Consider the following 72,089-nt stretch of genomic DNA (forward strand, 5'->3'; position numbering starts at 1 on the left):
ACTAGAAGCGCAAAATAATTACATCCCAAAAGTAGACAAATCTAAAACAAAACGGCCAAAATGGTTTAATAGATCAATTAAAAAAAAAATTCAGCGAAAAAAGGCACTTTACAGAGCGTTTAAAAGGGAACAAAAATAAAGTACACAGAAAGAGTACTTGGAACTGCAAACACAAGTCAAAAAGGAAGTTAGAAAGGCCAAGAGAGAGATTGAAATGCTACTGCCATTGCTAAGGGGCATAAAACCAATTCCAAAATGTTTTTCCAATATTATAACAGCAAGAGAACATTCAAAGAGGAGGTTAAATGTCTAAGAGACACAAATGGCAAAATCATAGACGAAGAAAAAAAACCAGCAAATATATTAAATGATTACTTTTCACAGGTTTTTACAAAGGACATACGGACAACATGCCCGACATGTCGACCTGTTCCTATCCAGTTTTAAATAACTTTAGCATAACAGAGGCAGAAATGTTGAAGGGACTAGGAGCTCTTAAAATAAACAAAACCCCTGGGCCGGATGAGATCCTCCCAATAGTACTCAAAGAAATGAAAGAAGTTATTTACAAACCGCTAACCAAGATCATGCAACAGTCTCCTGACACAGGGGTTGTACCGACAGACTGGAAAATTGCAAACGTAATACCGATCCTCAAAAAGGGAGACAGACCAATAAGCCTGACACCTATTATATGTAAACTATAATAAGGTCCAAAATGGAAAATTACCTATATGGTAACAGTATCCTGAGAGACAGTCAGCATGGTTTTAGGAAAGGGAGATCGTGTCTAACTAACCTGCTTGATTTTTTTGAGGATGCAACATCGACAATGGATAATTGCAAAGCATACAACATGGTTTATTTAGATTTCCAGAAAGCTTTTGACAGTCCCGCATAAAAGATTAATTCTCAAACTGAACGCAGTAGGGATTCAAGGAAATGCATGCACATGGATTAGGGAGTGGTTAACATGTAGAAAACAGAAAGTACTGATTAGAGGAGAAACCTCAAAATGGAGCGAGGTAACCAGTGATGTACCACAGGGATCAGTATTAGGTCCTCTGCTATTCCTAATCTACATTAATGATTTAGATTCTGGTATAGTAAGAAAACTTGTTAAATTTGCAGACAACACACAAATAGGAGGAGTGGCAAACACTGTTGCAGCAGCAAAGGTCATTCAAAATGATCTAGACAGCATTCAGAACTGGGCAGACACATGGCAAATGACATTTAATAGAGAAAAGTGTATTACACAGGCAATAAAAATGTGCATTATAAATGTCATGTGGGAGATACTGAAATTGAAGGAATCTATGAAAAGGACCTAGGAGTTTATGTTGACTCAGAAATGTCTTCATCTAGAAATGTGGGGAAGCTATAAAAAAGGCCAACAAGATGCTCGGATATATTGTGAAAAGTGTTGAATGTTCAAGGAAAGTAATGTTAAAACTTTACAATGTATTAGTAAGACCTTACCTAGAATATTGTGTTCAGTTCTGGTCACTGCAAAAAGGATATTGCTGCTCTAGAATGAGTGCAAAGAAGAGCAACCAGAACTATCCCGGGTTTAAAAGGCATGTCATATGTAGACAGGCTCAAAGAATTGAATCTATTCAGTCTTGAACAAAGAAGACTACGCGGTGATCTGATTCAAGCATTCAAAATTCTAAAAGGTATAGACAATGTAGACCCAGGGGACTTTTTCAACCTCAAAAAAGAAACAAGGACCAGGGGTCACAAATGGAGATTAGATAAAGGGGCATTCAGAACAGAAAATAGGAGGCACTTTTTTACACAGAGAATTGTGAGGGTCTGGAACCAACTCCCCAGTAATGTTGTTGAAGCTGACACCCTGAGATCCTTCAAGAAGCTGCTTGATGAGATTCTGGGATCAATAAGCTACTAACAACCAAACGAGCAAGATGGGCCGAATGGCCTCCTCTCGTTTGTAAACTTTCTTATGTTCTTATGTTCTTATAAGGTAATATGCTCTGCTAAGCCAGGCTCTTATGGTATAAGTGTCTTCTTGTGAGCACTGTGGCTGGGCAGGCAGACTGTGAAGCGAAAACAGATGGACACAACACTATAGATAAACTAATGTGTTCTGGTACTAGTGCTGCAGGTCACATGGTTTGATTGCAGCAAGACCATTGGAGAGAGTTTGAACTGCAACACTAGAAGTGATCAGGTATCAGGAAGCAGCAGCAATGGCATTAAAATATTAGTTTCCAACTGAAGGTGATGGTCCAAAGAAGAGCAACCCAGGGCTTAATGAACTGAGTCTATTTAACCTCAAACACAGAAGGGTTAGGGGACATGATTGAAGTCTTTAAAATAGCTGACCTTGTCAACCTAAACGAGCAGTGAACAGTAACAGAAATGAACAGTAAAACCTCAAGGCTAACAGCTTCTGAAACATGGCATTGCAAAAGTATACCCCTAGAGGGAGACAAGATACTGTAATAGTGTAGGTGCTGTTGTACAGTGCAGCTGCAGTGCGATTGTCTGTTAGGAGACATAACGATTCCAAAAGGGTAACTATTAGGGCTTAATGAACTGATAAAATGTGTCACTTTTCTTCTCTGCATTTAACATAGTGCTGAACCTGTTTTTTTATAGAAGTGCAGTTAGTTGTTTTACATTTACGTTTGCTGTGTCTCGTGTTGTCCATATCACAGCATTTTTTTTCCCCAACATATTCCTGATATATATATATATTTTTTTTTTCATTCACATCATATGTAAATAAAATAGGAAATTCTGGTTATTGAAATGAGTATTGTGACAACATGGAACACAGCAAAGGTGACTCAGCATACACTTATCCAAACGACTGACAAAAATGAAACAAAATATAAAAGGAGCCCTGCACATGAAACGGGGGCGGGGCGAAGCCCTGCCATAAAAGTACCCCTCCGCCCCTGTGCAATTATTTTGTATTTGTTTTGTTGTATTATTGTTATTGTTATTATTATTATTACTTTTAATGATTTATTTATTTCTAAATATGACAGTGCAGTCTTGTTTTGTTATTGTTTTATAAATGTGACGGTGGAGCCGTATATTTTGTTATTGCAAAGGAAGTAATGTTAAAACTTTACAATGCATTAGTAAGACCTCACCTAGAATATTGTGTTCAGTTCTGGTCACCTCGTTACAAAAAAGATATTGCTGCTATAGAAAGAGTGCAAAAAAAGAGCAACCAGAATTATCCCAGGTTTAAAAGGCATGTCGTATGCAGACAGACTAAAATAATTGAATCTTTCAGTCTTGAACAAAGAAGACTATGCGGTGATCTGATTCAAGCATTCAAAATTCTAAAAGGTATAGACAATGTAGACCCAGGGGACTTTTTCAACCTCAAAAAAGAAACAAGGACCAGGGGTCACAAATGGAGATTAGATAAAGGGGCATTCAGAACAGAAAATAGGAGGCACTTTTTTACACAGAGAATTGTGAGGGTCTGGAACCAACTCCCCAATAATGTTGTTGAAGCTGACACCCTGGGATCCTTCAAGAAGCTGCTTGATGAGATTCTGGGATCAATAAGCTACTAACAACCAAACGAGCAAGATGGGCCGAATGGCCTCCTCTTGTTTGTAAACTTTCTTATGTTCTTATGTTCTTATGTGTTGTTTCGATGCGTGGATGGGAAGCGCCATCTATATTAAAAACCTTGTTGACCATCTCCCGAGTTAATTCATTGTTTAATTGTTGCTAATCGGGAGATGGTCACCTGCAGCTCTCTGCACTCGGGTGGGTGTTCGGAGGAGTGAACGGGAGCGAGAGAGGAGAGTTTAAAAGTAAAATTAAAACTAAAAAATGAGTCGGATCAGTGAAGCCCAGCCTGACATAGTCTGTTTTGTTATGTTTTTTTTGTTTGTGATTTTTTTTTTGTTTGAATATTTATTTTGCTCTGTGAGCACTGTTTTTGTTCAAACACTTTATTTATTTTTGTGTTAAGTAAATGGCGCCGCAGCGTCTTTTTGCCCTGCAGTACTGCCTGTGTTTTTCTTCCTGCTGCTGGCCTGACGTCACCACTACAGACACCCCTGTCACAATAAGTTACAGGCAATACAAATGCAAAACATATATAAAAAGTTATATAACCAGGAGTTGAGTGTAATAAGTAGATAGAAAAGGGAGGATTTTATATATGTTGCTAAGAAAGAAACGACAAGAACATAAGAACATAAGAAAGGTTACATTCGAGAGGAGGCCATTCAGCCCATCTTGCTCGTTTGGTTGTTAGTAGCTTACTGATCCCAGAATCTCATCAAGCAGCTTCTTGAAGGATCCCAGGGTGTCAGCTTCAACAACATTACTGGGGAGTTGGTTCCAGATCCTCACAATTCTCTGTGTAAAAAAGTGACTCCTATTTTCTGTTCTGAATGCCCCTTTATCTAATTTGTGACCCCCTGGTCCTTGTTTCTTTTTTCACGTTGAAAAAGTCCCCTAGGTCGACACTGTCAATACCTTTTAGAATTTTGAATGCTTGAATCAGATCACAGCGTAGTCTTCTTTGTTCAAGACTGAATAGATTCAATTCTTTAAGCCTGTCTGCATATGACATGCCTTTTAAACCAGGAATAATTCTGGTTGCTCTTCTTTGCACTCTTTCTAGAGCAACAATATCCTTTTTGTAGTGAGGTGACCAGAACTGAACACAATATTCTAGATGAGGTCTTACTAATGCATTGTACAGTTTTAACATTACTTCCCTTGATTTAAATTCGGGCATTCCAGGTTTCCCAGGTTGCTTAGAACACATCAATGTGATCTGGCAACAAATTCAATCAGCTAAAAAGGAGAGGAAGGAGCTCCATGTGACATTCCTGGATTTGGCTAATGCATATGGTTCAGTGCCACATGAACTACTTTGGGCAGCATTTGATTTTTTCAGTGTACCGATGACAATAACAAATTTAGTGAAAGCCTATTTTGGAGATTTGCAATTCAGTTTTTCAACTTCAGAATTCAGCACTACATGGCAATGCCTAGAGGTTGGAATAATGGCAGGATGCACCATTTCTCCACTGGCTTTTACCATGGCAATGGAAGTAATCATTAGGGCATCAAAATGGGTAGTAGGAGGAGAGCGCTTGGCTTCTGGAATGCGACTACCACCAATTCGAGCATACATGGATGAAATGACAACCATGACTACAACAGTAGCCTGCACTAATCGATTATTGGGCAAATTAACCAATAACATTGAATGGGCACGAATGCAATTCAAGCCCACTAAATCAAGGAGCATCTCTATAATTAAAGGCAAAGTAGTAGATAAAACATTCTTCATTAATGGTGAGGCAATACCAACAGTGTCTGAGAAGCCAGTGAAGAGTCTTGGGAGATGGTACGACGGGGATCTAAAGGACACAGTTCGTGTGGGAGAAGTTAGACAACAAGCAGTGGAAGGGTTGAAGAGCATAGACAGCTGCGCTCTACCAGGTAAACTAAAACTCTGGTGCTTTCAGTTTGGTCTACTGCCGAGGTTGCTGTGGCCACTGACTGTGTACGAGGTTTCTTTGACAACAGTAGAGAAGCTGGAAGCTTTAATCAGTTCATACATCAGGAAATGGTTGGGAGTTCCACGCTGCCTCAGCAGAGTGGGACTTTATGGTAAAGGAATACTGCAGCTACCAGTCTCTGCTCTAACCGAGGAGTTTAAGTGCGCCAAGGTCAGACTGGAAATGACATTAGTAGAGTCACGCGATAAATGCGTAAGGGAGGCAGCACCTGTGTTGAAAACTGGAAGAAAGTGGGCGGCAAAGAAAGCTGTGGAAGATGCAAAGGCTGCCCTTCGAATTGGTGATATCATGGGGCAAGTTCAGCATGGAAGAGGGGGTCTTGGTTTCAGTTCAACTCCTCCTACATGGCACAAGGCGGCCCCAGCTCAAAGGAGGAAGCTGGTAGTCAACGAGGTGCAAAAGCAGGAGGAGAGGATGAGGTGTATAAAGGCCATTTCCCAGGCCAAACAGGGAGAATGGATGAGATGGGAGAGTGTGGAACAACGCAAGATTGGCTGGCAAGACCTATGGTCAATGGAACAGAGCAGGATCAGTTTCCTCATCAGGTCAACATATGATGTTCTCCCATCACCACAGAACCTAAACCTCTGGGTAGGAGAGGATCCCTCATGTCCTTTGTGTTCATCACCTGCAACATTAAGGCACATTTTGACAGGATGTAAGGTGGCTCTTAGCCAAGGACGGTTTACTTGGCGCCATGACCAGGTGCTGCGATGTTTGGCCTTAGCATTGGAAGACAAGCGTAACATGACCAATAAGTTGCCACCTGTTCCATCAAAACATTACACACAAAAGACAACATTCCTCCGCCCAGGAGAGCAACCACCAAGAAAAGGTGTTAAAACCAATCCTCGCCCAGGACAACTGGAAGCTGCTAGAGACTGGAATATGCTGGCAGATGTTGGTCAACGGCTTATTTTTCCACCTGAGATTGCCACCACTAACCTTCGACCAGATATTGTCTTGTGGTCTGGATCAGCACGCCTTGTTCACCTGGTAGAGTTAACAGTGCCATGGGAGGATGCTGTAGATGAGGCGTATGAGAGGAAGAAACTGCGGTATGCTCAACTAGCCACTGAAGCGGAACAGCGAGGATGGAGAGTTCGGGTTTACCCAGTGGAAGTGGGTTGTCGTGGATTTGTGGCACACTCTACAACCCGGTTTCTCAGAGACGTCGGATTCAGTGGCCAAGAGTTGCGTCGCACAGTGAAGAACTTATCTGAAGCAGCAGAGAGGAGCAGCAACTGGCTGTGGTTGAGACGGAAAGATTCTGGCTGGGGACAGGTAAGTAAGCTGGGCTGAGTTGAGTGGGGGACGGAGGGGGGTGATTCTGGGACACCAGAATCACCGTCGAGCCCTCTTGGGGTGTCGTGGGCTAGTCGACGAAACACTGAGGATGGAAGGTGCCCACTTGAAAACCCCAGAGATGTACCCTACTTAGCTCAATCCAGACGGTTGTCATGCTGATGCGCTGGGGAGGCCGCATTTTGGTTGATCCCCGGAGCCAGCATCGCAGCCGTTGTGTGTGCTGATGCGCCAGGGAGGCAAAATAAGCTGATCCCTGGAGCCAGCATTACACTTCAGCCATTAACACCAGACAGAAGGATATCTACATCATCATATGGAAGGAAACGTAAATGGAGGGAGACACATATGGATCACATTAGTTTACTGTAAAGCTACGTCTTAGTTGGTGCTTATCTTGGCGAGAGCCGAGTTCAAATCAGCATGAAGTTTTAACATCTACTCTCGTGTAATGGAAATCAACACTTTTCACTATATATCCGAGCATTTTGTTGGCCTTTTTTTTATAGCTTCCCCACATTGTCTAAATGAAGACATTTTTTTATATATATATATAAATGTGGTCGTTGCCAATTATTTTAAATTATTCTTTCTCAATTTGGAATGGTCAATTATTTTTAGGCTCAGCTCACCGTTGCCACCCCTGCGCTGACTCGGGAGGGCGAAGACGAACACACACTGTCCTCCAAAGCGTGTGCCCTCAGCCCACCATATTTTTTTCACACTGCGGACTCACCATGCAGCCACCCAAGAGCTACAGCGTCGGAGGACAACGCAGCTCTCGGGCAGCTTACAGGCAAGCCCGCAGGCACCCGGCCAGACTACAGGGGTTGCTGGTGCGCGGTGAGCTGAGGACACCCTGGCCGACCTAAACCCTCCGGGCGACGCTCGGCCAATTGCGCGCCGGCCCCTGGGAGCCCCCGTCCACGGTCGGCTGTGGAATAGCCTGGACCTGGAATTTTTTTGTAAGTTTTCTGCAGCTGTCAACGTGCTTTTTTGTAAAGTGTTTTTGTTTGTTTAAACCTTTTATTTAAAATAAATCCGGTTGCACTCACAGTACTGTGCCTGTATTTCCTGGTCTGACGTCACCCGCAAGCCATCCTTACCACACTTGGTGTCAGAGCGTGGGATAACAGCGCCTTCACAGGCTCCGGCCAGGAGAAGTACTGCTGGTGACTTTTTGTTTTGAGAGAACATGGAGTACATGGAGCGGTGGAATGACCACCAGTGGCAGCTGAATGCCGAAGGGGCTCCGTGGTGCCTTGCTTGTTTGGAGTATGGGCACCTCCCGGACGTGTGCCCCTATGAAGACCCCCATTTTGTAAGGCCTTCGATTGGGGTGAGGTGGAGACCACGAGGAGTGGATCTGCCTGCAGGCCGTACCATCGCCACAGACAGACTAGGACAGTTGCCTCACCTGCTAAAAAGGGGTAGAGTGGTGCTTTGCCTGTGCCGAGCCCAGGCACTCCACCGTGTGCGGCCTCGTGCACGGGCCCCTTCAGCCACCTGCGCCGAAGAGGAAGAAGCAGAAGCAGAGGAGTGGTTGTCCCCGAAAGAAGGGGAAGAAGCCGGTGCAAGCTCCAGCACCCACAAGGGGGAAGCCCGAGCATCCAGCGTGCACGAGTGGGGAGCACAAGTGTCCAACTCCCTCAAGGGAAATATGAAGTGGCTGCTGGACCCTGCACCATAGGGAGGCCCTCCCGATGGCGATCCACCTGCGATGGGGAGCAATAGCCTGGGAACAACAACATCCCCAGCGTCCCTCCCAGACATCACAGCCATGGTGTGCAACTACTTGGCTGCAGATATGGGAAGGACCCCACTGTTTCTATTCCCATCGGGAGGGGCCATGCTAGCTCCACAGGCAGTAGGCATGTCCATGCCAGAGCCCAGAGGAGAGCCGCACCAGTCCCCAGCGACCGAGGGAGAGCCGCACCAGTCCCCAGCGACCGAGGGAGAGCCGCACCAGTCCCCAGCGACCGAGGGAGAACTGCACCAGTCTCCCCCAGGGGGAAACTACACGCTGTTCCTGCCTCCGCCGCAAGAGGGAGACTACCTGCTGCTCCCACCTCCATGGCTAGATGGAGCCTGTTGGGCCTTTAATGGGGGGTGGGGAGGTGGCCTTTGAGGCCATGTGTGCAACGTACAAGAGGGGAGATATGTGACGGGGCACCCCGCCCTTGTGTGTATTTTGTATTATTTTGTATTGTCTAGAAGAAGAAAAATTGACTGTGAGCATCTAGGCCTCTGCAAGGCCTCTGAAAATGTGTGTGGAATTGGTGGCCGGACCTTTCATTCTGTCCACTTGTAATATGGGAAACAGCATGATGCAGCTCCCATGCTCAGTGTTAGTAAAGTCCTGATCTGACAGCATGTAACACAGACAGCACTTATGATTACATCACTGTCTATTTTTCAGTAAAAACTGCATCGAGTTCGTTCTACTATTTACTATATTAAATACACCACAGCAAGCACATTTCAATACATTTTAGATATTTTCATTAACACAGTCTGAGAGCTAAATTTAGTGAACATGTTTTTTTTTGGTTTTTTTTACTGCAATCCAGTAAGTTGCAGTGCATTTCATTCCCTAAATGTTTTTTTTTTTTTTTTTTTTTTTTTTTTCAGCAGTACACTTGCAAAATAAGCTACATTAGTCCAAAACTCAAATTACCGTGCATGCTTCTTGGCTGATATGTTATCAGCTCATTATCTAACTAGGGAACCTGCTGCAGAATTAAATCATCCTGAAACTCTGGACGGTAAACAATGTAACCAAATCTATTTTACCTGGAATAGTTGTGGCTGCTAAGAAGATGCAACTGAAGAAATAAATGTGTTGGTGTTGACTCAAAACTTTATTTAGGCGCTCTACGACTTGACTGGCAAAAGATACCATTGGTTTATTGGAGTTCACAAAGAAAACTTTTTTTGATACAGTAACTTTTTCACTTCCCCTTTTGTTTAAATATTGACCTTTTTGCTGCATTGGCACTTCATTAAAATGATTTAGTTATTATTATAAAAATGATTATGTCCAGCACACAAACCTTAAGTGTATTATTATTTTTCGATGTTCTTGTTCTAAATTTCATGAATGCAACTGTTCATTTTAAGCTACATTTTTACACAACAGTATACTCACACATGTCTTGCCACCATCGCAACTTAAACTCTATACATGAACTCCCAAAATGAGAAGCACCTATGGGTACATATTTTACGATATGTTAAAAGGAATATGCTTTTTTGTTGCATGTGTATAGCTATTATGTACTATGTATAGCTTTTATGTATTATATCTTACAGTGTGATAATAGGACAATAAATGTATTGAATGATAGATGATAATATTTTTAAAGTAGCCGGTGCAAATATCATTTTAGACGGTGGATTGTGCCGGTCGCCGGCTTATTTCTAAAACCCTTTTAAAGTGCTTAGAAAACTTAGAACAAGGTTTATTCCTTATAAAACTTAATGCAAAAGAGAAAAAAAAACTTGGTCTGGGTTGGATTTGTGTGGAGGTGTGTTTACGCTACATCCTAACTCACTGGCTGTAAAAACATTTATTGAGTAGCGTTCACCAGGAGAAATACATTTCTGCAAGGATCACTGTGTATGCAGAGCACGCCTCCTCCTGCAGAAGTGCTGGTTTTCTGTTCCCACAACACAGCACCAGCATTGCTGTGGGAGGGGTTGTGAACTGTGACGTTTAGAAGAGAAATGATCTTTCTCCTGACAAACCAGTAAAGTTGAAAAAAAGTAATGTCCTAGTTGATGTGTGATACAGGAAAGGTAAAGTAATGTGTTTCTTGTAAATACTGCAGGGGTGACAGTAACAATAGACAGCAGTTTTGGTTGAGGACTTTAAGTTGATCTTTTCCTCCCTCATGTTTGCCTCAGTCCTGGGATGATCAATGTTTTTCCATTTGCTGGCTTGTCTTTTCTCATGAGTAAAATAACAACAGCACCCATGAATGTTGATGCAATATTCTGTTTATATAACAAGTACAATGAATGAAAAGAAGTGTGCTTCAACCTGAATCAAACAGTTGAATTGGGATATTTACTTTCTTAATCAAGCTCTGTAATTTGGAACAGAGCAATTCCCCCGGCCATTCTGTCATTGATTTAGAATGAATGGCAGACAGATTCAGTAAACAGAAAGATTTACTTACATAGATCACTCAATCTTGTATAAATATAAATAAATACACACACTGATACAAATATATATTTGGAAGTGTTAATATGGAGCTTGACAGAGAGAGTGGTCTCTGTAGTGAGTGGGGTGCACAGTGACCCCCTGGAAGTGAGGTGTATCTCTAGTCCTTCATGTAGTTTTTATACAATGGATGCATAAAAAGCAAACAGCACAGGCTTTGAAGAAAAAAGCTTGTTGTGAGTCAAAGCACAAACATGGAGGAAAACCCCAATGTCAGTGTTTTCATCTGTAATGATCAGACTTGTGCGATGTTGTAAACAGCTGTGTTTTCATCTGTAATGATCAGACTTGTGTGATGTTGTAAACAGCTGTGTTTTCATCTGTAATGATCAGACTTGTGCGATGTTGTAAACAGCTGTGTTTTCATCTGTAATGATCAGACTTGTGCGATGTTGTAAACAGCTGTGTTTTCATCTGTAATGATCAGACTTGTGTGATGTTGTAAACAGCTGTGTTTTCATCTGTAATGATCAGACTTGTGTGATGTTGTAAACAGCTGTGTTTTCATCTGTAATGATCAGACTTGTGCGATGTTGTAAACAGCTGTGTTTTCATCTGTAATGATCAGACTTGTGCGATGTTGTAACCAGCTGTGTTTTCATCTGTAATGATCAGACTTGTGTGATGTTGTAAACAGCTGTGTTTTCATCTGTAATGATCAGACTTGTGCGATGTTGTAAACAGCTGTGTTTTCATCTGTAATGATCAGACTTGTGTGATGTTGTAAACAGCTGTGTTTTCATCTGTAATGATCAGACTTGTGTGATGTTGTAAACAGCTGTGTTTTCATCTGTAATGATCAGACTTGTGCGATGTTGTAAACAGCTGTGTTTTCATCTGTAATGATCAGACTTGTGTGATGTTGTAAACAGCTGTGTTTTCATCTGTAATGATCAGACTTGTGTGATGTTGTAAACAGCTGTGTTTTCATCTGTAATGATCAGACTTGTGCGATGTTGTAGTAAACAGCTGGCTTCTCTGTTACTACGTCTCCCAGGACTTCAAACACACGGTCTTTTCTGGCTAGAAGTGGGATCTCTGAAGCCGGGAGGTTCTGAATTTTGCTGATAAGGATATCCTGTAACAGAAAAAGGAGAAGTCTTTTAAAAGGAATTAACAAATACTTTCAGTGCAGCACAGAAACCAGGACCACAGGACACAGTAGGAAAGTTGAGATAGACTTCTGACAGCGGGAAGAAGACACTTTTTCACACAGAGTGGTGAGGGTAAGGAATGGATTACCTAGTCATGCTACTGATCACTAGGATCCTTTAAGATCCAACTTCACAAAGTTTTGAGATCAAACAGGAACCGGACAAGCATAGATGGGCCAAATGATAAATAAAATAAAACAAATAAATGGCTTCCTCCAGTTCGTAAATATTCTTATTTTATTTTTTAGTGGAATGACTCCATAGTAGAATCAAATGGTTTAAGCAAACAAGTGTGTATGGATTGTCGACTAATCGCATGTCACGTGATTGTGAAGTAATTGTGAAGCATGTAATTTCTGATAGAGGAAAGTACCATTGCTGTTGCAAACATATAATGACATTTTGAAACATTAATAAATAGTTTTAATATTTTTTTTAAACAATTCCAAGCAGTTTTAAAACATGTCAGTGTCACGGATAGTGTGTGCTGACGTCAGACCAGGAAGGAGACGCACACAGTACTGTAAGGTATGAAGCGCTGATGCGCGTGTTTATTATTAAATAAGAAGGTTGAACACAAAACAAAACATGTTTCAAAAGTAATTGGCACGGTGGCCAAAACAAACAGACAATAAACAAAACATACACTGAACAAACAAGTATCATGCTGGTCTAAATCCAGCACGAGTAGCAATTGTTTATCTTTATAAATCTGTTTATCTTTGTAAAGCTGTCTCTGATTCTTGGTGGTAAATCTCCCTCGCGACCTGTGAGGGCGCTAAGTAACGGGAACAGAATACTCTGGACTATGTGGCTTGTTAATCATTCAGTCGGGCCCAGGCACATTCTGCATGTGAACTGCTTTGGCAGGGAAGGCAATGAATCCTTCCCTGCTGACATAAAACACCTGTGCACACCTACATTCCAAACAATAACACACACCCTTTAGTAGGGTTCGGGGGCGGGAGCCAGGACTTTGTCTCCTCCTATTTTCACCTGCCTATCATCCTAGACTTCCTATTTGAACCCAGTGACAGCTCTGCTCTTTCACTTGTGTTAGCTTTTTTCCTCCTCCTCCTCAGTTTCATATGCCGCGTGTCTCTGTGTCGGTCTCCTCTGGGGGGATAGTGAGTCTCACTTCACTGACAGAGTTCCAGTAACTCCACAGGTTCTTCGTGTGGTCAGAGGGGACCACCGCCCACATTGTTCTTTTGCAGCTCATGTGATATATCAAGAAAGAAGGGTCTGTCTTACTTCCTCCTTTATGCACCCGGGACTTGGCCCTTATACTCTTAGTGCTCGAGTCCCATAACTAACAAATATTTGTGTTTTTCAGATTCTCTTTTCTCACATCAATGCTTCACATGAGCCGTTCCGTCCTCTGCGGGTCGAACCCGGTCGGTAACTGGGACCCAGTCGTGAGGCAACGTCTATGATGACTCTCTGAGAAGTCAGAGGACTCTGTGTTTTCAGGGGCCCGGAGGCCAATAGGGCTAGCTTGGACACCATAGGGAAGGCTCTCTCTGTGGGAGTCCAGGCCGTCCTTTTCTTTCTCCCCTGTTCTAGAGGCTGAGCCTCCAATCCTAAGTTACCAAAACACCCCGCCCCGTGAACTAATAATAACACAACACAAAACACACACACAGGGGTGGGGTGTACCCCGTCACGCATCCATACAGTAACTATAAAACGCAACAATGACAAATTTAGAAATACTAAAAGAAATGTAAGACTAGAAGTTTTTCTCAGTGTATTCATTGCATTTGTTAAGTTTATTTTAAGTTTTATAATATAGTGCACAGATTAGTACAGAAGCCAGCTGGTCAGAGCATCAGTATCTGCTCACTTGTTTGTCTGACACACCCTTGGGAATAAGAAATGGGAATTTTAAAACCCGAAGTGTCTTGTGTAAGAAATGTGGTGTTTTGTGGTTTCCCTTTGCAGTGCTGTTGTTATGGGGGCAGGTCCAAGAAAAGGAATACATGCTGCTTGCAAGTTATTCGGCAGACTTTATATACAATTATAAAAAGTACAGCATGTTCGTAATGTTTACTTGGTACAATTAGTACCAAAACATGTATTTCATTAGTAATTATTCAATTTCCAATGTAAATACTTTACGAAATAGTGAATTGAAACAGACATGAGAAATTAAATTAATAATACTTGGAAACAAAACATTAGGAAGATATTGTGGCCTTCAACAGAAATTATGTAATAAACTGGGTTCATGCATAAAGTGAAATGGACTCTCCTCATTATCTGAATAGTTTTCAAAATATTTAAAAAAAATAATTGGAAAATATGTTTTCATACAGTTAGGCAGCTAGTATAGTATACTGAAGAAAAACAAGTTTGGCTAACTAGTGCCCTCGGCCCCTACCAGTTAAAGCTAAAAAACTACTGACTGCTGTGTATTGTATGGTTACACCCCGTAGTTACTGGTACATCTTGGTGAATAGCTTTAAACTATAACATATTCAAAATAATATGATTCATATTGATGTAGAATATTAAGTGATTCATATTGATGTATAATATTAAGTGATTCATATTGATGTGGAATATTAAGTGATTCGTATTGATGTAGAATATTAAGTGATTCATATTGATGTATAATATTAAGTGATTCATATTGATGTGGAATATTAAGTGATTCATATTGATGTATAATATTAAGTGATTCATATTGATGTGGAATATTAAGTGATTCGTATTGATGTGGAATATTAAGTGATTCATATTGATGTATAATATTAAGTGATTCATATATTGATGTGGAATATTAAGTGATTCATATTGATGTATAATATTAAGTGATTCATATTGATGTGGAATATTAAGTGATTCGTATTGATGTGGAATATTAAGTGATTCATATTGATGTATAATATTAAGTGATTCATATTGATGTAGAATATTAAGTGATTCATATTGATGTATAATATTAAGTGATTCATATTGATGTGGAATATTAAGTGATTCATATTGATGTATAATATTAAGTGATTCATATTGATGTAGAATATTAAGTGATTCATATTGATGTAGAATATTAAGTGATTCATATTGATGTATAATATTAAGTGATTCATATTGATGTGGAATATTAAGTGATTCATATTGATGTAGAATATTAAGTGATTCATATTGATGTATAATATTAAGTGATTCATATTGATGTGGAATATTAAGTGATTCATATTGATGTGGAATATTAAGTGATTCATATTGATGTAGAATATTAAGTGATTCGTATTGATGTGGAATATTAAGTGATTCATATTGATGTGGAATATTAAGTGATTCATATTGATGTATAATATTAAGTGATTCGTATTGATGTATAATATTAAGTGATTCATATTGATGTATAATATTAAGTGATTCGTATTGATGTATAATATTAAGTGATTCATATTGATGTGGAATATTAAGTGATTCATATTGATGTATAATATTAAGTGATTCATATTGATGTGGAATATTCAAGTGATTCATATTGATGTGGAATATTAAGTGATTCGTATTGATGTATAATATTAAGTGATTCGTATTGATGTGGAATATTAAGTGATTCATATTGATGTAGAATATTAAGTGATTCATATTGATGTGGAATATTAAGTGATTCATATTGATGTGGAATATTAAGTGATTCGTATTGATGTAGAATATTAAGTGATTCGTATTGATGTGGAATATTAAGTGATTCATATTGATGTGGAATATTAAGTGATTCATATTGATGTATAATATTAAGTGATTCGTATTGATGTATAATATTAAGTGATTCATATTGATGTATAATATTAAGTGATTCGTATTGATGTATAATATTAAGTGATTCATATTGATGTGGAATATTAAGTGATTCGTATTGATGTGGAATATTAAGTGATTCATATTGATGTAGAATATTAAGTGATTCATATTGATGTAGAATATTAAGTGATTCATATTGATGTGGAATATTAAGTGATTCGTATTGATGTAGAATATTAAGTGATTCGTATTGATGTGGAATATTAAGTGATTCATATTGATGTGGAATATTAAGTGATTCATATTGATGTATAATATTAAGTGATTCGTATTGATGTATAATATTAAGTGATTCATATTGATGTATAATATTAAGTGATTCGTATTGATGTATAATATTAAGTGATTCATATTGATGTGGAATATTAAGTGATTCGTATTGATGTGGAATATTAAGTGATTCATATTGATGTGGAATATTAAGTGATTCATATTGATGTAGAATATTAAGTGATTCATATTGATGTATAATATTAAGTGATTCATATTGATGTGGAATATTAAGTGATTCATATTGATGTGGAATATTAAGTGATTCATATTGATGTATAATATTAAGTGATTCATATTGATGTGGAATATTAAGTGATTCGTATTGATGTGGAATATTAAGTGATTCATATTGATGTATAATATTAAGTGATTCATATTGATGTGGAATATTAAGTGATTCATATTGATGTAGAATATTAAGTGATTCATATTGATGTATAATATTAAGTGATTCATATTGATGTAGAATATTAAGTGATTCATATTGATGTAGAATATTAAGTGATTCATATTGATGTATAATATTAAGTGATTCATATTGATGTGGAATATTCAAGTGATTCATATTGATGTGGAATATTAAGTGATTCGTATTGATGTAGAATATTAAGTGATTCATATTGATGTGGAATATTAAGTGATTCATATTGATGTAGAATATTAAGTGATTCGTATTGATGTGGAATATTAAGTGATTCATATTGATGTGGAATATTAAGTGATTCATATTGATGTATAATATTAAGTGATTCATATTGATGTGGAATATTAAGTGATTCATATTGATGTGGAATATTAAGTGATTCATATTGATGTATAATATTAAGTGATTCATATTGATGTGGAATATTAAGTGATTCATATTGATGTATAATATTAAGTGATTCATATTGATGTGGAATATTAAGTGATTCATATTGATGTGGAATATTAAGTGATTCGTATTGATGTGGAATATTAAGTGATTCGTATGATAAATCGGGATTGCTACTTAAATGGGATCAACTCTGGGAGACGGTTCTTTCCAATACTACTTATGTCGTTTAATTTGGACGTCACTTGGTTTAATTGGGATACAGTATTTTCAAATGATGATCGGAGATCACTTTCATAGCAAGACAGGTTTGCATAGCACAGTGCAGTGAGTACGTGATTACGCTGTGACTTGCATAAATTGCATAAACCACGATGAACTCTTGAAGGAGCTGGCGTCTCCTGTGGTTTCTCAGGCTGCTGTTGCAAAGAACGTTGCCGTGTCAACATCGCAGGTGCGGTTCATTTTGTTTAGGAATTAAAAAAAAAAAAAAAAAAACATTGACTCGTAGGCATATTTTAAATGATGTATTTAACATTTAATCGTAATGTGATGTGATTTCGTTCTTTTCCTTTTCAAATCAAACTAAGGTCATCTCAACTGCCTCTGTTTAACTGGGACAGCCGTTTATTTGGGATTCTCCGGAGGCTTCACGATAAAGCGGCATACTTGTTCACCGGCTAGATTGAAGCCAGTCTGCGTGGGCAGCTTTGGTATGGGAACTGCAGAAGAGCAGACTGTGAGAGTGATCACAACATTAAGAAATGTTTTTCTCGTGATCACTAGATAACGGAATGTTTTTCTTGAGATCCTGAGATAAATATCTTGTGATCTCGAAATAACAAGGTTTTTTTTTCTTTTTTCAACGAGCCGCCGTACAGAAGCCCTGAACCGCACATGAAAAAAACTCTCACAGAGTCCATCTTGTGATAATACCTACGGAAAGATCTTGATAGATTATTATTATTATTATTTCAGTAGTTCGGGACAAACACCAATCACAAAACAGGTAAGATTTAGGAAGTTATTTTGTTAGCTACAACCACTTTAAGAGGTGGCCTTGATATCAATACTGGATTTTATTATACATTTTATAATAAGCTTCAAATAAAAACCTTGTAATCTGCGGTATAATAAATCAATAAAATGTACCTTGTCACTAGGCAAAAGGTCCTTCCGACAGAGGTGGGCAATGATGCCAGCTGCAAGAGCATCGCCCAGGACATTAACCATGGTTCTGAACCGGTCTCTGCAAAACAAGACAGGACATTTAACCATCATTCTGAACCAGTCTCTACAAAACAAGAGCATTGTCCAGGACATTTAACCATGGTTCTGAACCGGTCTCTGCAAAACAAGACAGGACATTTAACCATCATTCTGAACCAGTCTCTACAAAACAAGAGCATTGTCCAGGACATTTAACCATCATTCTGAACCAGTCTCTACAAAACAAGAGCATTGTCCAGGACATTTAACCATCATTCTGAACCAGTCTGTACAAAACAAGAGCATCACCCAGGACATTAACAATCATTCTGAACCAGTCTCTACAAAACAAGAGCATCACCCAGGACATTAACCAAAACACATATTATTCTTTATTTTATTTTTTGTGATGCTTGTTCTGAGTGGTTCTTACTGCCATTACTCAAAAATTGTTTTTTTCTTTTGTAAGCTCCAGCTCCATCTCGTTCACAGCAGTGTGTTGCCAGCAAAACTTTCCAAAATGGCAGCTCACTTCTATAAAATGTCACTGATCTAGTCTCGAGTATATACAGTGTGTGTGTGTGTGTGTGTGTGTGTGTGTGTGTGTGTGTGTGTATATATATAGATATATAGATATAGTAGGCAACTATAACTGAAGAGCAGCTCCTGAACTCATAGTAAAGGACCTGAACACAGACTATAAAAAAAAACATTTCAATATTTGCAATACAAACCACGACTGCAAACATCATAAAAAGGTAAGGGCACACAAAACCAAAAATAAATAAATAAATAAATGAAGCAAAGCTATTAACACTCCCAAAGAACTGTTTAATGTTATTTATACATGTCAGGCTTGTACTAGAGTTGGCCAAGAAAATATACTGGAAGCCAAAAGGCAGCAAATAATGCAGAAAGCTACAGTGAGAGAAAACTATAATAAAATGCAGATTACTTAAGAAACATCTTTGTATGCTAGTTTTTCACAACTTACAAGGCCCAGTCTGCTGCCACAATGAGTGTGATGTCATCAGCAGGAAGGCCTACAGATGTAAGAACAATCACCATGGTAACAAGGCCTGCTTGTGGTATTCCAGCTGCTCCAATGCTGGCGGCTGTTGCTGTGATACTGCAAACAACAAACAAAAAAACAAAACAAAGCAATATTAATAAACCAATACTAGTAACATGCCTAAAACAGGCAAGGGAGGCTAAATATCTTACAGTAATTACAAAGGACAAGGATCTATAAGATGGCAAGGTTGCCTACAAGTAATGCACAAAGTTTATTCAACTTTAATGGAACTAGCATAGGGTGTATCTGCAGAAATTGTCTATTGCTTAGTCTCATTTTTATCATGAATCCTATTTAGGCACATTTGTACAATTTTATTAATAGCCATGTTTCATACAAATTTTTTATGTGTCATGTTTAAACAACTTCAGTCCATGTTTTTCAGTATTACGAGATGTGATAAATACCAAAGTTTGTTTAAAGATGGAGTTCACATAAAAAAATAGAGTACAAAAAATAAAGTGTTACAGAACACCATGCAAAGTTTATAAGAAACACATTACATTACATTACATTACCTTTGCCTTTGCTGTGTCCTGTGTTGTTTGTATCGCAGAGTTATATTTTTAAACATATAGCTGCCTTTTTAAATTTGTAATCACGCATTATGGGACATTACATTTCTCAACTACTCGGGAGCATTCGCCAGGAGAAAAAAAATAAGGATGGTATATAGGGTTACCATATGACTCCAGATTAACCGGACGCTTTGAGACAGACCGGGATTTCAAAATCCCCCCTAAACTGAAAGTAATTCACGTATAAATGAGCTCCACCTTTGCTGAGATTAATCCTGCTGTGGTGGAATTGCTTGGGTGCAGCAAACAAGTCACACTGATCAGCTGCTTCTGATCAGATCTTAATGAACGAATAGCTAATCTATCGATAGAGCAACGAGATGATGATGCTTTGATTGTATTTGCAGAATAATATGGGCGATTGAATTTTAACAAACAGAAAAAATAGCAACTGGCTGCAAATCATTCTTGGTATAATACAATTATTTGACACGCGTGCGGGTATTTAAGCACCAGCACCATTATTAATTGTAGCTAAGGATGGTTCAAAGGGCTTGTAACCAGGACGTCCCTGGTTCAAATCCCACCTCAGCCACTGACTCATTGTGTGACCCTTTCAGGTAATTGTAAGTGACTCTGCAGCTGATGCATAGTTCACACACCCTCGTCTCTGTAAGTCACCTTGGATAAAGGCATCTGCTAAATAAACAACTAATAATTCTAAATGTAAGTAATACATGCCGCTGTATTACTTATCAGCATTATTATTTACTGTTTGTATCGCCGTCAGGCACTGGACAAAAACAAATAAACCAAACCTTTGCACCTCTGTTCTTTGATCACCTGCACCTGCACACTACTAACCACTTTGCCACAGGATGGTAAAGGGTGGTAGTGTGTCCAGATCACACTTCCCACGTCCACAATGCTGGTTTTCTGCTCCCACAATACACCACTCATTTCAAACAGAGCACCAGCATTGTTGCAGGAAGGAAGAATGAACTGGATTTTTAAAAATACCTCTTTCTCCTGGCGAATATTCCTGAGTAAAAGTGGAAAAAAGTAATTTCCTAGCCTATGTATCTACGATGTGTGAATAAAAACATATCAAGGCTATCAAAATATGTAATTAAAAAATGAGTGACATATGAACAACACGAGATACAGCAAAGATATGAACAACACAGGATCAGCAAAGATATGAACAGCATGTGATACAACAAAGATATGAACAGCATGTGATACAACAAAGATATGAACAACACGTGATACAACAAAGATATGAACAACACAGGATCAGCAAAGATATGAACAGCACGTGATACAACAAAGATATGAACAGCACGAGATACAGCAAAGATATGAACAACATGAGATACAGCAAAGATATGAACAACATGAGATACAGCAAAGATATGAACAACATGAGATACAACAAAGATATGAACAGCACGTGATACAACAAAGATATGAACAGCACGTGATACAACAAAGATATGAACAGCACGTGATACAACAAAGATATGAACAACACGAGATACAGCAAAGATATGAACAACACAGGATCAGCAAAGATATGAACAGCACGTGATACAACAAAGATATGAACAGCACGAGATACAGCAAAGATATGAACAACATGAGATACAGCAAAGATATGAACAACATGAGATACAGCAAAGATATGAACAACATGAGATACAACAAAGATATGAACAGCACGTGATACAACAAAGATATGAACAGCACGTGATACAACAAAGATATGAACAGCACGTGATACAACAAAGATATGAACAGCACGTGATACAACAAAGATATGAACAGCACGTGATACAACAAAGATATGAACAACACGAGATACAGCAAAGATATGAACAGCACGTGATACAACAAAGATATGAACAGCACGTGATACAACAAAGATATGAACAGCACGTGATACAACAAAGATATGAACAGCACGTGATACAACAAAGATATGAACAGCACGTGATACAGCAAAGATATGAACAACATGTGATACAACAAAGATATGAACAGCACGAGATACAACAAAGATATGAACAGCACGTGATACAACAAAGATATGAACAGCACGTGATACAACAAAGATATGAACAGCACGAGATACAGCAAAGATATGAACAGCACGTGATACAACAAAGATATGAACAGCACGTGATACAACAAAGATATGAACAGCACGTGATACAACAAAGATATGAACAGCACGTGATACAACAAAGATATGAACAGCACGTGATACAACAAAGATATGAACAGCACGTGATACAACAAAGATATGAACAGCACGTGATACAACAAAGATATGAACAGCACGTGATACAACAAAGATATGAACAGCACGTGATACAACAAAGATATGAACAGCACGTGATACAACAAAGATATGAACAGCACGTGATACAGCAAAGATATGAACAACATGTGATACAACAAAGATATGAACAGCACGAGATACAACAAAGATATGAACAGCACGTGATACAACAAAGATATGAACAGCACGAGATACAACAAAGATATGAACAGCACGTGATACAACAAAGATATGAACAGCACGTGATACCTCAAATAGTAAAGTAACATGTTTCTTGTAAACACTACAGGGGCGTTGTGGCGGGGTGCCCTGCACCTGTGTGTATTTTTGTATTATATGTTGTATGTGGTATGTATGTATTGGTGCACGGAATGTGGGTTATCACAGGTGATTTAAAATATATAGTTGTATTTAGGCACAGGGATTGCACAATCACTTCATGTGCAGATAAAGTGTGTATTAGTATGTGAGCACGGGGAGTGCACAAATCAGTTCACGTGCCGGGATTCAAGTGAATATATAGATGCACGAATCACTCACTCAGGGTTGGGTGTTCAGAGTGGAGAATGGGAGAGAGAAGGAGGTAGAACTTACAAAACTAAAACAATTGCTACTCGTGTTGACTTTCAGCCAGCATGATACTTGTTTGTTTTATTTTTATTTTGGCCACTGTGCCATTTTCTTTTGTGTGCTGTGTTTTGTTTTGTTAAATCTTTTTATTTACAATAAACCGGTGCAACAGTGCATTTCATTCACCAGTCCTGTCTCTCTACTTCCTGGCCTGACGTCCCACCAGCCAGCCTGTTCTAGGGTTCTGTAACATTTTAAAATGTGAAAAATTGTACAAAGTGGGCCTACATAGGATCTGATACACAAGGGGAGAAAATAAGACTGACAAGTGCATTACTACAAATATACACTATGATAGTTCCATGTAATGTGAAACAACCTCCATAGTAAATATTTCATTGTTGTCCATCTGTAGGCATCTTACAGACCCTTGCCCTTCTGTGATTGGCTGTGTTTTTGAAATTGTAATAATTGTGATGACATTGCTGCAATGCTGCCGATAGTTCTGTTGAATTTCTTCAGGGTGCTATAATGAGAAAGTGCCAGCCTAGGTCCTACCTGATAGTGATGAGCTGTCCGAAGTCCAGCTCATACTCGTTCACTTGTGCAATGAAGATGGCAGCGACTGCTTCATACAGTGCAGTGCCGTCCATGTTGATGGTGGCGCCCATGGGCAGGACGAAGCGGGCAATCCTGCGGTCGATGCCGTTGTTCTCCAGAAGACACTTCATGGTGATGGGCAGTGTGGCAGAGCTGCGCAAGTTCAAACTCAGCTCAGCAACAATAGCATGACTGTCACTTTGCTTTTATACAGTAGACTTTACATTTTAACTTTTAAGATTTTAAAATCTGGTGCAACCCATTGCAAAACCAAAACACAGATACTGCTAGCCTTGTGAGTTTGTGCCAAAGTCAGCTTTGAATCACTTTGAATTAAAGTGCATGGTATTTCCACAGTACATAGGCAATTAGAAATACAAAATTTGTAGCAATGTCTACATACAAACAAACAGTTTTATTTAAAGTTAGCTAAATTAATGCATTATTTAATGTGAGTATATCAATATTTAGTCTTTAGTGACAATATATGATTTTTTCCATTTGATTCTGACAGTTCTCACCCCAAAACCCATACAAACGATCTTTAATCTCGTAACACGGCATGACAGCATGACACTCCAAATAGGACATCAGGGTGATTTAATCGATCAATTAATATTTTACTGAGGCTCGCAAAATAACAGTAATCAATAATAGCCCAATTGTTCCATTCTAATAAATGTAAAGGTAGAAATAAAAATCCTTATACAGTAACAGCTGCTTTCAAGTTTTGGATATATTTTGAAATACTGAAAGAAACTAAATAAGTTCAATGACAAACATCTCCACCAATTTAGTCATTAAAGTCACTTTGTCATTGAATTTATTAGGTTTCTTTTAGTATTTCTAAAAATTCAGCACCATTGCATGTTTCATAGTTATAGATGTGTCTGTTGTAAGTATCTCCTAATTGAAAATGTCGCTACCTTGAGGAGGTGGCCAGTGCTATGACCAGCGCCTGCAGCAGCCCTCGCACATACGGGATAGGGTTCTTCCTTGTGATGAAGAGGTAGAGCAGGGGCAGGATGACTGTGCCATGGAGGAGTAGCCCAGACACCACCGTGACAGCATACATCCCCAGCTTCTTCCCAATCAGAGACGGGTCTCTCATCTCAAGGATCTTTCCAGCCACCAGGAATACGATCCCCAAGGGAAAATACCTGCCAGGGAAAATGGAACAAATATCAGGACATTTCATAAGATTGGGACAACAATTTGTCATATTTCGAGTCTTTACATTTCATGGTTTGAAACTCAGTTTCAGAATTACCTTCAATCAAGTATATTATTTATATATTTATTGCATTTATATAGCACTTTTTATACAAAAGTATCTCAAAGCACTGTACAGTACATAGCAGAAAAAAAGAACAAACCACAATTCATTTGTATAGCATGTCACACATACAACTGCCACAATCAGACCATTTAAATAACAGATTTAAATGACAGTATACAAAAGCAGCAATTTTAAAGTTACATTAAAACCCACTAACATAAAAAGCCATTTTATAAAAGTGTGTTTTTAACCTTGATTTGAAAACTGTAACGGTCTCAGCTTCCCTGACAAACGAAGGCAGAGCATTCCATAATTTAGGAGCGCTACAAGAAAAAGCCCTTCCTCCTGTGTTGCTTTTGTTGACCCTAGGAATAACCAACAGCCCCGCGTCCTGTGATCTCAGAGTGAGGTTTGGAAGATACGGGGTCAGTAACTCCTGCAAACAACTAGGTGCTAATCCATTCAGGGCCTTGTAAGTTAACAGCAAAATGTTAAAATCAATTCTATACTGCACAGGGAGCTAGTGTAAAGAGGCCAAAACAAAGGCATGCATTAGTCTCTCGGCATCAGATACGGAAATAATAGGTCTAAGTTTGGTTATATTTCTCAAATGGTAAAAAAGATACTTTAGGGGCTCCCGAGTGGCGCACCCAGTAAAAGCACTCGCGTAGAGTGCAGGACGCGCCCTATTGTCTGGATGTCGTCGGTCCGAGTCCAGGCTATTCCTTTGCCGACTGAGGACGGGAGCTCCCAGGCGGCGGCCCACAATTGGCCAAGCGCCACCCGGGGGGAGGGAGGGTTAGGTCAGCCAGGGTGTTCTCGGCTTACTGCGCACCAGCGACCCCTGTAGTCTGGCTGGGCGCCTGCAGTCTTGCCTGTAAGCTGCCCAGAGCTGCGTCGTCCTCTGAAGCTGTAGCTCTGGGTTGGCTGCATGGTGAGTCTGCAGTGTGTAAGAAGTGGTCGGCTGACGGCACACACTTCGGAGGACAGCGTGTGCTCGTCTTCACCCTCCCGAGTCAGTACGGGGGGGTGGCGGTGAGCTGAGCTAAACAAAAATAATTGGACACTATTAAACTGGGGAGAAAACTACTAAAAACTAATTGGTGACCACTACATTTTCTTAAAAAAAAAAAAAAGATACTTTAGTAACTTCTTAAATGAGAGATCAGGATCAAAGATGACCCCCAAACTCTTCATTTCTAGTGTAAGTTTGATGAGAGACTGCAAGGGTCGAGCTCATGTAATCCCACATTTCCTTTTAGTTGGTTCTGTGATCCCACTAGCATAAGCTCTGTTTTATCTGAATTCAATATGTCTGTAAGGCAAATAGCTAATAACACCCAGGCAGAAGAAATTCCTGACTTTAGAGACAAATATAGCTGGGTATCATCAGCATAGCAATTGAAGTTCACTCCGTGTCTGTGAATAATGTCACCTAACGGTAGCAAATATATAATGAAAACAACAAGGGATCTAGAATGGAGCCCTGTGGAACACCACAGACAACTTCCGATAATGCCGATGTTACCTCCCAATAGAGACGAACTGAAACCTATCAGAAAGATAAGATTTGAACCAGGATAGGACAAGGCCAGACAGTCCCACTGTGCTTTCAGGACAATTCAGGGATGGAATGGTCTACAGTACCAAAGGCAGCACTTAGATCTAGAAGCATTACAACTGATGGAAAGCCTGAGTCATATTATAACATCTTCTTATAATACTGTAAGTGTTCGATGGCTACTTCTATTCATGTTGAGTTTATTTATTGCGAAGGCGAGCAAACAGTGCCAGAGAAAATGCATGATTAGAGGAATTCACCTAACAAATAACTGTAAACAAATTGTGTATTGGGTTGGGGAGTTTCTATCGCAATTTTAAAAAGCTTAATAACTGTATTATGAAGTGTTACATATGTGGTATACATGTATAATAACTAACAACTACAAACACCACTTGAAAACACCACTTGATTGCACTTGAAACGTTTGTATTTATATATAGCCTACAATCATACATACTAAAATACTGTAGCGATCCTGAGGGGAGGGGAAAGAATTAGGATAGTGTGTGTGTGCGTGAAGGGGTTGCTTTGTGTGTGTGTGTGTGTGGAGCGGGGGTCTGTGTAAGGGGCGGGGGAGAGTGAGGGCACATAGGGGGTATGTGGAAAAGACCGGGAGATTCGAGGAAGACAAGAGTGAGAGAGAAGGGTGTGCTTGGAGAGATAGAGAGATAGATAGAGGCAGCAGTGTGGAGTAGTGGTTAGGGCTCTGAACTCTTGACCGGAGGGTCATGGGTTCAATCCCCGGTCGGGGACACTGCTGTTGTACCCTTGAGCAAGGTACTTTACCTAGATTGCTCCAGTAAAAAACCCAACTGTATAAATGGGTAATTGTATGTAAAAATAATGTGTTATCTTGTAACAATTGTAAGTCGCCCTGGATAAGGGCGTCTGCTAAGAAATAAATAATAATAAAAGTGTATAGGGAAAAGCAAATAATAACTGTAATAATTTATTTTCACTTTTGACTCCCAGTTCCCTTCCCTCACTTTATGAATTAATTATTGCTGTACCACAAGTAAACGGCTTGAGCCTTAATCTACTCACGGTTGCAGTCTCATTTCTGTCCCAAAAAGAGAAAATGTTACAATACTGTGGCAACAAGGGGTCTCTCTTGTTTTGTTTTTAACATAATATTATTAGTATTATTTTTTTATTTAGCAGACGCCTTTATCCAAGGCGACTTACAGAGACTGGGGTGTGTGAACTATGCATCAGCTACAGAGGTTAAGTGATTTGCTCAAGGTCACACAGTGAGTCAGTGATTGAGCCGGCATTTGAACCAGGGACCTCCTAGTTACAAGCCCTTTTCATTAACCACTGGACCACACAGCCGCCTAGAATAAATGGACAGACTCATGGATTGCAGGTGCAAACGGGATATCTGCTTTTTATTCTCTACCGGACACTCGGTCTCTATGAGCTAAGACCACGCCAAAACAACTATCCCTGTATTCTCTGGCTATCCAATCCTCCACTCTGTGCCTCTGCTTCCTCTGCTAGTCCAGTCACTTCTACTCTGTCATGCTCACAGCCTTTCCCGGCTCTCTCTCTCACTGACTCCCACAGGTTTTGTTCTTGCAGCTTTTCGCAGATTGTCACTCACTTTCACTTTGTCTCTTACTCTCGCTCACCACTCTCACTCACAACTCACCCTCATACTGACATCGCTCCCGTTCTTATTCCACCCAGCTGGCACCCCCCCCCAACCTGCTCTCCTCCAATCACTGCAGCACATCACTCTCCCTGACTGCCACCCCCCCAACCTGCTCTCCTCCAATCACTGCAGCACATCACTCTCCCTGACTGCCACCCCCCCCAACCTGCTCTCCTCCAATCACTGCAGCACATCACTCTCCCTGACTGCCACCTCCCCCCCAACCTGCTCTCCTCCAATCACTGCAGCACATCACTCTCCCTGACTGCCACCCCCCCAACCTGCTCTCCTCCAATCACTGCAGCACATGACTCTCCCTGACTGCCACCCCCCCAACCTGCTCTCCTCCAATCACAGCAGCACATGACTCTCCCTGACTGCCATCCCCCAACCTGCTCTCCTCCAATCACAGCAGCACATGACTCTCCCTGACTGCCACCCCCCAACCTGCTCTCCTCCAATCACTGCAGCACATGACTCTCCCTGACTGCCACCCCCCAACCTGCTCTCCTCCAATCACTGCAGCACATCACTCTCCCTGACTGCCACCCCCACCCCCCCAACCTGCTCTCCTCCAATCACTGCAGCACATCACTCTCCCTGACTGCCACCCCCCCAACCTGCTCTCCTCCAATCACAGCAGCACATCACTCTCCCTGACTGCCACCTCCCCCAACCTGCTCTCCTCCAATCACTGCAGCACATCACTCTCCCTGACTGCCACCCCCCCAACCTGCTCTCCTCCAATCACTGCAGCACATCACTCTCCCTGACTGCCACCCCCCAACCTGCTCTCCTCCAATCACTGCAGCACATCACTCTCCCTGACTGCCACCCCCACCCCCCCAACCTGCTCTCCTCCAATCACTGCAGCACATCACTCTCCCTGACTGCCACCCCCCAACCTGCTCTCCTCCAATCACTGCAGCACATCACTCTCCCTGACTGCCACCCCCCCCAACCTGCTCTCCTCCAATCACTGCAGCACATCACTCTCCCTGACTGCCACCCCACCAACCTGCTCTCCTCCAATCACTGCAGCACATCACTCTCCCTGACTGCCACCCGCCCAACCTGCTCTCCTCCAATCACTGCAGCACATCACTCTCCCTGACTGCCACCCGCCCAACCTGCTCTCCTCCAATCACTGCAGCACATCACTCTCCCTGACTGCCACCTCCCCCAACCTGCTCTCCTCCAATCACTGCAGCACATCACTCTCCCTGACTGCCACCCCCCCTACACACACACACACAGACTTCCCTGCTTTCCTAACCTAACCCTCCCCAGCATGGTCCCTGCCTGAACAATACATGCACCTGCTACAAAAGTAGATGTCATCATAAGAAAATAAATCATAAATTCCAATATACATAAATGGCTTACAGTATTGTTTTCTATTTAACCAAAAAAAGCTTGCAACATGCACATTAAAAGAGTTGTATATAGTAAACTGTGGCAAAATACAAACCCCCGCCCACCCCCCCTCCCCCCCTGCCGAATGAGGGTAAATGACTAATGGGGGTTAATTATTTATTTATCTTAAATCCATGCTGTCTGATTTTTACCCACATGCCAGATAATTGTTTTATCTGTGAAGTGTTCTAAATAAATGTACATTCTGCATGACAATATGCACAATTATAAATGAAGTTTAGAAATTATATACAAAATAGATAGTCCAATTGTTTTTTATTTCCATTTGATTGTTGCGAGAGCCGTCTCCCTGTACACTGGCAGTTTCCTTTACAGTGAATTATGCTTCCATTCATTTTTCTTGATCTCGTTAACATGCATTTTGATAAATGATCCCCTTATCAAGTCATTGAGACTGGAAGTGATGTATGTGACCTGCAACAATTAAGCTTTTTAACGAGAAATGCGTTAATTAATGACCTCATCGACTCAGTTTCAAAGCATTAACGGATTGATTTAATTAACACATTTCGTTTGAAAATCACCTGCTACTAAAGGTCTTGTTACTATACCACGAGTTCGATACAATAAAACTGGGTTTTGAAAATCCTGCCCAGAGAGTGGTAATGCGCTCAATACATCAGTAAGCTTAACAGCAGTTGAATAATTAATTAGCTAGGATTTTATTGTACGGTCCACAGTCTTTGTAGATACTGGCAGAGTCACCTCAAAAAGAATGGCAAGATGATCAGAAATAGTACGATCTAGGGTTACAATGTTCTCAACAGCTAAACCATGAGAAATGACCAGATCTAAAGTATGGCCATGATTATGCGTAGAACCTTTGACATGCAGGATATAATCTAAGGAATCCAGTACCCTCAAAAATTCCAAGGAGTTAGAATCAGAATCAATGTCTACATGAAGGTTAAAATCACCCAATAAAAAAGAATCCTATCATATTTGACTGTCAATATAGATAACAGACCCCCAAATTCAGTCAGAAATAATGGGTTTGACTTAGGTGGTCGATAAATAATTACAAAAGATGAATCACCTTCAACAATTTCCTGTTTGATTCTAAGTTTGATCAAGAGTTTGGTGTTAAATTATTCCTCCCTTAGATTAAATCTAACTAATTTTTGTTTCAATTTTTTTTGTGAATTGCTTTTGGATCCTTGAAATGAAAAGTGCTACACAATGTAAATGGCATTGTACTGATTCCCTGGGTGTACAGTTCCAGCTGCTACGGTGATGAACTCACTGGCAGCTCAGTGGAATGGTTCTGTGCCGTTTGGTTTCTTACCAGACTGCAGCTGAAATAATCTTCATGACGCACTCGTTCACACATTGGCACACGTTTACCATCGGAGTCCCTCTTTCCCCCATCGTCCCTAGCAACAGGCCTTGGAAACAACATACGTAAATAATTATGTACACATTTTGAACAAATTAAATAATAAAGACAAAAATAGGTGGGTAAACATAACAGTGTCACATGTTGTTTATTGTGTGGCTGCTAATCATTTAGTTTCTAAACTTTATATATCCAACTGTATAAATGGGTAATTGTATGTAAAAATAATGTGATGTCTTGTAACAATTGTAATTCGCCCTGGATAAGGGACTCTGCTAAGAAATTAATAATAATAATAATAATAATAATAATAATAATAATAATAATAATAATATATATTTGTATTTATCCTCATGTAAATCCCATTATCTTAATGTCACGTATCACGATATGCAGGTCGCGATACGATAAGCATCATAAGGTCCTAATGGGCTACTTATATGATGCATTATTAGATCAAATGGTTATTTAACAATCAACCATTTTGTTAAAAGACAAAAATAAAAATGAACTGCAGTGTGCTATGGTGTACTTATGGTCTTGTATCATGATGCAAACAATAGATACCTTTATTACGATACAATATATCATGTGAAGGAAGTCTATACACAGTGAATCGTTACATCCTTGCAACAGTCAAAGTCAATAAGAAACTGTGTTTGTAAAGGATTAGCCCCACTGCTACAGGGACTGTACATTGCTCTCTTCCTGCAGACAGCTGCTCCAATGGGAAACACAGTGTAAGGCTGTCTCCATCTGTCTCTATTTGTGAAACAGCCAGACTGTACTCAGTTTGGCTCATTGCACTGGCTGGTCCTCTCCTGATTGTAATTGGCAGTACCTATAGTGGCAGAGAAGATGACAATCCCCAGCACGTTCATCTCCTTGCTGCTCCCCGGCAGTGGCTTGTAGATGACATTGGGAGCCGGGGTGAGCTCCAGGAACACAGGCTTGCTGAGTGTCGGGTCCTTCTCGTCTGGCACGAGGTACACAAAATCAGGGGTTTTCCCGGAGGTCACCGGCTGAACGACTGGAATCAGCTGTGTCCGATACTGGAACCAGGAAAAATGATCATAGGGTCACATGGGTCCTTACTGTTTAAATGTAGCATTTATTTGTAATATCGTTTTTGTGCAGGGATGCTTTTCAATCTCAAGTATTCTTTCAAATTTTCGACAAAAATGGTATTGTGAATGAGCAGAAAAAAGTATAATTTGTATTCTATTACACATCTCTCTAGTAAAACAAATCTGGTATCACTTTTTAAAGAAAGGAGAGTAAAACACTGTACAGTAGGGTGGGTGTGATTCACCTTATTTATTTATTTCCTCAGGCCACAGTCTGGTTTCCTTTGCATGCTATCTTTTTGATTAGCTGGTGTGGTTTGTTTTCACACTCAAGTAACAGTCCCAGCTGTATGAATCCAAATTTATTTTCTTAGGGCGTTTTCACACCTAGTTTGTTTGACCCTGTGTGGTTCAGTTTGTTTGTAGTGATATGTGAAGCCTCAGAGAACCACATAATCGCACAAGGATGCGCATCATTTGAAATGGTGGTCTCGGTTCACTTGGAAGAGGACTCTATACGTTTGCCATTTTGCTCCGTTTATTAATCAAAAGGAAACGAACGAAGCAAACTTGAAAAAAATGTGTTTGTTTGCAAGTGAACCACGATTTGAATCACTTGCAAGTGATCTAGGTGTGAAAGTGCCCTTACAGTCCTAGACAAGGATTAGCACTGGAATACTTTTATGCTGTGTAAAACATACAGGTTTAACACACGCACACTAACTAGCGCTCACACTAACTCTACTGCTCAGATCAATGGGGAGTGGTCAAAACTGAAAGTGGCAGAGCCTATTTCTAATAAATAGTAACTCTGTGGTAAGTGTGTGGGTCATGTGTTTCTCATACTGATTTCATTGTGTTTGGTAAGTGTGTGAGTCATGTGTTTCTCATACTGATTTCACTGTGTTTGGTAAGTGTGTGAGTCATGTGTCTCTCATGCTGATTTCATTGTGTTTGGTAAGTGTGTGTCATGTGTTTCTCATACTGATTTCACTGTGTTTGGTAAGTGTGTGAGTCATGTGTTTCTCATACTGATTTCATTGTGTTTGGTAAGTGTGTGAGTCATGTGTTTCTCATACTGATTTCATTGTGTTTGGTAAGTGTGTGAGTCATGTGTCTCTCATACTGATTTCATTGTGTTTGGTAAGTGTGTGAGTCATGTGTCTCTCATACTGATTTCATTGTGTTTGGTAAGTGCGTGAGTCATGTGTCTCTCATACTGATTTCATTGTGTTTGGTAAGTGCGTGAGTCATGTGTTTCTCATACTGATTTCATTGTGTTTGGTAAGTGTGTGAGTCATGTGTTTCTCATACTGATTTCATTGTATTTGGTAAGTGTGTGAGTCATGTGTTTCTCATACTGATTTCATTGTATTTGGTAAGTGTGTGAGTCATGTGTTTCTCGTACTGATTTCATTGTGTTTGGTAAGTGTGTGAGTCATGTGTTTCTCATACTGATTTCATTGTGTTTGGTAAGTGCGTGAGTCATGTGTTTCTCATACTGATTTCATTGTGTTTGGTAAGTGTGTGAGTCATGTGTTTCTCATACTGATTTCATTGTATTTGGTAAGTGTGTGAGTCATGTGTCTCTCATATTGATTTCATTGTGTTTGGTAAGTGTGTGAGTCATGTGTTTCTCATACTGATTTCATTGTGTTTGGTAAGTGTGTGAGTCATGTGATTCTCATACTGATTTCATTTTGTTTGCACCTTTAGAGTGCTCCCATAAACCAACCAAGGCATGCAGGCAGGCAAGCTAGCCTTGTCACTGGGTCCTAGTTTCACCCTCAGCACTGACTTGTGGTATACGAATAAATTACTGAGAAAAATAAATAAGTAATCAATGGCATATTTTCTCAAATTAATAAATCAATACCCGGGTAGTAAAATTGGACCCGGTCGTGGCGGGTCATTTAAAACCCGACGGGTATCCGATGCTGACCTCTATCTAATGGTACATTCATGTAGTCTCGCTGCATGACCTACTGGCAAACCCACTGCACGCCACTGGTATTGTTGTTCAATTTCTAACAAATAATAATTATTATTATTATTTATTTCTTAGCAGACGCCCTTATCCAGGGCGACTTACAATTGTTACAAGATATCACATTATACATTATTTCACATTATACAGATATCACATTATTTTTACATACAATTACCCATTTATACAGTTGGGTTTTTACTGGAGCAATCTAGGTAAAGTACCTTGCTCAAGGGTACAACAGCAGTGTCACCCACTGGGGATTGAACCCACAACCCTCCGGTCAAGAGTCCAGAGCCCTAACCACTACTCCACACTGCTCCAGATGAAATATGAGAGGCTTTAATAGATAAGGGTTAACAAACTGTTGGTTCTCTTATTATCATTGATTAGAACTTAACAATGATTGGAAAGCTTTGTAAGAAATGTGTGGCACATGAGGAAGTATGTACTTGTTTATTTTTGATCAGGGTGGTAGTATTGTAAATAGAATAGTGTAAATAATTATTTGGGACATCCTACCTGCTGTGTTTGCTTGTGGGGAAAAGCAGCTGGTGCTTGGCCAGCTGCCGTTCCCGAACCAGCAAGTGGGCATGTCCCGGGCAGGTGGGCGTGTCCCGGGGAGGTGGGCGTGTCCCATCCGGTGGGTGTGTCCCAGTGGAGCGTCTTCCACTATAAAAAGGTCCAGATGGTACACTGCTGCAAGGCCATAAGACTCAGACAGTCCGCGCTATGCGCGCTCTTTACCGTAAATAAATCCTGCGTGCCTGAGAGGCATGTCAACAGTATCATCTGAGTGTCTGGCCTGTCTGTCAACGGATAACCCACACCCCGATTCTACTCGCCTACACAGGTTTCTTTCTGTATGCTACCTTTAATAGGATCAGATGAATATGTAAGAATTCACTCGCTTTCAAGCCCTATTTCTAGGTAAGAAAGCTCCTGTACAGGTCAGTTCAGCCTCAGAAAACCCTACAGGCGTTAGATTAGATGTGTGGAAAGATTGAACTTACCTGCTGGAATGTAGCTTCAATGAGATTAGAAGGAATCATATTCCTAAAACAAATACAAAATATATTTACAATGATTGCCACAGAATAAATGTAAAACCACAGCAATCATATCTGAATATCGTAGTTTATACATCAGTAAAGGCTTTCAAATCCATTTCTTACCCTGTAAGCAATAGAAATATCACCACCGGTCCCCTTCATTATTGTGCTTACAATTTGCTTTTCGCTTTCTTTGTTGAGGTTTTGTACTTTATTAAAGATTTTTCACAACCCCAGTATACATACTACACTGTTTAAACTGTGGCTTCATGCTCCCCTTTGGAATTGATAGAGTAAGGCTGTAACAGGTGTAATGTTCAATCATTTACCTAGCTCTTTAAGAAGTAGAATGATTTTATAGATGACTGTGACAGTAATCTATAAATAGTCAACCATCTCCCTCCCAATCTGACAATACCCATTGCTGGGTAGAGTCAGCATTATTATTTCATTGTCTCAAACAGAAAAGTAAGGAGAAAATAAAGAACAGTTTTGAACCGCAACTTTATGTCTATCGTTGTTGGAGCACCTGTATGATCTCTTCACCTGAGCACTGCAAAGCACACGTTCACAATGACATACAGGAATGGGTGGGTTAGAGGACGGATATAGAAAGGGACAGAGTAGACACAGACACAGGGTTATTAGCCTACACACGCGAGCTACATGAAAACATATACATAAAGTTCAAGTTCAGACAGCAACGCTACATTTGTATTCTTTTGTGTAAAAGAGAAGACAGATCATTACAACAGGGAGTCCTCGACTACCAGGGTGCAGCAGTTAAAGCTTGAAATCCACAGTGTGGTAGGCAGGCAGAATAATCTGCTTGAAATCCACAGTGTGGTAGGCAGGCAGAATAATCTGCTTGAAATCCACAGTGTGGTAGGCAGGCAGAATAATCTGCTTGAAATCCACAGTGTGGTAGGCAGGCAGAATAATCTGCTTGAAATCCACAGTGTGGTAGGCAGGCAGGCAGAATAATCTGCTTGAAATCCACAGTGTGGTAGGCATGCAGAATAATCTGCTTGAAATCCACAGTGTGGTAGGCAGGCAGAATAATCTGCTTGAAATCCACAGTGTGGTAGGCAGGCAGAATAATCTGCTTGAAATCCACAGTGTGGTAGGCAGGCAGAATAATCTGCTTGAAATCCACAGTGTGGTAGGCATGCAGAATAATCTGCTTGAAATCCACAGTGTGGTAGGCATGCAGAATAATCTGCTTGAAATCCACAGTGTGGTAGGCAGGCAGAATAATCTGCTTGAAATCCACAGTGTGGTAGGCAGGCAGAATAATCTGCTGACCTGAGGTAAAGGGCAGCTCAGAAACCACTTGCTCTCTTCTGTGCATTTCCTTCAGCAAGGTGTCAAGTTGTAAAGCAATATAATAACGTTTGAGCAGTGTTTTCAATGGGCTCATCCAGTTGATATTTCAATGGGCTCATCCAGTTGATATTTCAATGGGTTCATCCAGTTGATATTTCAATGGGCTCATCCAGTTGATATTTCAATGGGCTCATCCAGTTGATATTTCAATGGGCTCATCCAGTTGATATTTCAATGGGCTCATCCAGTTGATATTTCAAGCTGTCTGAAAGGAATTCTAACCTTACCTCACATAGCTGCTCTCTTCTCTCACTCGCTTCTCAGCAGGGAAAACATTATATTAATTTAATGCCCACCTTTGGGGTGGGATGTTTAGATAAACGCCCCTAATCCCCAGATTTACACCAGGACCCAGAGATGAAGGACAATACTCCAGGCACGGACATTTCCACTGTGCCACCCAGCTTCACCCCTAATGACCAGTCCATGTGTAAAGAAATGTGTTGCCTTTTGAACTAATTGACTTGGGTGTCATGGTCATATGAGCCATACATAAGGCATGCTCTGGCACTGACTGCTAAAAACAAGGTCATCCCTTTAGCATACCTGGGATCTCTCCGGATTTGACCCGGAGTCTCTGGTAACTTATTAAACTTGCCAGGGCTCCTCTGGCTTGAGCTTGAACTCCGTCCGGCTGCTGGTGAGCCGCTGCTGTAGCCTCTGCACCTCTTTTTATAAATATATTTGTGTGCAGAAATCTGATCCAATGAAAAGTTATTGTGAGTTGACTGACATCAATTACTTTCATGCTACACAATCACTGATTGGCTCAAACCTATCAGACGTGATTGAGTTGATCCGCTCTCATCTCAAACTGACACTAATATCCCACTTTCAGTCAGCTATGGATCTGACAAACAGCAAAAATTGAAATGTGAGGAAATCAGAACAATTAGGCTACCTCTGTTTTAAAAAATACATATATATATATATTTTTTTTCATATTTCTTTTTTTCTTTTGCCATTATGTAAAAAAAAAAAAAATCCTGAATTGCGCTGCATCGACCAAAAAAGCAACGTTTGGTTTTGCCAAGATTTTGTTCAGTTTGCTGCACAGATATTTCTATTAGACACAAAACCCACGTGGAAAGTGCAGGACAGCAACAGAAAGCTGCTGTGCTAGAGGATACATTGCAAACCTGATTGAATTGCAGTACTTTCAGAAGTGATCTTTGTCAGAACACAATTGAAGCAGAAACACTTTTTACCAGGTTTTTAATTGAGCACAACCTGCCTTTAGCAGCATCAGACTGTTTAAAAGGATGTTCAGCAATTCTAGCATTTCTAAGCAATATGCATGTGGACATCACAAGACTACAGCTATAATTAACAAATATCTTGCACCACACTGTACCAGTTCTCTTCTTGATTAGTTCAATTTCTTGAACCTTCACCTGGAAAAAATTAAATGTGGAATGCTAGAGGTGCTGATTTGCAATGATGATCCGATGGGATAATTGTGTTGGATTAGCCCTGGATCATGCAGTGTGGACATGGGGAGAATTATAGGTCTGAAGAAATTGATTTCTGATAAAAATGAGAATTAGTAACAGGGTTGACTTTGCCACTTGATGAGAATGTGTTGCACAGGATTGTCTTTGTCACTTGATTAACCTGTGTGGATTATCTGCACTGCCTGTAGATCCTGATTATGTCATGTCTGTTATTTTCAAACAGGATGGCACAACTAAAGGATTTTTGCATATTTTGTGAAATTGAAAACAGAAACATTCTCAGACACGGTGCTGCCAGCTCTCAAATCACATGCAGTGTCATAAGAATAACCATGAGGTTCAAGATGATACTCAGTGGTCCAAGCACACACTTGTATTTGTTGTTTATACACTCTACCTTGCACCTGTTTGTGTAACTGAACACATTCTTGCAACAAGAACAGCATTATCCAAAAAGTAATTCCAGCTCTCACAGAATCCTTCAAGAAATTGCTCAGCAGGTTCATAAAACCAGAAGTTCATCTTCTGCAGATATGGATGTCGATGTAGGTAGCCCTTCAAACTACTTCGGAAACCAGAACCTGTTCATTGGTTTCACAACCAATCAGTACATCAGTTCATCTGCACTGCCACCAAGACACATTTTACAAAGACGTCAGTGTTAAAGAGGCTTGGAGCTCTTAAAATAAACAAATCCCCTGGGCCGGATGAGATCCTCCCAATAGTACTCAAATAAATAAAAGAAGTTATTTACAAACCGTTAACCAAGATCATGCAACAGTCTCTTGACACAGGGGTTGTACCGACAGAATGGAGAATTGCAAACGTAATACTGATCCACAAAAAGGGAGACAAAACTGAACCAGGTAACTACAAAAATTCTAACTTCTATTATATGTAAACTTATAGAAACTATAATAAGTCCCCAATGGAAAATTACCTATATGGTAACAATATCCTGGGAGACAGTCAGCATGGTTTTAAGAAAGGGAGATCGTGTCTAACTAAACTGCTTGACTTTTTTGAGGATGCAACATCGACAATGGATAACTGCAAAGCATATGACATGGTTTATTTAGATTTCCAGAAAGCTTTTGACAAAATCCTGCATAAAAGATTCTCAAACCGAACACAGTAGAGATTCAAGGAAATGCATGCACATGGATTAGGGAGTGGTTAACATGTAGAAAACAGAAAGTACTGATTAGAAGAGAGACCTCAAAATGGAGCGAGGTAACCAGTGGTGTACCACAGGGATCAGCATTAGGTCCTCTGCTATTCCTAATCTACGTTAATGATTTAGATTCTGGTATAGTAAGCAAACTTGTTAAATTTGCAGACGACACAAAAATAGTAGGAGTGGCAAACACTGTTGCAGCAGCAAAGGTCATTCAAAATGATCTAGACAGCATTCAGAACTGGGCAGACACATGGCAAATGATATTTAATAGAGAAAAGTGGGTAACACGTTACATTAAGGTGCTGCTTATTAATGTTTTATAAATATATAATGTATGCTTAATAACTATATTATAGAGTGGTAATACAGCATTATAGATGGTTTATAACCATGCAATAGCCATAGACAGAATTACATCATAACATCCCAAAAGTAGAATAGGTGGCTAAAAATGGTCTCCTTTAAAAAACTGTAATTCTCTATATGGCTATTGCATGGTTATAAAGCATATACAATGCTTTATTAACACTCTATAACATAGCAATTAAGCAGCTAGTATATATTTATAAAACATTAATAAGCAGCACCTTAATATAAAGTGTTACCGAAAAGTGTAAGGTACTGCACGCAGGCGATAAAAATGTGCATTATAAATATCATATGGGAGATACTGAAATTGAAGAAGGAATCTATTAAAAAGACCTAGGAGTTTATGTTGACTCAGAAATGTCTTCATCTAGACAATGTGGGGAAGCTATAAAAAAGCCAACAAGATGCTCGGATATATAGTGAAAAGGGTTGAATTTAAATCAAGGGAAGTAATGTTAAAACTTTACCCTGCAATAGTAAGACATCATTTAGAATATTGTGTTCAGTTCTGATCACCTTGCTTCAAAAAGCATATTTCTGCTCTAGAAAGAGTGCAAAGAAGACCAACCAGAATTATTCCGGGTTTAAAAGGCATGTCATATGCAGACAGGCTTACTGAGCAGGTTGCACGTTTGGGCAGTCTCCAAGGCTGGCCACTCAGGAGCTGCATCAGGGTTGAAAACCAGTCTCCTGGGCCAATAAGGGGCTACTAGGAGCCTGGTCCTGCCTGATTTTCACCCAACATAGCAGTAGCAGGGCAAGTGGTGGGAAGGTGTATAACAGAAGCCTCAGCCACTGGCGTGCCAAGGCATCTACTGCCAGCGTGTCCCCGTCTCCTATTATGGAGAGCCAGAGGGGACAATGGGTTGATTCCTGGGAGGCAAAGAGATCTATCGTTGCTCTCCCGAACCTCTCCCAAATGAGGCTCACCACCTCGGGGTGAAGCCTCCACTCTGAGGTGCTGGGGACTCTCCTTGAGAAGAGGTCTGCCACCCAGTTTGTCATCCCGGGCAGAGAGGAGGTTCTCATGTGCCCAGAGCAAAAGCTTGCGGGCCACACAATGAAGACTGGGCGACCTGAGGCCACCCTGGTTGTTGATGTAAGCCACTACTGTTGTGTTGTATGTACGGAAAATCACATGTCTCCCTCGAACCTCCTGCCTGGGCCTGGGTCTTCGAGCCCAGAAGTTTCTGGAACATCGCTACCTTGAGCGCTCTGTTGAGCTGAAAAAGCTCCAAACAGGCAGCTATTCACTGCACTCTGCCGTCCAACAGAGTGGACAGCATGGCCCTGGAGTCCAAGCACACTCCTAGATAGGAGACTGTCTGAGAAGGCGGGAGCTGGCTCTACGCCTGATTCACTGTAAAGCTCAACCTTTGAAGGTGGCAGGTGACGAGTTCCATGTGGGCCTCCGCCTGTGCTGGAGACTGAGCACAAATCGTCGTCCAGATAATTTAGCACTCTGATGCCGTTGAGTCTCAATAGGGCTAGGATAGCTTCCACGGTACTTCAGGATGGCATGGGGAGCTAGAGAGAGGCCAAATGGCAAGACATGGAACTCATAAGCTGTTCCCTTAAAGGCGAACCACAGGTACTTCCTATGCACTGGTTTTATGAGGATGTGGAAATAGGTGTCTTTGAGGTGCACCATGATTTACTGCAACAGCTGTTGCATCATCAACATTCTGAACCTCCATCGAAATAGGTTGACCTGTCTGAGGTCGAGGATCGGTCTGAGGCAACCATCCTGCACTAGCAAGTACCTGCAGTAGAACCCTTCCTCCAATGAGGGGGTCTATCATGCTAATAGCCTGTTTTTGCAGCAAAGCTACAACTCCTGAGACACCACAGCGGCGTCCTGTGGGTCCGTGACTGATGTTGGAGTCACGCCCCGAAAGGGAGGCGGGACCGTGCTTGAGTAGCCGGCTTGAATGGTAGTAAGCACTCAGATCTCTGCACAGGGCGGCGGAACAAATTAAAGCCTCCACGACGAGCAGCCGGGGGCCGGTTCCGAACATCATATCTGGCATCGGGCACAGCCGGCTGTGCTCGTCTTTGAGGCTGCTGGGGCTTAGGGCGCCAGTTTGCTGCTGGTTTACCCACTGGAGGTGGTCGCTTGGGAAGCAGACGAACCAGCTCCTTCGTTGAGTTTGGACATACGCAGCTCATCCAACTGTTGTGGTGTGGGCCTGTGGTTTTCAGAAAGGGACCTCAGCAAATGGCACTGTTAGGCTACCAGGATGCTATTGTAGGTGCGTTTGAGGATCAGCTCAGAGTCCTTGGACAGGAGCGCTAAATTAGACGCCTGGACCAAGGAGGCAATAGAAGCTTCCACTCAGACTGGAATGCCAGCCCCTGTTTGCCCATCTTCTCAGAGGCGGCAGTGGACAGTATGGGAGGAGAAGGAGAAGGAGGAGGATGAGGAAGACCATGAGGACAGCCTTCTGCCTGGGCTACTTTCCCAAACTTTCATTAAAAGGCTTTCTCAATTGAGAAAGCCTAATATAAGATTTGTCATTGAGTTTACGTATTTACTTTTAATATTTCTTTTAACAAAATCTTCCATCATGGAATATCATTTGATGTTATTATGCATCATACAAGTAGCTCACAGGCCCATCACATGCACACGTATCATGACATGTATCGCTATACCTCTACTTACAATAACTGATTAATAATGGCTTACCTAATTAAATCCAGTAAGGCATCCGCTGAAGTGATGACAGGCCCTCCGCTGACTCGCTCCACGTCTGTCTTAGCATCGGCCCCGGGGTGGATGATTGAGACCAGGACTATCCCCACAATCACGGCCATGAAGGTGGTCCACAGGTAGTAGGTGATTGTGATCAGACCCATCTTTCCACAGACCTTGGAGTCCATGGCTGAGAGGCCAGACATCAAGCTTAAGAAAATAGTCACAGTCCATTGGAATTGTATATCCAGGAGACCAAGACAGACTTTCCATAGCGATGTATTGAACAGAATGAAAACACAATGAATACCTGTGATAAAGTTATGCAGATGGGGGAGGGAGGTTGATGCTGGTATACAGCAGGCAGCTGTACAGGTGCAGAAGGGGGAGGGAGGGTGATGCTAGTATACAGGACGCAGCTGTACAGATACAGAAGGGGGAGGGAGGTTGATGCTAGTATACAGCAGGCAGCTGTACAGATGCAGAAGGGGAGGGAGGTTGATGCTAGTATACAAGAGGCCAGCTGGAAATCTGGGATTTTATTCAGTGAGGTAGGGGCTGTCCCTCCTCCTAATCTATGTTTAATATGCATCATTTATTTTAAATATTCATTTTTTCAAGTTTTTATATTTACACTACTTACACAAGGAGAATATAGCAGTCACATTTCAGAAACCATGTATAAATTACAAATATGTGGGACAGATCATGAAAAGCTGTATTGAAGAACTCAAGTGATGAATTTACATGAGAAGTGACCATTATTTTATTTTATTTATTTTATGCATGAATTGGTTTTCAGTGAAAAGTAATTGGTGGGTCAGGTTTGTGTTTTTAGACAAACCTGTTCTAGTCGACATATTTCTGGAACCAATCACCTGTAATGTGAAGTAATGGAAGCTGGACAATAATCATTGTAATATTCAAAACACAATCTATCTCTCAAAATCAGAAAGAAAGCGGTGATGGTGTTTGAAATACATTTTACCCAACATTCAGCATCCTTCCGCTTTGGGGTCACTATCTGAGTTCAAAGAAATCTTCTGCATTGGTACAACATGTTTAATATTTGGGTGACCTTGCAACAATTAAATCAAGGTACTTGCGAGCTTGCTGGGGCAGTGAAGCCTGTACCCAGCCTTCTGGACGTATTCATTTCTTGTTGGAGAGTCGTGTATATTAGGGATACAAAGACAATCAGTACTGTCCTTACCTTGATGTGATAAGAGGCAGTATCAACATTTTCAGCATCCTCATAAGAAGCTCCCCAGGAAAGGAGAAATAGATTTTGGCCTGCAAGAAAAAACAAAAAAAACAAATTTTAGAAGCAATTTGGGCAAAAGCTGCAATGCTCAATTCAATGAATCTATAATTACATTACATCAATACCATAACTGCATGCTGATTGGCCGAGCTTTACTACTTAAAAAAATAAGAATTAATTAAGATTACAGCAAACACTTTGAAAAGTGTGGCCCATTAAATTACCTTTAAAACCGGGTGTAATTGTCACACTCGGCTTGTGTAAATCTTGCCCTTTTCCTGGCTCAAATCTTTAGGTGTCTGACAGATTACAATTTCTATTTTTAACTCTAAAACCCCTTGTGTGGGACATTCTTGTCAATAACAACACAGGAAAACCTTTCGGTGGCCCCACGTTTTGTCTGTGCCTGGGATTACAGAAATTGTATCCAAAGCCACACTTAGCCTAGTTCATAAACCTGCAGTCTGCAACTGAACTGTTATAAAGAAATTGCAATGGAACATAACAGCCACCACCATAACAGAAAAACTATAAAAACAAAGAGACTAATCGACTAGTTGCCACTTTAAAAATATGTCAACAAATCCTGTATTTGCTAATGACGGGTGCTTGTGACAGGCTAGCTACAGGGATGACTTCAGGCCAGAAAGAAACACACAGACAGTACTGGGCTTGATACTGAGACGCAATGGCTGCGCTCAGTGTGTTTAATAAACAAACAAAAGGTTTTAAACAGAAAACAGGACAAACAAAACGGATTAACACTGAACAGACTGGACGAACAGACAAACAAACACGGTGAGTGTAAACAACTATCAATTATTATTTTAGTTTATTTTCGTTAATTTTACCTCCTTCTCCACACCCGTTCTCCACTCACCGAACACACAACCCCGAGTGAATGAGATGTGCATCTATATATACAATTGTGCTGGGATTCAATTACCAGTTAATTATTCACTTGAATCCCAGCACATGAACTAAATCTGTATTAACTACTTTAAATGCACGTGAAGTGAAGTGCAATCCCCGTGTCTAAATACAATGATACATTTTAAATAACTTGTGCTCATTACCCATATTATATCCCCTGTACCAACTACAATACACCAACATTAACACACGCAACATGCAACATAAAACACAAAAATACACACAGGGGCGGGGCACATTGCCACAGTGCTCTATTTGTGTACGTACAGTTGTCTTTCATTTCGAAGATGACCGCCAAATTGAATACTTTTGGGATATGCCTGCTTGTCAGGTATTCGTTTAGCATTTTATACCACAGCTGCTGATAGAGCTAAGCCTCTTTTGCTTTTCACAGAAGGGTAGGTAAAGTGGTGAGTATTACTGTAACCCCTTTTTTCCAGTTGTGATTGACTCTTTAGAGCTCCTTCTTCCAGTTTTTTGTCAGTTCCCTTGCAGTTAATTGCTGGAAGTAGGTTTGCCACTTCCCAAGAATCAGAAACTCGGCAACTGAAGGCTGAGCTGACGCTATGCAACTGCGTTTCATTTTTAAAAAAAAAAACAGTTCTCCTGGTGGCCCCAAATGGCCCAGGAGAACCTGGCTTATGAACCTCTGCCAGCTGCAGCAAGGCCAGCCCTGGGAGATCCCGCTGCGCATGGATCTCGTCAGTCAGGCGAAAGGCACCCTCTGGCACCCAGAACCGGGCAGACTCCAACAGTGGGTCTGGCCCCTGAACAGGACTGTCTGTCAACCCTAGGGCTCTCAGACACAGTAGTGACTACACTGCAGAACGCTAGGGCTTCTTCCACAAGAGTGCTGTACGCCTATAAATGGAAATATTTTCAAAACTGGTGCAAACCGGAGGCAAGATCTACTAGAGGCAGGTAAATCCCCCTCTACGTTGAAAGTGTACCTAGCAGCCATATCTGCTTCCCCTGTTCTCATCGACTCAGTATCCCCGGGTGCTCATATTCTGGAGACCCATTTTCTAAAGGGTGCTCTGCGGTTATGACCTCCTATAAAGGACGTCCTCCCTGAATGGAGTCTAGACGTGGTACTGGATGCTCTCACGAAGGCCCCCTTTGAGCCCATAGATACCATAGAGCTGAAATATCTCTCTATGAAGACAGCCTTTCTGTTAGCTATCACCTCCGCTAAGCGGGTACAATGAGCTACAGTCACTGTCCGTGCACAGTTCCTGTATGCGCGTTTGGGATGATGGAAACAGGGTATCGTTGCACACGAACCCTGCTTTCCTCCTAAGCGTTTCACTTGAATCAATCAGTGGAACTAGACGATTTCCATCCCCCTCCCTTCACAGAGGAGTCCAGCTCTTCATTTGTCATGGTGAACGGACCCAAGGTCAAGTCCTCTCTAAGCAGCGACTGTCCCATTCGATTGTGGACACGGTTTCGACTGCGTATACTAATGCCAGCCTACCCCCACCTGGGAGGGTGGCAGTGCATTCAACCAGAGGTGTGGCTACGTCATGGGCCCTCTTCAGAGGTGCCTCTTTGACCGATATACGTACTGCGGCTAGCTGGACTACCCCGCATACGTTTATCAGGTTCTACCGCCTTTATGTAGTAGATCCCTCTATGCCTTTAATAGGCACAAGGGTCCTTGAGGTTGCACGCTTACACCACCAACACTAGATGGCGGTAGCGAGATGTCCCTCAGATGCCCTCTTCTCTTTCAGGGAATCTTCTCTTTCATTTTTTCACTATATATTAAAAGCATTTTTTTTTTGCAACATATTGTTTTGATTTTTTTTATACACACATCAGCAGTAAATCAACTAGGAATTGCTTTTTTCAACCTTTACTCAGGAAAGTTCACAAGGAGAAAGATGTTTTTCTTCTAAACTTCGCAGTGTATCCAGTTCATGATCCATCCTGCAACAGTGCTGGTGCTCTAACTCAGGGGTTTTCAACCAGGGGTATGCGAACCCCAGGGGGTCATAGGAGGTACGCAGGATGATTCAGAAATGTACAAATAAAATGAAAGTAAGAGAAAATAATGATCTTGATTTTTTAACGGTATTATATAGTCTCTAAACCACAGTGTATGCTCATTTAATCTTTGTGTAGCAAAGTGAACTGCTAATGGAAAAAAACAACAAAAAAACTAGAATCTAGCACGTCCACATTTTCCACCTGTACGCATGCACGATTTCGATTGCATGGATTTCCAGTCTGATGATACATAGAGTGAAGCAGGCATCTGGTGATTGTGCTTATGGAGAGCGCTCTGTGTTGCTAATGATCTTTGCTGTTTTCAACTTGACGTATCAGGAAGCCATGTTTCTACTTTTTTAGAAGTATAAATGTTCTGGGAAATATAAATGGTCATCACAGTACATCACAGTACAGGTTTTGTTTATTAACGCGGATGCATTTTATTAACAGCAATAGCGGCTTTGTAAGCTGTTCTGGAACACTAAATGACCAGATGCAGGAAATAAAGAAATCAGACCCCTGCATCTCACCTGAGTCTGTAGGGTTAGGAATAGGAGTTACTCATGCAGCTATAAGGCAGGATAATGTGTTTTGCATCAAGCTCCTGGCTCCTGATCATTTAATAATATTCATAATCAAAGACTGTAACCCAGGACTTGATGCAGAGCTAGTATGAGTTTCTAACCCCACATTAGTTAACTAAACCTTTAGATTTGTAATTATCAGCAGCGTGAAATCACTGACCCCCTAATTTTCATATTTTTGTCCCTTGTAACTTGCAGAATCAGATGTTCCTCCTACCTGGTCTGAAAAGTTCATATCCCTCAACAAGAATCCCAGCAAGCATCCCACCACCACTGAAAGCACGGAGAGTGTTAAGAGGCCATTGCGCTTGCAGAAATCCTTTAGCCAAGCCTTCACGTTGTCTGAATCCACCGCCAGCAGAGTCTGAAGGGAGCTTTTCATACATTCCATCGTCTGGGATCTGGAGGCTGACTTCTCTGTACGTCTGCTGGCCTGGCTTGTGTCTGGCCAAGTAAGTTATCCCTGATAAATCCAAGCATTTAGGAAGCTGGGCGGAGGCCAATTTGTATAAACCTTTCTAAAATGGGATCAAGTGATCCGGGATTAGAGGGCTAATGCCACCAGGAGACCACGGACAAGTAGACTTAGGCTTCTAATGAGCTTAAATGTGCGTAATGAAATCTACACTTTTCAGGTAACAACAAAGCCCATAGAGGAGTACAGCTAAAAAGCACAAACTAAAGCCAATAAAGGGATCGTAGCGAACAAAATAATGTCTCAAATCTTACCTTTTGTGCACTTGCATTCTTATGTAGAGTAGGTTTAAAATGTGCAGTTTTTAAAGAGTTTTGAAAGATAGTAAATATGTATTCTTATTTGAAAACTAAGAGTCTGTGGGCTTGGTATTCACGGCATATTATTATTGTTATTATTTATTTCTTAGCAAATGCCCTTACCCAGGGTTATAAAAAATACATTTCAAGATTTACAGTACAATTAAGAGCAAGATACAAAATAAAATGACTTCAGTCCAAATAAGAGCAAATACAAAACACAATACGATTTGATATCGGGGGAGTTCAAGAGCAGACAACAGTGTTAGTAGTTGCATCAGAAATCGATAGAAGTGCAGGTGAAATACAAAATACTACAGATTGGGTTAAGTGCAAGATTTAATACAGTAAAATAGGGAGCAGATAAGTGCAAGTTAAAGTGCATTAAAGGCAGAATGCTATATTGTCCAGAAGGGAAGAGTTTTACAGGTGCTGTCTGAAGAGGTGTGTCTTGAGGAGGCGCCGGAAGGTGGTCAAGGACTGGGCAGTCCTGACATCCGTAGGAAGGTCGTTCCACCACTGCAGGGCGAGGGTGGAGATGGAGCGGTCTCTGGAGGCAGGGGAGCTTAGCTGACGTACAGCCAGTCTTTTAGTGCAGGCGGAGCAGAGAGGTCTGGTGGGGGTGTAGGGAAAGATGAGGGTCTGGAGGTAGCTGGGTGCATCGGTAGGCAAGTACAAGAGTCTTGAACTGGATGCGAGCGGTGATCGGGAGCCAGTGGAGTGAGCGGAGCAGTGGAGTAGTGTGGAAGAAGCAAGGCAGAGAGAACACCAGACAAGCAGCGAAGTTCTGGAGGAGCTGGAGTGGACAGGTGGCAGACGCAGGGAGGCCAGCCAGGAGGGAGTTGAAGTGGTCTAGGCGGGAGAGTACCAGGGCCTGGATGAGGTGTTGTGTGGAGTAGTTGGTGAGGAAGGGTCGGATTCTTCGTATGTTGCTCAGGAAGAATCGCATGTGTGTGCTAGTGGTGATGTGCTGGGAGTAGGAGAGGCAGGGGTCCAGGGTTACTCCGAGGTTCTAGGCTGAGGAGGGGGGAGAGAGCGTCGTCGATTCCAGAGGAATGGAGATAGAAAAATCAGAGGAGGGGAAGATGAGGAGGGGAAGAAAAGGAGGTCAGATTTAGAGAGGAGGAGATAGCAGACAGACAGGTAGAGATATGGGAGGGGATGGTGGAGTCAGAGGTGGGGAAGGAGAGGAAAATCTGAGCATCATCAGCATAGAAATGGTATGAGAAACCATAGGATGCGATGAGGGGGCCCAGGGAGCGGGTGTAGAGAGAGAACAGGAGAGGACCCAAGACTGACCCTTGGGGGACTCCAGTTAAGAGAGGGTGAGGTGTGGAGGTTGCTCCACGCCAGGTTACCTGGTAAGTGCGGTTGGAGAGGTAGGAGGAGAACCAGGCCAGAGCAGTGCCAGAGATCCCCAGGTCAGCAAGAGCAGAGAGAGGCAGCTCGGGCACACTTAAGTGAGTTGGTGACAGACAGGAGGGCGGTTTCAGTGGAGTGAGCAGAGCGGAAGCCAGATTGGAGAGGGTCAAGCAGAGAGTGGTTGGACAGGAATGCAGAGAGCTGGCAGTGTACAGTCCGCTCGAGGGTTTTGGAGAGGAAGGGTAGGAGGGAGACAGGACGGTAGCTCTGGAGGGAGGTGGGGTCGAGGGTAGGTTTGAGGAGGGGAGTGATAGAGGCTTTTTTGAAGGCAGAGGGAAAGATACCAGAAAGTAGAGAGGTGTTGAGGAGGGAGGAGATGAAGGGGAGTAGAGCAGGAGCAGCAGCTTGAAAGAGGTGAGTGGGGAGGGGGTCCAAGGCACACGTGGTGGGTTTGTGACCCTGGAGCAGGGAGGAGAGGTCAGAGTCTGAGAGGGGCAAGAAGGTGGAGAAGGAGGGCGAGTGAGTAGGGGATGTAGTGGGTGTAGGGGTTGGAGCAGGAGGTGGTGCGGGGGAGGGAGAGATGTTAAAGAGTTTGCGGATATCTGAGATTTTAGAAGAGAAGAAGGAGGCAAAGTCATCAGGGGAGATAGAGGAGGGAGGAGGATGGGGGAGGGTTTAGGAGGGAGGAGAAGGTAGAGAATAGTTTACGTGGGTTGTTAGTGGAGGCTTGGATTACAGATTGGAAATAAGCACATTCAGCAGAAGAGAGAGTAGAGGAGAAGGAGGAGAGGAGAGTGCGGTAAAGGTCTAGGGCAGCAGGGAGTTTGGTTCTCTTCCATTTCTTTTCAGCAGATCGCAGTGTGATTCTTGCCGAGCGGAGCGCAGAGGAGAGCCAGGGATGGGGAGGGGAGGGGCGAGCAGGTCGGGAGGTGAGGGGACAGAGGGAGTCGAGGGAGGAGGTGAGTGAGGAGAAAAGGGTGGAGGTAGCAGAGTCTACGGAGAGTTGTGAAAAGGAGTCGATAGGAGGGAGGTGAGAGAGAGCAGTGGAGGCAAGGACAGAGGGGGAGAGAGAGCGGAGGTTACGGCGAGAGGTGATAGTGGGGGTAGGAGGAGCAGGGCGAGACAGAGAAAAAGAGATGAAATAGTGATCAGAGAGGTCCAGGGGGGTGACAGAGAGGGTGGAGGGGCAGCAGGCCCTGGAGAAGGTGAGGTCCAGTTGACGGCCAGCTTTGTGGGTAGGAGGGGACGGAGAGAGACAGAAGTCAAAGGAGTGAAGGAGAGGGAGGAATCCAGCAGAGTGGCTGGGGTTGGAGAGATGGATGTTAAAGTCACCCAACAGGACAGTCGGGGTAGACAGAGAGGGGAGGGAGGAGAGTAGATAGTCGAGTTCATCCAGAAAATGAGTGAGAGGCCCAGGGGGGCGGTACAGAACAATCAGCAAGACACTCAAATAAAACTGCAGTAGCACTGATATGAGTTGTGTGTCATCATCATAACAGTGAAGGTTCACCCCATGTTTACGAATAATCTCACCTAGTGGTAACATATATAAGGGATATAACACAGGACTGAGAATGGACCCTGAGGGACATCACATATAATATTAACCAGTCCTGATACAGACTCCCCCAAGGAAACAAAGTACCGTCGTCAATCAGATATGATCTAAACCAGTTCAGCACAGTTCCAGAGAGACCCACCCAGTCTTTAAGACAATTAGTTGAAATTGCATGCTCCACAGTATCGAATGCAGAACTCAGGTCTAAAAGGACTAAAATAGATATAGCATTTGAATCTGCATACATAAGCAGATCATTTATAACCTTAACCAGAGCAGTCTCTGTGATTTACTTTAAAGGGTGACATACATTTAATGTGATCCAGACCGAACCTTAAACACATTTTAAAAACGTCCTCAAAGACATTTGTTCAGTTTATAACAGCATTAGCATCCTCCTCAATGGTCCTTTCCTGTAGATAATCACTGTTGTTAAACAGTAGCTTCATGCTGTTGAGTCTGTATGTGTGTGTAATGCAATGGGAAAAAACAGAGATTAATGATATAGATTTGCCAGCTTTCTAGTTTCCAGATGTATTTTCTAAACGTGTATTCGTAGTGCACTAAACATAGACTGGGATAGAATACTAATAGCGAATGGAGTTGAAAACAATTGGATTAAATTTAGGGATATAATGTTAGAAATGCAGGATAACTTTATTTATTTCAAAAATGCGAAAACGTAAACTTAAGAAAAAGAAACCACAATGGGTAAATCGATCTATTAAGGTGGGTATTAAAAATAAAATAAAATTATATCTTTCTATTAAATCAAAGGGAGCGGCCTCACACATAGACTACACAGAGGCCTGTAGAGACTTAAAAAAACATACGGAGAGTGAAAAGGGAATTAGAGAGACCAATAGCAGCAGAAAGTAAACTTCATCCAAAAGGGTTTTTTCAATATGTTAATGCTAAGAGGAAACTGAAAGAGGAAGTCAGTAGTTTTCATGATAGCAGTGCTGACTTAGTGACTAAAGACTACCAAATCGCAGATGTACTTAATCAATACTTTGTACAAGTATTTACAAAGGAGGATTTATGCAATATGCCAAGGTTAACAGAATGTACACAAACATCATTACCAGAGTTTGTTATAAAAGAGAATGAAGTACTAACAGCACTTAAAATAAACAAATCCTCAGGGCCCGATGGAATCTGGCCAGGAGTCCTCAGGGAAATTAGAGAACAGATTTTTAAACCAATGTTATATATTCAGCAAATCTATAAATAAAGGAGCCATCCCACTGAACTGGAACATTTTCAGCGTTGTTCCTTTATTTAAAAAAGGAGATACATTTGACCCTAGGAACTAACATCATTCATATGAAAAATCATTGAAACTATAATACGGACCAAAATGGAGGAATATTTATATAGTACCAACATCACAGGAGACAACCTACATGGATTCAGGAGGGTAGATCTTGTTTAAGTAATTTACTAGATTTCTTTCAGATGACTACTAGAGGCAACAAGGACAGTGCGTATGACATAATCTACCTAGATTTTCAAAAAGCATTTGACAAAGTAGCACACGGGAAAGGGTGGTGAACCATTAGGCGCTCCGTTTAGCCACGGATTCCCAGAGGTTTCATTTCCCCTACTAACTTGGTTAGTTTTTTGTTTTTCCTCTAACAGACCACGCTGGCTCAAAGTGAGCGAGCATAGGTGGGCCGAATGGCCTTTTCTCCTTCTAGAATTTCTATGTTCTTATGCTCTAAACCAGGGACCGTATTACAGACCAATTTCCTAACTTGCTTTCCTATCTTATCTTTCATAGCTAGGATAGAATTTTTTCTAACTTGGTATTACAAAAGCATTTCCTTTTGTCAGCAGCGTCTACAATTTCTTAAGTGTCTCATCCTATCCTAACATTAGATAGGAAATCCTATCTAACGCCAATCTTATCCGTAAACAACTGATCGTAGAGCAGGTTACAGCTCGAGCTAGGGACCTGTCACCAGAATATACATGTTTTTAAGTTATGGTGTCGAAACTCGATTCAGTTGAGGCAAAGAAACGCAGGGCTCTAAATTTTACTCGGGAAGAGAATAAGGTTTTGATCGCAGAAAAATTTACAGTAAAATCTAGTTAACAACAATAAACAAATACAGCTATTTAAAATAAAATAATGAAGCAACACTGTGGCAATGCGCCCCGCCCCTGTGTGCATTTGTGTGTTTTGTGTGTATGTTGCGTGTGTAAATGTTGGTGTATAGTCATTGGTACACGGGATATAAACGGGTCTGTGTTTCACGTGTATTTAAATAGTGTATATTTGTATTTAGGCACGGGATTGCACATCACGCACGTGCATTTAAAATATAATATGTGAACACGGGGTTTCACGTAATGAATTCACGTGCTGGGATTCAAGTGAGTAATTAATTAGTAATTGAATCCCAGCACAACAGTATATATAGATGCACGTTTCTTGCACTAAGGGTTGGGTGTTCGGAAGAGGAGAACGGGTGAGAGAGAGAGGAGTAATTAAAAGCGAAAGATCGTAAATATAAGTGTTTGTTCTCACCGTGTTTGTTTGTCTCCGTGCACCGTTTGTTAAGTGTTTAGTCCGTTTTGTTTATATGTTTCTTTTGGCGTCAAGTGCCGTGTCCTGTTTTGTATTCCGTTGTTTAAACCTTTTATTTTGTTATTAAACGCTGAGTGCAGCCATTGCACTCAGCTCATCACAACCACCGTCTCTCTGTCTGTGTATTCCTTTTCTGGTCTGACGCCACCCACTCTGGCCGTCTTTGTGACACGTGGTGTCATCGTGGGATAGCCGCGCCTCCAAGCGTCAGACCAGGAGGGGTTTTGTTTAAAAAAAAAAAAAAAAAAAAAAAAAAAAGGATTACAAATATTGTTTTTGGGGGGGAAAAAAAAAAGAAAAAAAGAGAGTCAATGGCAGAAGACGCCATCAAACTGCGGGGCTGGTTCCTGGAGAATGCTGGGCTGGAGGCCCAGTCTCTGCCCATGGTCGTCCGGGCTCTGTGGATGATGGACTGTGAGAGATGGGAGGCATATCAGGAGGAACACACCCCAAACACCTTGGAGGAAGGTGTGGAGTTTGTCCTCAGCTACCTGGAGGCAACCATAAATGGAACAGCAGCCCAGGTAGCAGGACCACCAGCAGAGGAGTACCTGCTGTCCCCATCTCCACCAGCAGAGGGTGAATGCCTGCTGGTTTTGCCTCCACAGCCCGAGCGGGAGGAGCCTGAGCGTCCACAGCCCGAGCGGGAGGAGCCTGAGCGTCCACAGCCCAAATGGGAGGAGCCTGAGCGTCCACAGCCCAAATGGGAGGAGCCTGAGCGTCCACAGCCCAAATGGGAGGAGCCTGAGCGTCCACAGCCCAAACGGGAGGAGCCTGAGCGTCCACAGCCCAAGCGGAAGGAGCCTGAACGTCCTACGCCTGAGTGGGAGGAGCCCGAACGTCCTACGCCTGAGTGGGAGGAGCCCGAACGTCCTACGCCTGAGTGGGAGGAGCCCGAACGTCCTACGCCTGAGTGGGGGGAGCCCGAACGTCCACAGCCCAAGAGGGGGGAGTCGGTGCGTCCACAGCCCAAAAGGGAGGAGTCGGTGCGTCCACAGCCCAAAAGGGAGGAGTCGGTGCGTCCACAGCCCAAAAGGGAGGAGTCGGTGCGTCCACAGCCCAAAAGGGAGGAGTCGGTGCGTCCACAGCCCAAAGGGAGGCAAGTCGGGGCTTCCACAGCTCTGGGACCCAAGCCACCAGCAGAGGGGAAATGCCTGCTGGTTCAGCCCCAAGAGCCGGAAGGTGAGGGGTTACAGGCTCAACCCCCTGAAAATTTTTGGGGGGGAGAAGGGCAGGATGCTGGTGTCCCCCAGCAGCCTCTCGCTATGCTGCTGAAGGCAGCACGGCGTGCACATGCCCAGCCGCCACAGCAGAGGGAGCCAGCACCGCCAGGAGCAGAGGAGCTGGAGCTGCCTCTGCCTCCACCACCTCCAGGAGCAGAGGAGCAGGAGCTGCCTCTGCCTCCGCCACCACCACCGCCAGGAGCAGAGGAGCTGGAGCTGCCTCTGCCTCCACCACCTCCAGGAGCAGAGGAGCAGGAGCTGCCTCTGCCTCCGCCACCACCACCGCAAGGAGCAGAGGAGCAGGAGCTGCCTCTGCCTCCGCCACCACCACCGCAAGGAGCAGAGGAGCAGGAGCTGCCTCTGCCTCCGCCACCACCACCGCAAGGAGCAGAGGAGCAGGAGCTGCCTCTGCCTCCGCCACCACCACCGCAAGGAGCAGAGGAGCAGGAGCTGCCTCTGCCTCCACCACCGCCCGGAGCAGAGGAGCAGGAGCTGCCTCTGCTGCCCGTACCTCCGCAGGGAGTACGGTGGCCGGAGCCCCAGAAAGGGGAGCTGCCGGCCACGAAGGGGGAGGAGGTCTGGAGACCACCAACCCCAGCAGCAGTTTCGCTGCCGGAGATCGTGGGGGAGGTCCGGAGACCTGCTCCCACTGCAGCTTTTTCGCTGCAGGAGTTCTTGTGGCCGGAGCCCCACAGGAGGGAGCTGCCGGCTACGAAGAAGGGGGAGGTCGGGGGACCACCTGCCCCCGCAGCTTTTTCGCTGCAGGACGGGACCAACAGGCTGTCAGCCGTGCCACTACCGGCAGGGGTGCTGACAGCATGGCCAGCCATGGGCCCACTGAAGCCTCCCTTCCCAGCCCGAGACTTTGTCCTGGACTGCTGGGTTTTTAAGGGGGGAGGTGGCCGTTGAGGCCATGTGTGCTGCGCACAAGGGGGGGTATATGTGGCAATGCGCCCCGCCCCTGTGTGCATTTGTGTGTTTTGTGTGTATGTTGCGTGTGTAAATGTTGGTGTATAGTCATTGGTACACGGAATATAAACGGGTCTGTGTTTCACGTGTATTTAAATAGTGTATATTTGTATTTAGGCACGGGATTGCACATCACGCACGTGCATTTAAAATATAATATGTGAACACGGGGTTTCACGTAATGAATTCACGTGCTGGGATTCAAGTGAGTAATTAATTAGTAATTGAATCCCAGCACAACAGTATATATAGATGCACGTTTCTTGCACTAAGGGTTGGGTGTTCGGAAGAGGAGAACGGGTGAGAGAGAGAGGAGTAATTAAAAGCGAAAGATCGTAAATATAAGTGTTTGTTCTCACCGTGTTTGTTTGTCTCCGTGCACCGTTTGTTAAGTGTTTAGTCCGTTTTGTTTATATGTTTCTTTTGGCGTCAAGTGCCGTGTCCTGTTTTGTATTCCGTTGTTTAAACCTTTTATTTTGTTATTAAACGCTGAGTGCAGCCATTGCACTCAGCTCATCACAACCACCGTCTCTCTGTCTGTGTATTCCTTTTCTGGTCTGACGCCACCCACTCTGGCCGTCTTTGTGACAAACACTTATTCAATTTCTGTCATAAACGCCATTTTATTTTAATTAGGAATGCCAACACACAACAATATCTCACAGGCATAAAGTAAAGCTCAAAATACAAATAAGAACAGTCCTGTAATGTTCATGCCTCCAGTGAAAGAAAGTGTGGAATAGAACTGTGTACATAGAACTGTGTGCATTACATATATGTGTCGCTGGTTATAGTTCAATGGAGCGTCTCGCTGTGTAATACAATAACAGAATCAACACAGAATACTTCATATCTTATTCCTAAGTAAAGTTTCAAATATCAATGATCATAATCACAGACAGTTACTTGTGAGCATGTCTAACTGGGGCTACTGTACATCTAGATGTTACACGTAGCTTACTGTAAAGGTACACAGACCAAAATATACTAAAAGGGATCATTATGGTTCACTAAAATATGCTGTAAATAATAAGACCGAAATGCCCAGAAATATTAGTGCAATACAAAACTTAAAATCGAACAATAATATTCATGTTCTCTCTTTTAGTTTCTTGTAGGGTTTGTTCAGATCTTGCAAACTAACAATGTTCTTTTTCTAACCGACCCCCCCCCCCCCCCAGTGAAGTTGAAGTTAGGAACATTCTGTAATATGCTATTTCCTATCTTAAATTAAGTTAGGAAAATAAGTTAGGAGAGCAATATCAACTCTCCTAAACTTGTAGTTAGGACATTCTATCTCTGAAGATGAGACAGAATGTCACTTCGGATGCTTTTGTAATATGGCCCCTGGAGTTTCTAGGTGGCAGCCTTGCCTGTTCCCGTCAGGCTCCCTTCCCAGCTCTGAATGTTAGCTGAATGTCACAATGTCTCTTTCTGTTCTGTCTGGTTTTTCATTTGGAAGTTCAATGCAGGTCTGCTTGTTTAACCAAGCTGCTTCTTCTATTTTTCAGTTTTAATTATCAAATAGGTTTGATTGCGATGTTTCTAGGAAACTATTTAGTAAGCCCGATACTGTAGGCTATTCTGTGTTTTTTTCTGTTTTGGTAACTAAAGCAGGTAGTCCTCTTACAGTAACAGTATTTTGTATAGTCCTCTCACAGTAACAGTATTGTGTATAGTCCTCTTACAGTAACAGTATTTTGTATAGTCTTCTTACAGTAACAGTATTGTGTATAGTCCTCTTACAGTAACAGTATTGTGTATAGTCTTCTTACAGTAACAGTATTTTGTATAGTCTTCTTACAGTAACAGTATTGTGTATAGTCCTCTTACAGTAACAGTATTGTGTATAGTCCTCTTACAGTAACAGTATTGTGTATAGTCTTCTTACAGTAACAGTATTTTGTATAGTCTTCTTACAGTAACAGTATGGTGTATAGTCTTCTTACAGTAACAGTATTTTGTATAGTCTTCTTACAGTAACAGTATTGTGTATAGTCTTCTTACAGTAACAGTATTTTGTATAGTCCTCTTACAGTAACAGTATGGTGTATAGTCTTCTTACAGTAACAGTATTGTGTATAGTCTTCTTACAGTAACAGTATTGTGTATAGTCTCCTTACAGTAACAGTATTGTGTATTGCCATTCAGCTGTTGATAATAAAATAAGTAATCTGTGCTTATTCTACTAGCACTATTTACCGACCCTGCTTTTAAAGAATATGCACCTGGCATGCCTTGTGCCTCATATCTCACACAAGAGTCTCACTCATTTTTATTTTTATCCGGTGTATCAAACACCGGAAACATATTGAACCAGCCGCTATTCCTGTTAAGAACATAAGAACATAAGAAAGTTTACAAACGAGAGGAGGCCATTCAGCCCATCTTGCTCGTTTGGTTGTTAGTAGCTTATTGATCCCAGAATCTCATCAAGCAGCTTCTTGAAGGATCCCAGGGTGTCAGCTTCAACAACATTACTGGGGAGTTGGTTCCAGACCCTCACAATTCTCTGTGTAAAAAAGTGTCTCCTATTTTGTGTTCTGAATGCCCCTTTATCTAATCTCCATTTGTGACCCCTGGACCTTGTTTCTTTTTTTCAGGTCAAAAAAGTCCCCTGGGTCGACATTGGCTATACCTTTTAGGATTTTGAATGCTTGAATCAGATCACCGCGTAGTCTTCTTTGTTCAAGACTGAATAGATTCAATTATTTTAGCCTGTCTGCATACGACATGCCTTTTAAACCCGGGATAATTCTGGTTGCTCTTCTTTGCACTCTTTCTAGAGCAGCAATATCCTTTTTGTAACGAGGTGACCAGAACTGAACACAATATTCTAGGTGAGGTCTTACTAATGCATTGTAGAGTTTTAACATTACTTCTCTTGATTTAAATTCAACACTTCTCACAATATATCCAAGCATCTTGTTGGCCTTTTTTACAGCTTTTTATAGCTTTTTTATAGCTTAATAAAATGCAGCTGAGGTAATAAACAAAACCCGTCAAATATGAGTATTGCAATGATTATTTATATTTACCAGAGCATTTATATTCTAAAACAGCAGAAACACGGCTTCACTGATAAGACAAGTTGAAACAGCAAACATCATTAGCAACACAGAGCACTCTATGTATCATCAGATTGGAAATCCACGCAATCGAAATCGCGCATGCGTACAGGTGGAAAATGTGGACGTGCTAGATTATAGTTTTTTTTAATTTTTTTTCCATTAGCAGTTCACTATCAGCTGCTACACAAAGATTAAATAAGCATACACCGTGGTTTAGAGACTATATAATACAGTTAAAAAAATCAAGATCATTATTTTCTCTTACTTTCATTTTATTTAAGAACATAAGAACATAAGAACATAAGAAAGTTTACAAACGAGAGGAGGCCATTCAGCCCATCTTGCTTGTTTGGTTGTTAGTAGCTTATTGATCCCAGAATCTCATCATCTCATTTGTGCATTTCTGAGTCATCCTGCGTACCCCCGGTTGAAAACCCCTGCTGTATTAGAATGATTTAAAATCTCTCTTCCAGGACGACAATAATTAGTGGCACAAACTCCTCCAGGAAAAGAGGCTTACACTAAACCACTTGTGTGATCCCTGTGACTGAGCGACATGATGACGTTAATTACTCCCCCAGCAGCCCTCCTTACAAACACCTTCCAAAACACTGGCAACCGAGTGGCGTGTCTTGACATTGAAAAAGACTTCGAATTGAAACGCTTGTCATTGAATTGTAGATTATTTTAGTATTTTTTGAATGTGACTGGTTAGGTCTTTGTAGGAGTCTTTCAACTCTCCTGGCTCTTATTTGGGAACGTTTTCTTAACAGGAAGTTCAGCAAAGTTAAACCAATTTGTTTGATCGACTACCAGGGAGTAGGCATCATCCCTAATTTAAATATGAGCCCCCTTAAACGTTGGGAAGTTACTGGGCAGTTGTGCAAAGTTAAGTTCATCCAATTCAAATGTGCGTCCCTGCTAGGATGTTTTGATCGCCGTGCCCCGAGGACACCATGAGCAAGCACGGGTCAGGACTGATTTATCAAGGAGTAAATGATCTTGGTATTTAATGGGGGGTGTTGTGTGTCTTAGACATAATGCCTATTATCATGGGGGACCTTAAGCCAGGTTCCCAATTCCCAGACTTTCGGCATTTTCATTAAAGCAACAAACCCTGAGGGAATTAGCAGAGATTTCGGACCAATTTGGTGCAAACAGGCCGTAATCTCTGGTAACTCCTGTTATATCATCAATACGGTACCCTTAAAAAAAACCCTATGTAAATCCCAATGAGGTACGGTAAGGAAAATAATTAAAAACAAAAAAACATGGCAAAATGACATGGCACATTTACAGTGGTAAACTTTTATAAGGGTAACTATTAAAACCTCAATGGTGCTTAATTTAGAAATACTAATAAAAACTTAATATGACAAATGTTTCGACTAGAGGTCTTCAATAATTCCTCATATAGTATTGTGGTTATTTGTCATTGAATAATATTTTTTGTGTGATTTTTTTTTTTTTTTTTTGGTAGCGATCTTGTCATCTTACACTAAAAATGAACCTGTCTCACACCACCCGCCTTCAATCTCACCACAGCATGCCCACGTGGACCCAATAAAAACTACATGGATAGTATAATTTACAGTAATCGTATCTAACAAAATCATTTCATAAATCAACTGTTTTGCACTTCCATTATCTACATGGGTCTCTGATATGCAGGTTTTAAGAAAATGTTTTAGCAACATTTATTTTCATTTTAAAACACACATGTGTTACTGCACAAGGTCACCCTGAAGGTAAAACTGGCCATACCCCTTCACTGGTTTCTTTCTTGTCAATAACCAATCATCTGCTTCCTATATTGACAGACATGCTTTCAACCAGTAACATGAACCAGCAGACACTGCTGGAGTTAAATGACCATGGTAACAGACTTCTCTGAAGGCAAGACAAGCAAACTTAGTGTAGTACAAGATGTCTGTTTTAAAATGACAATATTAATTGTATAATGTATTAAGTGTAAAATAGTTTTGATTTTGTTAGATACAATTATACTATCCATGTAGTATTAGTTACACGCGGGCCAGCTTGTGTAAAATATTAAGGGGTTCAAGTACTAAGATGGGCCATTCGCAGTGCAAATCCCATCAGATTCTATAGTGGGGGCCCAACCTTCACCCTCAAAAAGCTTTTCATAATCATACAGTAGCCCCTCGCTAAACCGGACATGTTTGTCTGACATAAGGAGGTGTCGGGTTTAAAAACAATACAATAAAATCGCACACACATACATTTACAGTTCTCGACGTATTTTAAATATAACTCATTGCGCTGAAATGACACTAATGTGTTCTGGGTAGGCTACACATTACATTATGTAAAAATATTAATCTGTACAGTAGGCCTATACAGTATACAGTACAGTAGTAAAATCAAATGAATACCTAGCACACTTTCTTTGTACTTTAGCCTACTGGTAACACAAAATAAATCATTCTGCTGCATTGAACACATTAGTGTACAATGTTAATAAAAGATTAATTTAAATTGAAACTAAATGATTGTAGGGTTTGTTTTATTTTAATTTAATTTTTTTTTTTTTAAATTGATCTACTTAGTAGCCTAGACAGTTAGCACACAATAGATCATGGTCCTATACAGATGCTCAGAATGAGCTGGAGGGGTTTGTGTGCAGTCTATTGCTCTCAACACGCTGGGAAAATCAGAAATGTCATAGAAATTTGTTTTCAAGGCTTGTAAGTACACCCTGAATTTAGTGAAAAATAGGTACTTGGGTGTTCGTCTCAAAAATGCATTGAGCACAACTGGCAACACACGAGAAAAAGCGGACTGGGAAATGCCAGCAACAATTGTGACTGTTTAAAACATGCTTTCAAAAGTTCTTAACAAATTGATTCCTTTGTAAGTGTCGCAATTGCCTGTAGCTTTAGTACATCTCATTATAATATTTTTGATCCCTCATTTGCACTCTCATCTCCACCTTGTTTTTGTGAATTTCTGCAGGAACGCCCAGAATTACATATTCATTTAAGGCTAAAGCGCAAATAAGAACTGCGGCTGCAAAGCATTCGTTAAAATGAAGCGAACAGCGTTGCGTTTGTTTAGTACATTGCACACTACACGTCTGACTGGTTTGCATGTGGTTTGCAACGATTGCAACACTTTAGTACATCTACCCCTAAGTATTTTCTTACATGTGGGATTTAAAATAGTAAATTCATAACAATCTCAATTCTTCAGTATAGAAAATACTAAATGACATTTTTTTTCACACCCCAGAATTTATTCTTGTTTATTAAAAAATGACCAATTTATGAATGCTGTTTTTATGGGTAAATATATTAATAAAATGGGTCTTTTAAACACTATCCTGACTGGTCAAAACAGGTCAACGGGGGTGTTTATGTTACAGCATATCACTAGGGCAGGAGGATGATGTCCCATAACATCCTACTGTGCAGTGCGCATGACCACATGAGTCAGGACAGAGGTTAACTATGCAGTGTGCATGACCACACGAGTCGGGACGGAGGTTAACTGTGCAGAGCGCATGCCCACACGAGTCAGGACGGAGGTTAACTGTGCAGTACACATGACCACACGAGTCGGGATGGAGGTTAACTGTGCAGTGCGCATGACCACACGAGTCAGGATGGAGGTTAACTGTGCAGTACACATGACCACACGAGTCGGGATGGAGGTTAACTGTGCAGTACACATGACCACACGAGTCGGGATGGAGGTTAACTGTACAGTACGCATGACCACACGAGTCGGGATGGAGGTTAACTGTGCAGTGCGCATGACCACACGAGTCGGGATGGAGGTCAACTGTGCAGTGCGCATGACCACACGAGTCGGGATGGAGGTCAACTGTGCAGTGCGCATAACCACACGAGTCGGGATGGAGGTTAACTGTGCAGTACGCATGACCACAAGAGTCGGGATGGAGGTTAACTGTACAGTACGCATGACAGCACGAGTCGGGATGGAGGTTAACTGTACAGTACGCATGACAGCACGAGTCGGGATGGAGGTTAACTGTACAGTACGCATGACCACACGAGTCGGGATGGAGGTTAACTGTACAGTACGCATGACCACACGAGTCGGGATGGAGGTTAACTGTACAGTACGCATGACCACACGAGTCGGGATGGAGGTTAACTGTACAGTACGCATGTTTTTGTTTTTGTGTGCGGGAACCCCTTGATTCTGCACCAGACAAGTAAAATGAGCCCCTTGAACTTGACAAAGTCACACCTGTTAACACATCGGGTTATTTGCTTTTTGAGGGCTTGTATGTACCAAAGCAACCTATTAAAGTCTTACTAAACCCCCTGCCATGTTTACAAGTAACGTGTTATCTTACCTTATCTTGTGTGGTCCATATTGTAGCAATTGTTTTCAATATAAGATATCTATAGGACATGCTTTGCAATGGCAGCATTTTTATCAAATGATTTGCTTAAAATGAAACTTAATTTACATAAAACACATTAAACATAATTGAATTTATTAAGTTTCTTTCAGTATTTCTAAATTCACCACTATTGTGTGTTTAAGAGTTATGGCTAATTAAAAATAATTAACCCTAAGTTTACTTTAGGGGTAGAATGACTACTTGACTGACACCAAGTGGAATAGTTGAGATAAAATGTCAAACAGGTCAGCTAGTTGTTCTTATAATTCTGATTACATGGTCAATTATTTAAAAAGTTTTCTTCATAAAATCTTTACATTTTCATAGTGATGCAAGTTTCAAACTATACTGTACCCGTGTACCCAGCGCCCTTTAAAACACTCTTCAAAATCATATCATAGATGCTTTCTAGCTATCTGTATTTGCAGTTTATTGTTGCAAATTACATAGCCTAAATATTCTGTGAATTTCTTCCGGCTTTAGAGAAAGGATGCCTTAAAAATATAATGTAAAACCTAATCTGGAATCGCTTGGGACTGGAAAATTGTGCCGAATTATCCAGTGTGCTAATTTATAAGCGGTACTGCAAAATGTAATACCTAAAACCTATAAATGACTACTTGAACACTTAATAAAAAATTTAAAAAAAACTCTGTACAATGCTGTCCAGGCACACCATGTTCATTTGAATGTCATTTTCTCCATTATGTAAACAAGGATTTTACTGTACATGTACCATACCCTGTGTGACAGATGCATATTTACACAGCATACTTCATTAAAACCTTAGAAAAGAAAAAAAAAGCCAGAACTCTGTGCCGGTTTCAGGCAAACAAGACTTATAAATCATGCAGGTTGCGGATTGCAGAGAGGATCACACCATTAAATTCACTAGTGATGCGATCAGGACCCAAACATTATGCAGAATTATACAGAGGGGCTGGTGGGGTGCACTTATACTAGTATTTTCTGAGTAATTACCTTTAAGAAGTATTTATCAGCAGGTATTAAATAAATTAATTCATTAATGTGATTTCAAAACAAGAAAAGTTGACCTTCCAATCACCTTTGAGTACCAATCAATGATAATCAACTTCCGCATTGAGTTTTAAAAGTCGTTTGGAAGCAAATTTTCCTCTCATCCTGGGCACTGACATTTTTACTGCCATACTGAGGCCATAAACTGACAATGAAAATATGTTGCAAAACTAGCAAATGCAACTGATTCGTCACACAATTCACTGCAGAGAAGACACACTTCTAATGAAAGTAAAATAAATATGATTTAATATCAAAGGTGTCAAAGAAAGATGAGACAAATAATCGTTTTAAAAAATGTGAGCACGACAGGCTCTATATTAAATAACACTGTGAGATTCTGTTGGAAGCTCAATAATGATGTTTTATTAATTTAAGGAATACTTTCGTAATGGTAATTATTTGGAAAGTATGAGTATCGGCACACCCCTAGGAGCTGGATCAGTGCACTGCCATTCTTTTTTCTTTTCACAATATCAGTTGCCGTTTCACATTTGTTCCTTGAGACATTTCTAAATATTTATAAGGATGAAAATACCTGACATGGCTAGTTTAAGAAATAAAAACATGCTTACAAAAATGTTCCCAAACATTCAATGTGTGTCCTAAAGTTTCATCAAGTTGAAAACCGCTGGGCTAATATACCACAGCTGATTGAAAATCGCTGGGCTAATATACTACAGCTGATTCTTGTGTCTTTTGCTATTCACACAAGCTCACTTTCCTGTTCAGTGTCCTGCGGTATGAAGCATATGAATAAGGAATCAATAAGGCTCAGAGAAGATGGCAAGCGAGGAAATATTTCTCAGGTTTACTGCGTAAGAGAGATGCTTGTAATGGAACTTCAGAGGAACGTCGTGTCTTGGGGAAATTCAGATGAACAGCACTTCAGAATTCCTGAGGCAAGTTATTCAAATGAACAGGACTTCAGAATTCATGAGGCAAGTTATTCAAATGAACAGCACTTCAGAATTCATGAGGCAAGTTATTCAAATGAACAGGACTTCAGAATTCATGAGGCAAGTTATTCAAATGAACAGGACTTCAGAATTCCTGAGGCAAGGTATTCAAATAAACAGGACTTCAGAATTCCTGAGGCAAGGTATTCAAGTTTCTCTTGCTCTTCAGACGTTACTGGAAATCAGTCGTTATCGTAGATATCTGTGAAGTAAAAAGAGAGAATGTGAAATGCTCCAAAACTTCAATCAGGTAAACTACAGCAATGGTTCTAAACCTGTGGTACTCGTACCAGTACTGGTAAGTGACAGGCTTGAGACTGATACACAGCAGCAGTCCAACCATGTGATTCCCAACAAACCCTCTTCAAGTCACGATTCAATAACATATCTGACGATATGGGGCCCCATTTTGATAACAGGGCAAACCTCTAGAACATTTATGAATATAACAAAACCCTGCAGCCAACATTGTTCACTGAATGTAAGTATTTCTAAATACTGCATTAACAAATGGTGTTTATGGCAATAAGCAACTTTTTGTTCTTCAAAGGCTATTGTTTTCTTCAGGGAGTGCTAGCAGCTCTTTGTTCATTGGTCAGTGCTAACGGAATTCTGCCAGCGCCCAGCTCAAACTCCCTTCAAAGTCACAACATGAAGGGAATGTCACAATCCAGCAGAAACGCACAGCACTTTGCCCTGACGTTGACGTTTTACAGCGTTTCCTCAAAATGAGGCCCATGGTATCAAAATTACAACATAAAGTATTTGTTGTGTGGTTTCACAGTTACTGATGGTGAAATAATTTAGCAGCAAATCTGTGTTATCTGTGGCAAACTCATCTTCACATGCAGACAAAAAACATGCGGGCAATCCAGTTAAGTATTTTTTATAACATTGTAAAGGTCATATTACTGGTACACTCCTACTGGTAACACTGGTACTTGAGATGAGAAGGTTGGAAACCACATAACATGAGGATTCTTTTTATAGTAACAACATAGGAGACCGTCAACGTCAAAATGACAATCCTATCTAAACCAATTAGACTTCTTTGAAGAAGTTACTGCAAGGATAGCAGAATGCTTGGACATATAGTAAAAAGTGTTGACATTGTCTATACCTTTTAGGATTTTGAATGCTTGAATCAGATGACCTCGTAGTCTTCTTTGTTCAGGACTGAATAGATTAAATTCTTTTAGCCTGTCTGCATACTACATGCCTTTAAAACCTAGTCGCTCTTCTTTGCACTCTTTCTAGAGCAGCAATATCCCTTTTGTAATGAGGTGACCAGCACTGAACACAATCTTCTAGATGAGGTCTTATTAATGCATTGTAAAGTTTTAACATTACTTCCCCACATTGTCTAGATGAAGACATTTCTGAGTCAACATAAACTCCTAGGTCTTTTTCATAGATTCCTTCAATTTTAGTATCTCCCATATGATATTTATAATGCACATTTTTATTGCCTGCGTGCAGTACCTTACACTTTTCTCTATTAAATGTCATTTGCCGAGTGTCTGCCCAGTTCTGAATGCTGTCTAGATCATTTTGAATGATCTTTGTTGCTGCAACAGTGTTTACCACTCCTCCTATTTTTGTGTCATCTGCAAATTTAACAAGTTTGCTTACTATACCAGAATCTAAATCATTAATGTAAATTAGGAATAGCAGAGGACCTAATCCATTTTGAGGTTTCTCCTCTTATCAGTACTTTCTGTTTTCTACATGTTAACCACTCCCTAATCCATGTGCATGCATTTCCTTGAATCCCTACTGCGTTCAGTTTGAGAATTAATCTTTTATGCGGGACTTTGTCAAAAGCTTTCTGGAAATATTATCACATATATTTACATCAGTTAGCTACTTTAGAGAGGTAATTAATACTTCACATATTTTAGAAACATTGCATTAAAGTTATTTTTTATGCCTCAAATGAGTTTAAACTTCTACATACCAGCAGCAGTTTCAGCATCGTCGTATATGTCTCCTTCCCTGAAAATGAAACATTTTGCATAGTTATTGCATGTGGAGAATCATGTGCAATAAGCAATTCCTCCTTAATGATTACTATTACCTACTGCAAGTACTACCAGTGCACCACGGTTTATCACTATATACAGACCTGCTGTATACAGAGTGCCACAAAATGTCTAGCAGTCTGGGAGCCTCTTAGTTTCCAGTCCAGTTCTCCCTATGGTAATAACTTACACAACATAAACAGAGCTAACGTAAGGTGCTAAATTCTACCGAAATGTTGTGAATAATGACCTTATGACCCCTGGTGACACACATATTAATGAATCGAATTGTGACTTACACCGTAGAAAAGGTCTATCCATGTGAAGATAACACTAAATATGTATGGCTATGTCAAGAGAAACCCGTTATACCCCATATGTACGTGACCTCACATCCTGCTCTAAAGCTGGCTCCATCACATGGGGGCGGGTATACAGAGGAGCCAATACAGTATCTCAGAACCTGCACCCCTTTACATCCACACAGCGATTGTCATGTTTCTCAGGGATTCCTCTGACACTAAATATATGTTGCATAAATTAATACCATATGTAGAGCAAAAGTTACATTTCAGTTTGGGCTCCCAGTAAAAGTCAGCACACACTGCCTTTCGTATGCATTTAAATGTACTTTATAAGTAATGTATATAGTAATGGTGTATAGAAGGCTGTAACAGGGCGAGATCTGTGCTGGCTATCTGGCGTATGCATGATCCTGTAGGGGAGGGGTCGGGAGCCCTGTAGGATCCGCCTGTCAATCATGGCGATGACACAGAGAGGTTGGGTGAGGGTGTGTTCTCTCCCTCTCTCTGAGTGGTCGGGAGGCGGGCCTTGGGGGGTGCCTGACCTATAAAAACTGTGCTTTGTTATTCCTCAGCCCCGCCCATCTAGGAAGAATAATTGTGACAGCCCTAGTCGTGAGGAACTGGAGAAACCAAAAAGGGACAGGCAAACAAGGTGGAGGAAGACAGCCAAACCGGAGAGGACAAACAAAAGAATAACTGGACTTACGTACCCGAATCGGGACATGTGTATTTAGCGGGGAAACCCTGGGCAACCCCATAGAATATAGTAGGGGAATAGCAAAGCGTAGGCTGAAGACCCGAGCTGTGCGGGTAGCGACGGTGGGGGAACGCTGCAAGAGCAGCACCTTTTATTTGTAGTTTTGTTATTGTGTTTTATTTCCCTTTTTACTTTCGCCCTTTTGTTTGTAATATTATTTTGAACACCTGCGTGTGCACCCCGAGTGAACAGCCAACCTTTTACCATTGCTGGTATTGGGTTGTGCTCTGGAGACAGTGCTACAGTGCCACCTTGTGGTGTAAATAAATCTGTGTGCCAAGCGGCGTCTTCAACTACACTTCTGTCTTGCGTACAGTGAATTCCCAAACCCTCCCACACAGGCCAAACAGTAAATAACAAATTACTTTGACTGTGGTACAGTAGGGTTACCAAACAAAATACTGTGTTCAGTATTTACCTTACTTTACCACGGTTTGCAATGTTTCTTTTTTTGTTTTAACATGCTTTACCATGCTTACAGTACCTGTGCTTTACCACTGCTTTATCACACTTAGCTGTGCTTTTACTATGGGACATTTTCATAAGGGTAATGTCCAAAGTTGCAGTTCGACAGGTGTATTTTTTTAACCCAAGGGGCAACAGTTTTTACTATAGGTAGCTGATAAAATAGTTGCATAAATTGTCTGACATGCACATCCATTCACTATATAGGTCTCAAATGTGCAGTTTTAAAAGAAACACCTATTTTAGCAAACATGTATTACCATTTTAAAACGTGTCCGTTTTTGAGGAAACGCGGTGTAAAGGCAAAGTGCTGTGAAATGCAAGCACTATCACCCTTCATGTAAATGTGCTTTATTTTGCTCTTATCTTTTACTGCATTTAATCCTGTACTTCAGAATACTGTAATCTGCCAAGTGTTTAACCTGTAGTACTTTGTATTTAATCATATCCTGATGTAACTATCACTATTTAATCATATCCTGATGTCACTATCACTATTATCTGCTGTATTATTGAATTGTGGTTTGTCACACTTGTACTTTGCTTGAACAAAAGTTATTGTATTTCTTGCTCTTATTGTATTACTTGTATTGTAACACTTGAAATGTATTTGCTTACGATTGTAAGTCACCCTGGATAACGGCGTCTGCTAAGAAATAAATAATAATAATAATAAACAAAGTAGTGCTGGGACAAATATCTGAATATTCAAATGAATATTTTTTGACATGTATTCGGATACAAAAATCTGATGTTTGTATTTGCTAGAAATGACAAAACTATCTTGTACTTATTTACCGTCTCACCAGAATTTGCGCAACAGTTAAAAAAATAATGACAAATGAAAAACAGCTCTGTGTGACGTGAGATTAATATATATATATATATATATAAACAGGATCTGACGAAGGGATACTGGCAGATTCCACTGACTCAGAGCTCGAGAGAGAAAACTGCTTTCTCTACCCCTCATGGCTTGTTCCATTTCCGGACCATGCCCTTCGGGTTGCATGGAGATCCCACCACCTTTCAGAGACTGATGGACCAGGTCTTAGCTCCCCATCATCAGTATGCCGCCACGTACATTGATTTTTAGCTCCACCTGGAAGGAGCATATTGTAAGTTTCAGCCGTCTCCAGTCTCTGAGGGAGGCGGGGCTAACAGCCAAGCTGGGCAAGTGGGCATTTGGCAAACAGGAGACCCAATATCTTGGCTACATTATGGGTAATGGTCAGGTGAAGCCGATCGCCTCTAAAGTCCAGGCGCTAGTGGAGACGGCGATCCTGAGAACCAAGTCACAGGTGAGATCACTATTGGGGTTAGCCGGCTATTACCGCCGATTTATCCCCGAATATGCCACCATAGTTAACCCCCTAGTCAAACTCACCCGAAAGGCTGCTCCAAAATTAGTTAAATGGACAGGGCAGTGTCAGGAGGCATTTGATATGATTAAGAAGCGACTCTGTCAAGCTCCCGCTCTGATTTCACCAGATTTCACCAAAGAGTTCATCCTGCAGACCGATGCCTCCCACATTGGTCTGGGGGCGGTCCTGTCCCAACAAGTTGACGGGGTAGAACACCCTATTATTTATTTGAGCAAAAAAATGGCTCCTAGGGAGATTAACTACTCCGTCATTGAGAAGGAGTGTTTAGCCATTAAATGGGCTACTCACGCTCTTTGCTATTACTTGTTCGGGTGTTCTTTCTCTCTTATCACTGATCTTGCTCCTTTAAGGTGGTTACACACGGTGAAGGACAATAACACTCGGATAACTCGGTGGTACCTGGCGCTGCAACCCTTCCACTATACAGTGAAACATCGTGCGGGTAAGGAGCATCAGAATGTTTTTTCAAGAGAGGGGGGACCATTGGGGAATGTAGAGTTGGCCGAGTGTTCCTTCGGCATCACTCTGAGAGGTGAGATGTGTGATAGAGAGAGAAAAGGTCAATGCTGTAAATCTCCCTTCCCACCAGAAAGGGTGCTGTGTAAGGGGGAAGGTATGCTGCCTCCTAGATCTGCCACCTCGGTGGTAGGTGGACAACCCAATTGCAGTCAGCTGCGGGGCAGCCCTCTATTGGAGAAACCATGGCGACGCGTTGATTGGAGGGAGGAGTTTTCTGAGTACAAAGGAGAAGCGGCTACGTCAGTACCTCCCCTTGCGCTGAGAAAGTAGAGCGACCGGCCGGAGCTGGTGTTTGTTTTCTGTTTGCATTACATGTTTTTGTTTGTGTTTTTGTAGAGGAGCAGGAGGACGGGAGGCTGTAGCCGGAGAGCCAGCTTTTACCCCAGAGCACGCCCCTCACCACACAGCACAACACCGCACAGCGCACGCACCACGATCCCCCCGGAGGAATAGAGCACAGTTTACTTACAAACAGGATTGTGGCTATCGGAGTGTCTTTTGTTTACCTTTTTGGACCCAGAACCTTTTATTGTTTTGGGGTGACCGAAGAAGTAAATCTATAACAGACATCCTGGAGGGGAAGACAAGCAAACAGACCTTACCAGCTGTCTGTTTTAAAATGCAAATACATGTGTGCTAGAACAGCACATTGCAGACTTATGCGGCTTACAGTGGGTAATATTCATGGGATTATTTTGAGAGCTGCAAGTACTTTAACAAACAGTGGCACACATGTAAGAGCAAGGCTGAATTTATATAGCAAGTTCTGAATAAAAAGGAGAGAAAAAGATGTGTAGAGTACTTACGCCTGCAGCAGAATGGATTTGGGAACATAGCCATCTGCAAGAGACAAAGAGCGATTCATTCAATAGCCTAGGTGGATTTCAAACTGGAGGTGGACCCCCCTGAGGGGCTCCTAGTAACAGCACTGGCACGGATGCAATGTGTTTTATTCAAACATCATATATTTACATATTACCACATACTGAGCTTTACACAAATGGGCAGAAACGTGGCAAATTCAATGTGATATCAACAAATGTAAAATGCAGGTCACAAAAATGTAGGATCCCAATACAAAGTGTGGGGGGTGGGGTGGGGGGTGTATACAACTAGAATGGGCTGACCATGAGAACAACCTCATTGTTGCACAGTGCTGCAAAGAAACCAGGACCAGGGGACACAGGTCAAAATGAAATGGAGATGGACTGACAGAGGGATGAAACACTTCTTCACACAGAGAGTGCTGGGAGTATGGAAGGCTCAGATACTCACTTTCCAATTCATTCTCTTAAGGAGTTTTAGGTACTATACAACTATATTATAAGAAATGATTTACCTTTCTTTAAACACTTTGATATAAAATCATTCGAATTTCACTAAGAAATGTGTCATGTCTGCAGTGAATTATGGGATTGTAGTCCTGGGCAAGACTTGATGAAAAAACTTGATGAAGAAATATATATCCCAGTTTACACAGCCAGTTAGGTAGGTCTAAGGAAAGTTCCTGTGTATAGCCTGGACAAATCCGATGCATTTGTTGTTTCCTGACACATTTCCATTGTCAGTTAATGTTATGGTAGTACAAAGCCAGCGCCAGGGTGAAAGGAAGATTCCAAACAGCTTTTAAATCACTCCGTGAAGAACTTAACTGCTATAAACTGCTATGTAAAGGTGAGGGAAAAGCAGCTTTTCCTGTTGTAAAATTAGCACATTAATTAATAGGCATGTTTGGATTAATTTAATACTTGTGAACAAAAACTTCTTAAGGGAATTACTCAAAAATTACAAGCATCGGCACATCCCTAATAAGTAGTCAAGTAGACAAAGGTTTTGCTAGTGCCTATTACTTCACTTACAGCACTCCGATTACACATGATGACCTTCTGGATGAAATACATACATTTTCCTTGCTTGTTGCGACAGATGGCTTTCTTGTCATTGACCATCTTAATGACATCCAGGATCTCTCCTCTGATCAGGGGCAAGTCCTTCCCTCCAGT

The 72,089-nt window shown here is 41.4% G+C and overlaps 1 protein-coding gene across 1 annotated transcript; it reads right to left on the bottom strand.

Annotated features, from left to right (window-relative positions):
• Window positions 1-10,833: 10,833 nt before the first annotated feature.
• On the bottom strand, window positions 10,834-47,124 carry LOC117401258 (excitatory amino acid transporter 5). The gene is made up of 11 exons (XM_059014302.1): window positions 46,909-47,124; window positions 43,129-43,208; window positions 41,910-42,125; window positions 34,793-34,835; window positions 31,567-31,777; window positions 30,675-30,774; window positions 24,382-24,615; window positions 23,414-23,608; window positions 19,343-19,477; window positions 18,292-18,388; window positions 10,834-12,151 (listed from the first exon to the last, which is right to left on the bottom strand). The coding sequence occupies exons 1-11, from the start codon at window positions 47,080-47,082 to the stop codon at window positions 12,014-12,016; spliced, it is 1,623 nt and encodes a 540-aa protein (XP_058870285.1). The 5' UTR covers window positions 47,083-47,124; the 3' UTR covers window positions 10,834-12,013.
• Window positions 47,125-72,089: the final 24,965 nt, after the last annotated feature.

The sequence above is a fragment of the Acipenser ruthenus genome, chromosome 47 (genome assembly GCF_902713425.1).
Source record: "Acipenser ruthenus chromosome 47, fAciRut3.2 maternal haplotype, whole genome shotgun sequence".
In the NCBI taxonomy this organism is placed as follows: domain Eukaryota; kingdom Metazoa; phylum Chordata; class Actinopteri; order Acipenseriformes; family Acipenseridae; genus Acipenser; species Acipenser ruthenus.

What these genes read in the sequence shown, in the direction of transcription:
- LOC117401258 (XM_059014302.1), bottom strand. Translation starts at nt 47,082, where the DNA reads ATGGAATGTATGAAAAGCTCCCTTCAGACTCTGCTGGCGGTGGATTCA. An exon ending in CTGCCTCTTATCACATCAAG is followed by an intron (nt 42,126 to 43,128) that starts GTAAGGACAGTA and finishes TATTTTCTTAAG; the next exon opens with CTTGATGTCTGGCCTCTCAG. An exon ending in CATCTTCTCTGCCACTATAG is followed by an intron (nt 30,775 to 31,566) that starts GTACTGCCAATT and finishes GTTGTTTCCAAG; the next exon opens with GCCTGTTGCTAGGGACGATG.